General features: G+C 40.7%; 2 protein-coding genes, 1 long non-coding RNA gene and 1 pseudogene across 3 annotated transcripts; 3 read left to right on the forward strand and 1 right to left on the reverse strand.

Annotated features, from left to right (window-relative positions):
- The first annotated feature begins 7,096 nt into the window (after positions 1-7,096).
- LOC148083129 (uncharacterized) lies at positions 7,097-14,675 on the forward strand. Its single transcript, XR_015710724.1, has 2 exons — positions 7,097-7,179; positions 7,296-14,675. It is a non-coding gene; the product is annotated as an uncharacterized LOC148083129 (long non-coding RNA).
- Positions 14,676-14,932: 257 nt separating this feature from the next.
- On the reverse strand, positions 14,933-18,224 carry LOC148083130 (uncharacterized; annotated as a pseudogene).
- A 3,997-nt stretch (positions 18,225-22,221) lies between these two features.
- On the forward strand, positions 22,222-34,450 carry LOC148083131 (uncharacterized). The gene is made up of 11 exons (XM_087786250.1): positions 22,222-22,282; positions 24,134-24,212; positions 24,287-24,454; positions 25,053-25,286; positions 27,074-27,271; positions 27,853-28,056; positions 29,834-29,989; positions 30,571-30,726; positions 32,515-32,658; positions 33,866-33,944; positions 34,217-34,450. The coding sequence occupies exons 1-11, from the start codon at positions 22,249-22,251 to the stop codon at positions 34,448-34,450; spliced, it is 1,686 nt and encodes a 561-aa protein (XP_087642376.1). The 5' UTR covers positions 22,222-22,248.
- An 18-nt stretch (positions 34,451-34,468) lies between these two features.
- LOC148083132 (NLR family CARD domain-containing protein 3-like) lies at positions 34,469-50,381 on the forward strand. The gene is made up of 8 exons (XM_087785604.1): positions 34,469-34,473; positions 34,583-36,337; positions 36,409-36,582; positions 38,057-38,233; positions 48,162-48,335; positions 48,404-48,577; positions 48,904-48,947; positions 49,607-50,381. The coding sequence occupies exons 1-8, from the start codon at positions 34,469-34,471 to the stop codon at positions 50,146-50,148; spliced, it is 3,045 nt and encodes a 1,014-aa protein (XP_087641730.1). The 3' UTR covers positions 50,149-50,381.
- The last annotated feature ends 6,840 nt before the right edge of the window (positions 50,382-57,221 follow it).

Here is a 57,221-nt window from a genome sequence, read left to right on the forward strand (position 1 = left end):
CTGACTGACCAGGGAGTGGGAAGTGTTTCTAAGCCACGGCACAAACCTCAGTGCAGGAGTTTCTATTCTCCAGAGCGTTCACCCCAAACTCTGTCAGAGTCGAGCACATCGTCCCCGGCAGGTGCTTTTTAGCCGAAGCTGTTTTCAATTCCTTTTCTGTTGTTTTTATCAACGTCTATGCTTCGAACCGAGGTGCAGAAACACGTTCTTCGAGAAAATGAATGAAAAGTTGAATGATTGTGGCTCCACAGAGTATTTATTCTTAGGTGGGGATTTAAACGATTAATGTTTTAGACAGAAACCACACAGAGCCTCATCCAGCTTCACAACAGGCTCTGAAACAGCTGCTCATAGTCTGGTGGACGTTTGGAGGAGGATGAAGCTGCAGACGATACTCATGGTCCCACCTGACTGAACATCTGGTATCGTTGGCACGGCTTGATTTTATTGTTTAAACACCAATTTAGTGTTTTTAAAACAAGTCAGATTGTGCCTATTGCTTTAAGTAATCACTGTTTAGTTTTATGTTTTTATAAGAAATATTTACACAAAAGTGCTTATTGGCATTTTAACTGTGTTTTAACCAGAGTTTTTACGACGTTCTTAGTTATTTTTGGAATGATTTTAGACAAACAAAAAATGATTTCACTTCTCTTCGACAGTGGTGGATCATGGTAAAGTCCAGATGAAGCTTTTATGTCAGCAGCTCACTCTAAATGTCACACGACACATATCTGGATCTATCAGAGATCTGGAGACTCAGATTGTGGAGCTAGAAGGTCTAGCCACAGGAAATCGAGGCTACATTGAAACCCTCAAAAGTAAAAGTCTAGATCTAGCCAACCTGCTGGACACCAGGGTCCAGGGCGCCATGGTCCGGGCCAGGATGAAGAACATCCAAGAGATGGACGCCCGACTGCCTTCTTCTTCGGCCTGGAGAAGAAACGAGGACAGAATAAGCTCATCCACTACCTACTGTTGGAGGACGGTCAAGAACTGACAGAACACCTGGAGATCCGGCAGAGAGCAGTGGACTTTTATCGACACCTCTACGCGAGTGAGTATCAGGAGCAGCACCAACTTTTTAATGACTGCTGCCAAGGACTACCCAGGATCTTTTACAGAGCCTTCTGGGACATTGTTGCTCCTGATCTCATGGACGTTTTCCACCCGGACCAAACATACTGTGTTCCCGGAGGTCTCCAGTTCATCAGACACCGACATGGTCTTGATCCACTAGATCAAGAAAAGGTTGGACCGCGTTGAGCACGACTACCTGTGGAGAGTCATGGGTAAGTTTGGGTTCAGCGAGGGTCTCATCGCCAGATTTCAGGTACTGTACAGTGACATTGAGAGTGAAGCTGGAATTGAACGTCAGCTTGTGTCTCCTTTTAGGTTCATAGAGGTGTTCGGCTGCTCTGTCGGGCTCTATGACTCTCCCTGGAACCCCTTCTTCACAAGATCCGAGGGTTCATGTCTGTTTTTACCTGGTTTTAGTGGAAATGTGGTTTTCTTCGACACTGGTTTCAATACATGATCAGGTAAGATTTTTTTTTCGTTTATTCGTATCGACGAGCGATTTGCGTGTCGTCAGGTGCGTCTTCCGGAGGAATGACGTCCTCCGTGACGTCGACTCCGTCTATCCGGCAGGGAGTGCGCATAGTCCCGCCGGACCCCGACGTCACTGTCGAGGAGGTTCTACTGTGTGTCGGTGAGCAAGTGGGTCATGAAAAATGCTCATTTGCATCACGAATGAATAAAGCTGTGGTGGTGTTTCTGACGGAGGAAACATGCGTGTTCGAGCTGATAGAAAAAGGTGTTTTTGTCAGAGACGCGTTCGTGCAGGTGTCACCGCTGTCGGTTCCGTCCACACGGATCACCGTGTCTGGTGTCCCGCCCTTCATCACCAATGACAGTCTAGAGAGCGAGCTGCGGCGGGTCGGGAAGTTCGCAAGTGGCTTTAAGACGGTTAACCTGGGATGTAAAGATCCCAGACTGAAGCATGTCCAGTCCCTGAGAAGACAAGCCTTCATGTTCCTCGACTCACCTGCGCAGACGCTGGAGGTTTCTTTCCGCGTTAAACATGGCGATGGATTATATATGATGTACGCGAGCTCAGGGCAGTTCAAATGTTTCGAGTGTGGAGATGTTGGACAGAAACGTGCAGCGTGTCCGCATAGAGAGCACGTGGCGGCGGCCGCAGTGATTGCCTCACCTGTCGCGGCGGTGAGCGCCTCACCTGTCGCCGCGGTGAGCGCCTCACCTGTCGCCGCTGCGCGCTCGCCAGCGGAGCAGAAGGACGCGCAGGTGACAGGTGTCAGTCAACACACGGAGGACAACAAAGAGGCTGCAGAAGCAACAGCCTCCACGAGTGTCGATCAAACCCTCATCGATGAAACGGTGGAAGAAAACCAAGCGTGTAACAGTCAAGAATCGTGTCACGTGGATGACATGGAATATGGATCAGACTCGGACGCAGTGTCTGTGTGTGAAAGCGTCAGAAGTGTAGACGATCTCTACTCTCTAGAAGAGATCAACAATTTCCTCGACGTGACGTATAACAAATCTATAAACATTACTGATCATTTTAGTAACACTGAAAAGTTCATTAAATCTGTGAACACAATAAAAAAACTGGTTGGATTTGAAGTCCTGGACGAAAGAAAACGTTATCGCTTAAAGAAACACGTCACGGCTCTAAGAAAGGCAAAAAATACTAGAACTGTTAGAAATAAAAAGTAAAAATGATCATGCATCACTTGGGCTCCTACTTTTCTACTCTCATTGTTTCTTCTCCTGTCTCTTTGTGTTTGTTTCTTCAATGCAGAACCTTAAGATCGGATCTTTGAACATAAACGGTGGGAGAGACAGACAGAAAAAGGCTTTAATAGCTGGAATAGTCCTTCAAAAAAAGGTAGATGTGCTCTTCTTACAAGAAACACATACCAAGTCGTATGTTCCGGGTGTAAGGGTTCAGTCCCACTGGTTTTTTGACCACAAACTACTACAAGATAGCGCCTTCTGTCAGGGATTTGAGGTTCTCTGGGAGCAATGGAAAGGAAAGAAGAGTAGCTTCAGTTCTCTAAAGCAGTGGGAAGTTATGAAGACACACATTCGTCTTTTTTGCCAACAACACACCTCCCACTCCACGGCAACAATTAAGGCAGCAGTCCACAAGCTTGAGGTCAGCATTAAAGACATAGAGAAAGAGCTGCACAGTAATTCAGATCCTGCCTCTGCTCAACTTCTTAAAGGGCAAAGGTCAGAGTTGAGCTCCTCCTGCAAGAAAGAGTGAAAGGAGCCCTTGTCAGGTCTCGTTTTCTCCGTCTTTAAGACATGGACGCCCGACAGCTTTCTTCTTCAACCTGGAAAGATCGGCGGCACAGGAGAAGCAGATGACCTGAAGCTTCCTGGAGGAAGGGTGACCATAAACCTGGGCCAGATAAGGAGCCATGCTGTGGTCTTCTACACTGAACTCTTCGAGGCGGGACAGTGCAGGGATGTTAGGGGTGTTTTGTGTTCTGTTAGTCAAGACAATGAGGTGAACATCAATGTATGATTATTTTGTTTTGTCTGTTGCCTCTTTTTTTTTTCTGTGATGCTTTCTTTTCTCTATTTCAATAACACCTGATTTGTAGTTGTTGTGGTTAATTGTATTTGCAATAGTCAATAAAAGGAATTTAAACCTCAACCTCTCTCTCTCTCTCTCTCTGCTGCGGGAGTGAACTGGGGAAAAAGTGAGGTCGTCTGAGCAAACATCTCCCTGAGCGTCCCTTGTACCACTGTGAGCAACATCAGACGTACTGTCATCAGGCCAGTATCGCATCCATTCAATATTAACTTGGGATAATATAATTGATTTATATAATAACCATGTCATCTTTGACAATTAATATTATGCTTCCTAGCTACAATATTACGATTTAATGATCAATTTCTCTAAATTCTACATTGAAATGATATAATATTTTGTGGAATAGTCACATCTTCAAGAAGAGATCAATGTCAGTCCATGATTGTTACCCATGGAAAGTATTTATTTATCGTAATCTTAAATCTTCCATTTAAATGATCTAAAACAGGGGCGTCCACACTTCTTCGGTTTGCTAGCTACTTTTCTAATGATCAAGTTCAAAAGATCTTCATCAAATTTGCTCAACAGAAGTAAGAACATACTTCACTCAGATGACTTGAATGAAGTGAATGATGATCAGTGATGATGGAAGGATGTGTGGATTTAATCATCTTCATAGAAATGCTGACTCACATAAATAACTAGAGTCAAATAGTTCAGTCAGTGAGGAGCATATTTCCTCTTAAGAAGATACTCTGAGAGTAACTTCCAAAAATGTCTTCAGCTCAGTGTCAGCCTGTGTTAAATCTCATCCTCCACTGCAGACAAGTTCAGACTCGTATGTACTAAGAATTGCATTGATTTCCTACTAAAAATGGTCGTTCATTCGAACCCAAATGGTGCACAAAAAATATTCAGATGCAAGAATCTGTGCGTGACACGAATTCGAGCCTTTTTCTATGTCAAAATCAACAAAGAATTCAGACGGGTTCATCCCTTTCCATGCCTCCATTTCAATATGTCCATCGTATTTAAATGTAGCACAAGACTTTTTCTGTAATCATGAAAAACAAAAACAAATGAAAACATGAATTTAAACAGTTTACATTTGCTTATTTTAAACATGTCTGACATGAATCCCACTATTGTAAATGAGTTCAGATGTCTCCGGTGTCAATGTTTATATTTTACATACAGGGTTATTAACAAGAGTACCTGCAGGTGTCACAGCGTGTATGGACACATACACAAGCGCTGTGTGCTATGATTGGCTGCGTAAGTAAAGCGTATCGTATCATTGGCTGGACACCTGTCACTCACTGAGGTGCGCGGCAGAGATGTTTTTGTGCGCGGAGCATGTTCTAGAGGCGCATCTTAGAGGGAACATTGCTTGTGGCGTCACTGCTGTGGCACCAACTCACTGTGTTAAACCTCCCCCTGCTCCACAAGATACAGGCACAAATGTTTTTACCTGGTGAAGAAGGGGGCGGGGCCTAACCCACCTGGCCAGTAGTGTCCAGAAGTACTTGACCAGTCCCTCAGGTGTGGAGGGATGTGAGCAGCTGGATCTTAAAGCGTGTCAACGATCTGGGGCTGGACACAGCTCTGTTTTTTACAGATTTTAACCTTTTAAACTTCAACAATGTACCTTCTTTTTATCAAGGTGTTTTTAAAGCGTGTTCGTGTCTTTTTAAATGGAGCCACAATCATGTCTCGAACTCCCTGCACTGGTTTTTAAAGCAGCCGCTGATCCACGGAGCAAGGCTGGACATCAGCAGCAGTACTTTACCTGGGCTGACGGGGGCGCTGGTCAGAAGAAAGACCATATCTCTGCAGCAACTCGTGGACGCTGTGGGACCGGGCTGCCGGGACATTACTGGGGATACGCTCTGTGGGGTTCGCTGGGAGATCACTGGACGAATGAAAGAATCACGGCTCCAGAAAAAACTGCGGCGGGATGGAGCCGGACCCAGCGGACCTCTTCCCGGACCTGCACCTGAGCCCTGAGGTCCGGGACAACAACAACACTCCTGTCCACCACGGACAGAGACGTTTTAACACAAGGCCACAAAGAGGAGTTTTTAGGTGAACTGTGTGAAGATTTTAAAGCAGAGACTCTTTTACGACGACCGACCAACACATGGACAGACAGACTTGGGGACTGGAGGTCACAGTGGAGGTCACAGTGGAGGTCACAGTGGAGGTCACAGTGGAGGTCACTGTGGAGGTCACAGTGGAGGTCACAGTGGAGGTCACAGTGGAGGTCACAGTGGAGGACAGTGGAGGTCACAGTGGAGGTCACAGTGGAGGTCACAGTGGAGGTCACTGTGGAGGTCACTGTGGAGGTCACAGTGGAGGTCACAGTGGAGGTCACAGTGGAGGTCACAGTGGAGGTCACAGTGGAGGTCACAGTGGAGGTCACTGTACAAGCCACCTCTGAGGAAAAGAACCGGTGACCTCCAGTGGAGGATTTTACACGCGGCCATCGCGAGCAACTCCTTTTTAGCGCGTTTTAACCCCGGGGTTTTAAACGAGTGTCCATTCTGCATCAACCAGAGAAGACTTTTCACATTTTTAAAGAGTGTGGGAGGCTGGCAGGGTTTTTAATGTTTGAACTGTTGTTTTTAGTCTTTTTAACCTCGTGTTCTCTGTCCCTGTTTTATAGGCGGAGTCAGATACACAAGAAGCGCAAAGAGAGAAGATCTTAAAGTACCTGGTGAGGTAAAGATGTGTATCTGACTCGCAGGAGCTGCAGACACTCACTGGATGTGGTGACTCTGTGGAGACAGAACATCAGATCCAGACTGAGGCTGGAGTTCTGCTTCCACAGAGTCACAACAACACCGAGATGCTTTTAGAAAATGGGGAGAAAAGGGACAAATTTGTGCAATGAAAGAAAACATTCTACAATTTGCACACTGGCTTGACTGAAGTATTGCACTTGTCACTTTATAGGGAACTATTGTAAAAACAACAACATTGCAATAAAGTGTTTTTAAAAGTCCTCTCTCTCTCTCTCTCTCTCTCTCTCTCTCTCTCTCTCTCTTTCTCTCTCTCTCTCTCTCTCGCTCTACAAAAGAAATAGAAACAAACAAAAAAGGGTAATTGGTGAAAAATGGTTCTACAGAATAGAAAAACACATTTGACAAATGAGAAACACAACTAGCCTGAAATGAAGAAACATTCATATCAAGGTGGAGATTTGAACACAGAAAAATGTCGGTCATTTTAGGGAGAACATTTGGATTTAAGAGATATGTTCATTAGAACTGTTACAATGTCCTGCACTATCTTAGGAGGACTGAATGATTCAAGACATCATAGAAACGTTTATTTATATATCTACTAGTATTGTTTTGATTGTTTAAGCGCTTTGTGACCCTGGTCTCGAAAAGCGCTATATAAATAAATATTACTTACTAGTAAAGTAAAAGAGAAATGACACTCTGTACCAGCAGGTGGTGCTGGTGCACCTTTAACTGCTATAGAAGAAGATTTCAGAAGTACTTTCTCTTTCTCTGTCGCTGCAGTGACATCCGTTCGTGTTTTGAGAACAACATTCATCATCCATCTGTTGGTTTCCATCCTTTTGAGTGGCAGTAGAAGTAAGTAGAAGTATTGTGTACTGTATCCAGAGTATGTATCTGATGATATCTTAGTATTATTCTTCTTTTCTTGTCTTGTTTGAACATATTTCACTTTCACACTTCCTTGCATTAAGTCCTGTTCAATTTGTTAGATTGGAAATTATTCTACACTATACGTATATGCCATAAGTTAAATTAATGCTAAAAAGATGATCAAAATATAGAGTATAAAATACTAGCCTCATCTAAGAGCTTAAACGTTTAAATACACATTCACAACCAACATTTCACTTTCATACTGATATACACTGTGTCAAGGGTAGCTTGAAACAGACTAGAGATTATTCAGCGATTTAATGAAGGACAGACTGTCTGCTCTGTTCACACCTGTGGACGTGAAACAAAAGAGCAAGAAAGAACACACCCAAAAGAGGGGGGCTGGAAGACAAAGGAATCCGCCCACACAACAGGGAAGCAAGGATGTTGCTCTCCAGGTGACTCGAGACAGGAACTAACATCAAAGAACCACTGCCCCGGAACAGACGCCCCCTGGACAGGAAACTTTCCCTTAAATGTAGAGACGACCCATAACCCAGGACCGTCTTTCCCGGAGCTATCGACCTGTACAGCTGCCGGCAAAGATCGAGTCCTTTCGATCGTAAAGTTATATCTTTGTTTGACTTGTAGCGGCGAATAAACGACCCGTACACTCTGCATTTTGACCTTTTCTCTCCATAAAGCAAAGTATTAAGACCCGGATGTGACGTCGTGTTGGAGCGACAGAAACGGACTAGTTTTAATCGTTTTACCAGGGTGTCTGGAAGCTAATTGAGCGATCGAGGGGCTCCTGCCATTATGACTTCGACACTTTAGACACGACAGGCTGGTAAGAGTCTCGTTCCATGTAGCATAGTGTGTCTCTCTCACCTGTTTTGGTAAAATACTGTTGTCGTCGTGTTGTCATGACATATTGTTTTGTTTCAATTGTCTGTGTCTGTATATTTTTATCTTTTGAATATTTTTTTTCTCGCTGCGGTACTTGTAAAAATTAGCATTCGTTTGTGTGAGATCTCTGATTTTTTGTGACACAGCTGAGAGTCCAGGTTCGTGTGTCTCTGGACACTATCTCTTGCTGATAAGAACTGCTGCTTGGCAGACGTTGTTACTTGTCAGCTGCTGCAAGGCCGAATGAGCTCCGAAAGACAATTTCCTTGTTGGTGGGAGTGGTTGCTCTTGGAGGTTGAACTTCTAAGACTTCCTTCTTTTCCTCACCGACCCTCCCATTGTATTCATGTGTTCTCTAAACGCACACACATTCTTACGTCATCTTGAATTCTATTCACTATTGGGTTCGATATAATTATCTTTTCTCTTTATTAAGAAACATTCTTTGTTGACGATAGTTATTTTACTATTATTCCTGTTTCTTAATTTGTAATTTCTTAATTGAGGTATATACAAATATACAGTTAATTAGTGGTATAATTGGTTTAAGAAGAAAAACAAACCAACTCACATTTCAATTTTCTCCTTCTTCTGCTGTGTTCAATAACAATAACACAATTAACATTGATGGTTGGCACACTGTTGTATGTATTAATGATCTTGACCATCCTCTCTTCCTATTTCACATTATCAATCGATCAACTCACAATTGGTCACATTGCGTGTAACTTTTGGTGTTTTGTCTAACTAATACTGCTTATCTAAAACAAGTGTGTCATTGACTGCTTGCATGTGTGTACGTTTGTTGATATCTAGTTCCTGTTTTCTCTTCTTCTCTCAATTTCTGATCTTTGGTGTTGTATTTGCTATGCTGCCCCCTGCTGGTTTGCTCTTTGTTTACTTCTTAATTGACTTTTGTTCTGACTCAATTGGTGTAACTATTTAATTATTGATTAATTGAATCAATTGCAGTTTATTCTGTTTTCTTATTTTTTCAATTATTACTTTAAATACATTTTATTATTTTAACAATCAGTCATACATTTACTATTTTATTATTTTTAGTAAATTAGGGATTGGATTTTTATCTTTTTAATTATTGGAGGAATATTAAGTTATATGTTGTATTTGGTCATTAGACAGTCACTCTTATTCCTCTTCTTGTCAATTTTGCTATATATATATGCAACTAATTAGGAAGTTAAATAATTAACAATAAATAAATAATAAGTTGTTAATTTTTTTGACTTGAATAATTTTAATGAATTAGTATAATATTTTGATTAGATCTAATTGCATTTATTATTTTCAAATTAGTCCATTTAATTTTAATTCTCTTGTTTTTATTATTAATATCTTAATATAGTATTTGTTTTATTTATTATTATCTCGGATTTTATAATGGATTTTAATTAGTTAATTGAAGTTTTGGTTCTTAATTTAGATTTTTAGATTCTTCCTCTTTCATATTTTCATTTAATTGTTTATTATGGTAATTGCTTCTTTACCTATTATTTTTAGCATTATTACTAATATTATTAATATTATTAATTTGTTCTATTCATTTATTGACCTCCTATTTCAAGACAAAAGTAACTATTACTACAGGTGACAAGTTAAAGCTCCTGACAGGGAAGAAAAATAAGAAACGTTAATCTGTTTTTTAATTTAATGGTAAATCTTATGAGTGTGTTACTCACATCAATGATGATGAGAATTCATAATAAATAAAATAGTTAAACAAAATGCTCTTATTGAGCTCCAGATACAGCTAATTCAATTTCAACTTAAAGACTTGAAAGAGTTTCTCTAAAAATAGAGATGATAGTTCTAGGGTCCTATCATAGCTCCCTATTGGCCACTGGCTGGAGTGCATGGGTGTGGCAGGAGAAGAGGACGAGGAGATGGAAACAAACAAAGAATTTTGGTCAACAATGGCGCATTTTTGGCTTTTAGTCCAGGAACTTTGGTCCAGTTCCCTATTGGTGACACCTACGATTGAAGCAATTTTTCTGAGCTGAACAAACGAGAACTCAACCTCAACAACTCTCCACCAAGAATGAACTTCTGCTCCAGAGAGGGAGGAGCTGTACTGGTTCAACGTGATTGAACATCTGATGGTTTCTCTGATCTTGAAAAGACTTTTGAGACTTCATTCCTATGATCCACCTTTGGACCCCCCACACTGCACTATGAACTATGTCTGGGATGATGATGAACGTGATTATGAAGACAAATGGCACGATCTGGTCGCAAACATGAACTTGACTCTAGTCTGCGATGACATTTTTTGTGGTCCTGATGGTGAGGCTGCAGAACTAACAACTGAACAAGGTTCTCTATGCTCTCTGACACTTCTGTCCCTCGTGTTGCTCTTGCTGTGGTTGCTGGTGGAGAAGCTAGGTTCTATATATTATATATAGATATTATAACAGGGCCCTGAGACAAATGATTAAGAAATGCAAAGTTGTTTGTGATTTGATGAAAAAGCAGACACATCTAAACTGTTAGAGACATGATATCTTTAGTTGTAACAGTAAACAGTTAATCCCAGAATAACATACTCTGATTGCTCCACTCAGAGCTATGATGAAAGCAGCCATAAGAAAACTAAACAAAAACTTGTGAGGTCAACTGATGCAGAATTTTATTTTAAACTAATTACAAGTGACTCTGTCTAGAGCTGCTGACTTGTCACCTCCAGAAACTAGACTATAGAGACTAGACTATAGAGACTAGACTATACTATACCATTCAATCTTGATGTGAGTGAAATTGATGATATATTGTTCTTTGAAATTAGACTTAAATAGTGAAAATGGTAAAAATAGAGACTAAAATACTGTAGGAGGAAAGGTCAAAGAAAAAATAATAGATTAAGAGATAAATTAAAAGAAACACTGAGAAATATAAATATGACATTCTTCTCTCTAGTTGAATAAACCAAACAACTATAAGTGAATATTAATTAAAGAAACAGTTAAGATAAGCAAAATAGTAATCTAGAATAGATACTGTATTTATTTTGTGGGTAGATAAATAAAGAGGTCTGACACCTGATCTAATTAACTACTACATTCATAAAACTCATTTGAACTCACACAACACTCTCAGACATTCACATAGATATTACAAATAACACACTGATCTCAGAGATAAACAAACAAACACATGATGTCTTAAATTTAAATTGAATAAGATAAAAAAGTGTCTCTGCTACAAACTGCTCCCTGTGTGTGTGTGTGTGTGTGTGTGTGTGTGTGTGTGTGTGTGTGTGTGTGTGTGTGTGTGTGTGTGTGTGTGTGTGTGTGTGTGTGTGTGTGTGTGTGTGTGTTAGTGTGTGTGTGTGAATGAAATAATTCCCTCCAACACCCGCCTCTGTTTCTCTCTCTCCATGAAGTCAAAACTTACTGATCATTTGAACTCTCTGCTAACTTCAAGGTTTATTCAAATAAAACACATGACAAACTCTAACTGACATCCACAGATCAAAGTTTTGAATACACAACTCATGACACACACACAATATCCTCATCACCACCTGAATTGATTCAAAACTGACCTTCTAGTAACTTCTGATCTTATCCTGTCAGAGGTGGTGTTGAGAAGCTCCAGTGAGGGAGGAATAAGAAGCCACTGTCCACTGCAGACTTAAATATATGAAATGATCTCCTTGTTAGAAGGTGAACAAGAAACATGAGCCAACATGAGTAAAGATAATAACTTGACTAGCTTGAAAATATATGTATGAAAAAATGTAGTTTTAGGAAACTACTCTTTGGACATGTGGTGAAATAGTTAAGATGTTTAAATTACCAAACACAAGAAATCATGATTTGAGATAAATACAACTTCCCTAAAACTAATAACACTTTACTTAATGCTAAGAGAAGGAACATATTGACATTAGAGAAGTTTCAAAAAACAAGGGAAAGAAAATATCTTGTTATGATTAAAACGTAGTTTCAGAATTAATCATTTTAAGAACATGTATTTTTTTTATAAATTAAAATAGAATACTTTTATATACATCAATGGCAGCCAATAATACAATACACAATATGAAAAGTGAAACTTGAAACTAAAAAATTAAATTGATTAATTGAAAAAGTTAAATAAAAAATGGAAATATGTTTCTAAAGCTGCTTCTAATGTTCTAAGGCAACTATAAACATTTTTGAACAAAATGTAAAGCAGAGAACAGAATCGACTAAAAATGTAAGACCCAGAAGAAATAAATTAATTAATAAATGATGCCTTCAAGAAAGAAAATAGCAAATAATCTATTTAGAAACTATAGAATCATATCAGTCTCATTACCTTTGTTAAAGATAAATATACCTTTAATCCAAGATCCAAAAATAAGAACTAGAGCAAGAGATTAATGGAAAATAAACAAGTTGAATTCTAAAATTGACAAAATATGGACTTGCAAGTGTAATTTATTGAAGGAATTCAATTATATAAGCATTGTAAATTACTAGTTTTCATCCACATGACAAAATGATTTGATTGAAGTTTTAAACAAAGGAAACCTAAAATAAATACCAATTTGAAATACTAGAGTTTAACAGTTCTTTGGGGAACTTCAATATAAAGATAATAAATGGGTTAATAATGGAAAATAAGGTTCTCAAAATGTGTTCTATATCTAACAAAGGACAAGAAAATAAAATAAAAGAATGAATCATTATAATTATAATCGTAAAAATATTTTATAGAGTAGATTTTTACTTTTTTAATTTTTTTTATTATTCTTAAATTAAGTCTTAGTTAGTCTTTTATTAATTGGTTAAACTAAGGTCCAGAAATCCAACAATATAAATGCTAATATAGAAAAAACATAATAAAATAAATAAACGGCTGCAGAATAGTTTGCACATAGACATTTTTTTCTATTTGATATTATCCATTTACTTTAGCAATAGACTTTCAAACCAAATCTAAGAGGAATAATAATGATTCAACAAAGCTTAGAATATCTTTTTGTAGCTAATAATGTCATATATTGAATAAATGTATTCATAAATAAATTTAAGAGAGTTAATACCAAGAGTATTATGATTAATTAAATGATTTGACAATAGATTTGGATACAAAGTTATTCAAGAAAACATTTTTTAAATACAAATAAATGAAGTTGTTTATTTGTCCCTCAGGGGAGGACTTAGATACTTAGCTGGATAATAGGTTTGTTACGTGATGGTGATTCTTGTTGCACGGTTCTGTCGATCAACACTGCTGAAGGAGGCTCTGTCCAGATTGCATTCAATTAGTTTAAATCTTTGGTGTAGAAAACAGCTCGAGAATAAGGTACGACTGTGTTTTACTATCTCTCTGACTTAGGTAGTAAATAGGAAGGGGTTAATTTTGTCTACAGGAAGTAGTATGAGTAAATTCTAAATAAATAGCATGATTGAAAGATGTATTGTTTCTCATTTGTAAAGAATGCGATGCTGTTCATGTCTTTCCTATGTTGCAGGACGAGCTCAATGATGCTCTGTTGACGGGGGAGTACGTCAACAACACCTCACATGAAGAGCCCACATCCAAGTCGCCGACAACGGGGCTGCTACTTCCTTTTTACCTCGTTAAAGAGGTTTTTCAAAGCAGTGGATACTGGCTCCATATCAATATATATTTTAACAAAATCTCTACTTCAAAATAGACTTATTAGATGTGAGTTACTTAGTGTGAATATGTTTGTTTTGATGATTTGGCATTCAATTACTTCAGTTTTAATTCGTAGCATAATTTGGAATAATAATTATTATTAATTTTTTTTTTTTGTATTTTCTTTTTTCTTTTTTGTGATTTGAGAGAAATGCTCATAATGTATAATTGCATTAATTAAATGAATCTGTGTTTCCTCTGTTGCTTTCTCACCATATGTAATCTTTGTGTGGCACTATACGGATAATAGTTTAGCATGTTTAGTTTATGATAAGATTCGTGATCATTATTTTGAAATCAGACTAGTCTTTGTTTTATTGCATCATTAGTTCATGATGCAATCAGGGGGAATGTAAGGAAATGACAACTTTACTGTAATCAATCATCTAGATTTAACACACATTTCAAATAGTCACTTGATTAACTGATAATCTTTCATATTTAATTCATATTAAATAATCCTATTCTTGCATTAGATCCACTGACTGCAACACAAGGCCGAGTTCACAAAGCCTCGCACACACAGAAAGATTAAACAATTCCAGATTCCAGGAAGTCTGGACCCCTGTTTGAGAACTCACACTGAAGGACACAAGTCGCTGGGAACAAACTCTCTCTAGAAGTCAACAACCTTCAGTAAGTTTCCACTACGATCACGTGCGACCGGCCATCTTAGAATCAAGTGTTTAGAGTCACTGACCAATCCTACATGTACATTTGACTAGAGGCGTTAACCTGAATATTCTACTATAAAGATCCACCATTTTGTCTGATCTTTGCATTCTGGCATTCTTAGACGTCTGTGATAGATCTCTCTGCTTGCCAGCGCCCGTGTTCACGTAAGTTTGTCTCTGACTTTTGCATAATTCACTAAACGAGCATTTTTCTTAAACTCATCCATGTGTCTGTCCTTCATTCCATCACCACGTACGAGGCTGGGGAGGGGTCGGTTCATCGGAACATAAAATCCCAACACCTGAGACCAGTAATTCTGCGATAACATTTTCAATTCCTTCTTCTGCATCTGGTTTGAGCGGGTATTGTCTTATTACAGGGCGATGCTCAGTCTTCCCTTTAATAATTACAGGTGGAGTATTTTTCATTAGACCTACATCCGTGGGTCCTTGACTCCAGAGTTGATCTGGCAACTTGCTCACAGCCTCTTCCTCGTCTTGTGAGAGGGAGAGGATCTGTACATCTCAGCTCAAATGAGTTTGAGGGTTAGTTCTGAGTGTCCAATTTAATCGCACTCGTTGCCACCCAGTATGCGACACCTCCCACAACGGATTTTGTGGATTTGGCGTCCAACTGAGGTGTGGCAGTGATCCCGCAAGACCATTAATGTCTTTCCACTCATGCTCATGGCTCTTTGCCAAGGACACATGTGGGTGTTGTCCTGGCGGAAGGAGTTGTTTTACCTGAGCTGACACAACTGCAGTAGCAAAACCACACTTCTTTTTACAATATAAGTGTTCTAGGTTTATTACCTATGGTTCTAGTCGCAAGAAAAATTCGCCATACTCTAAATCAGGGCCTGGATCATCTTTATGTCTTATGGTTACGTGAAGGCCCTGTTTTCCCTGGATCTCTCCTCCAGGTTCAACTTTTTCTGCAATTTCTCTCAAGAGTTGAGCTGCTGCTCCTGTCATTTCTGCCTCTGGGAGGTCTAATGACCACCAATAACGGGCGCTTCAGTTATCGGCGGTATGTCACCTACTGAGGCGATCACCCTCCCCTTGTTGTTTGTTTGTAGTCTTATTTCTAGTTGTGTGATAACATCCCGTCCTAACAAGTTATGTGGACAAGATGGATGCAAAACTAGTTCAGCCTGCGCTACTCTCAGTGGTCTTTCTGGTGCAACAATGTTCAAAGTGTGTGACAATGGCAAATGTTCAACCGTTCCATGAGCTCCTTTCATTTTGACTATACCCTTTCCTGGCTTAATTTTCTTTGGGTCCCATCGACCTAGTACTGAAACATCAGCACCGGTGTCTACCAGAAAAACTGTTGGATCTCCGTTTGCTAGGAGTGTCATTTCAGGCCTTTTACCAGGCTCTGTTAAATGTCTTAACAAAAGGTCTTGAATTTCAGGTATTTCTTCATCAAACATTGTGTGTGAGAGGTTAATTTCTTCTTCTGATTCATCAGTTTCACATGGCGGTGCACTCGGTTGTGACCTTGGTGCTGCCACCTGTTGTTGGCCTAGTCATTCTTCATCCTCAGACGAATCATCAGAGTAGTGTTTTCGTCTGGGTTTATCTTTGCGCTTGTTTTTCTCAATACAATCTCTGGCAAGATGTCCTGTCTTTCCGCAAGTAAAGCATCGACCTTCTTTTAAGAGTCTTCTTTTTTCTGCGGACAGTGTATTAGGATCACATTATCATATTAGTAGTAAATGTTTGTTACATGTGTCATGTCACTAGTGACTTGTTTTTCTCGCTTTTTCTCTATCATTTCGTAATTTCGGGCATATGTAATGTGATCGTTTGTCCCAGCCTTCTGCCAGGTCACATTTTGCTTCTTAATGTATCTCGACAGATCTGGTCTCATTTGGTTCAACAAATGATTTTTGAAATGTGATTCCCATAGAGCTGGATGATCTTCGGGAATCCCACCATGTTTGTTAAAAACATCCCTTAATCTGACTTTGAAGTCGTCTATGTTTTCGTCTTCATGCTGCCTGCAGGCTGCTATTTGATTAGGATCAGGCCTCTGTGCATAGATCTGCTCACATCTTTCCAAAATGTCATTCAGAGGTAACGCGACTTGTGCATATGGTATGACGCCACCTTGATCGTTCGTGATCATGATACGAAAACACATAAGTCGTTGTTTCTTGTACTCCTGTTACATAAGCACAATTTCCTGTCCATTCTTCCACCAATCTGTTTCTCAAGACCCCACCTCCACACCACCACCATAACTGGGATCGAATGACGTGTTTCAAGGCGTTCTTCAAGTTTATGTTGGTGTCTGAACAAGAAGGATCTTCTCGCCTGCAGTTCATACAAAACTCTGCAGCCAGAATTGTGATTCGCTCTCGTAGAAGAACTCACATTTCTCCGATCCTTAAATCTCTGCATTAGTTTGTTTCACGATCCATTTTAAAATTCTGGTTCTTACTTTCAGATCTATTCATGGTAGGATTGCATTAATTATTTAATAACGTTTTAAAATGTTTTTTTTTATTATTATTTTGTCAAGAGTTAAATAACATTTGTACATTTTTTAACAATTTTTGGTTAAAAAGAATATTCTGTATGCAACAATATTGAAAAAACGTATATGGAAAAAAAATGCAAGAATGTATATATATATATATATATATATATATATATATATATATATATACAAAAAACAAATTTGGGAAAGTTAAAAAATCTGCATGTTTTTTGACAATGTGTCAATATTATACACTCTTGACGATACACAACACACACACCAAATATATACACAACTCTTTAAAGTTGACTTCCTGCAGCACACTGACTGACTGACCTGAGAGCAGGACTTGGACCTGGAGACCACCTGCAGCAGCTTCATGATTGGCTGAGACTGAGACACCAGCGGGGAGACGGCGTGGATGACGGCAGTGAATTCCTGACCCGGAGTGACCCCTGGATTTATGAAACAACACAACAGCATTTCTACCACTGACCCTGACACATCTTTGGGGGGGACGCGTGTGTGTACCCAGGCCCAGGTAGTAGAACGGGAAGTGGGCCAGATGTGTGGAGTATTCGGGAAGAACCAGCAGTCCTCCAGGCAGGAAGTTCCACATGTACTTGTTCCTGGACGCGTGAGAAAACACTCGGTCCTTGATGATCTGTGCGGAAACAAAACTTGAATCAATTCGTTGCTCCACCAGATGGCGCTCTCAGCCGTGAGATGTTTCTCTCTGGAAACATTACTATTAGAACATTAAGAAGTGAAAGAACCGAGAAAGTGAGGCTTCATGAAGCTTCATCAAGAGTTTTCACTGATTGTTGGTCGATGATGATCAACATGATCTTATCTACTCACACGGTTGAAGTTGAGTTGTTCATTTGTTGTGTCAAACATGGAAACAACCCTTAACAGTCCAGGTCTCTGCTCTTCTGATCCCTCCTGCAGGGGGCGCTGCTGCGACAGTGACACCAGAACTCTGTCGCTCACCAGCGCTCGCACCGTGGACAGAACCTGAAAGAAAGATGATGATGTTGATGTTACTCAAGTTGACCCAGAACCAATCACCTGCTACGATACCGAGTCTATCTGGTCACAAAGAAAGAGCTGAGCTAGAAGGCTTTTCATTCACCGGTCATTCAATACCTGTCAGTTTTCAGAAAAGAAATCATGTTTTGGGGAGTGAAGAGCTCAGTCATCCAGGAGACACTCTGTGTAGCATCATTCTGAGGACAGTCGGGCTCTGACCCGGAGGAAGCCCCGGGACACACCCAGGACATGACGGAGTCACACTAGAGCAAGAGTTGAGTTAAAACATTTTTATTATTATTAACATTATTTTTAATGTTAATTTTAGTAATTAGGTCAGAATATTTGAATTGTTATTTATGTAAAACTAACGTCAAATAAACTCAGTAACTCCAGAAGCAGCTGTGGATCAATGACATCAACAATATTGAATATTTCAAATGTTGTTTTTATTGATTAGTTTTGATGTGAAGATCAGAACAACCTTCCATCTGCATAACTGATAACCTGACGCTTCGTTCTACCCTCACTCGTGAACAAGACCGTGAGATACTTGAACTCTCCTCCTGTAGATGCTCGTCTTATTCATGAACTCTAGCCGATCGAAACATGTTCTGACCCACGAAGACTCGTCCAGGTCCAGAAGATTTTTAAGATGTCAATGATTTTTTGCTCGAATCAAGAACATTTAAAAATAATAATTGTTTCAAATAATATTCCATAAACTGAACAGATTAAGTCGCACGACTGGAACGATTCCAATGCTGGTCCTCAGTGAAGATCATGTTCATCAGGAGCAATTAAAACGAGACAATTCCCCGCCAGGAAATGGTGAGAGAGGACTGTGTGCTTTGACCCGTGACCAGAAGAACCATGAAAGCTACAAAAGACTTGATCATTTGGACTTTATCTACATTTTAAAGTTTGAATTGTGTTTCTACTGGAGCGTACGTCAGAGCAGGAGATGTTTGAAAAACGTGGCAGATTTGAGACTTTTTCACAAAATAGATTCACTCGTCATTATCTAATTTTTATTCTATCTATTTTTAGTCTATCTAGCCACGGCATTTATTAAGATAAATAAGATTAAATTAAATTAAATTAAATAGTTATATTTTAATATATGAGTTTTTTTCAAAAGATCTTACTTAACAGAAATTTTTTAAGAAAAAGTTTAGAAAAAAAGGAGTTTTGTTGAAATGTGAATGAATAGAAATACATTTCCGCCTGGAAACTTAAAACAAACATCATTTCAACGTAATCATGTTGACGTGAGTCACTCAGACTGTTGACCAGGTTACATCATTTACTCTTCAATAGTTTGCTGTAAAATGATTTAAAAAAAGTTGAAATGGAAAAAAGCTTCTGAAACATTGAACAGGTGGTCATAATGTTATGGCTCAATGATCAGACATGATCGATACACAATTCTCGCTCTCAAACAAGACATTGATCGACCGTTTGTGTAGTGAAGTTGTCTTCTCCTCTGGCTGTCTGTGACCTCTGACCTTCAGGGAGACGTGTCGCTGGTTGATATTCGACTGCTCTCCCCTGATGGTAGACCTGTATCTCTACTGACTTACTTCCTCTCTTTTAGTCTCTGACTTCATAGAACCTTCACTTTGTCTCAATGTTGTTTTGTGAGTGTCATGTTTTTAACTGGAAAACTGCCAAGTTAATTCTAGAAATAACTTCTTATGAGGCGAGAACTGCGTTGTATTGATAGTATTTATAGTATTGTAGTTTAGTGAATATAGGGTTGAATTTTATCAGAACGACCAGCACTCTGGTTATAACAAATAGTACAATGTAATATTTTAAGAATATACCTGGAATAATGGAGCACCACTTTTGAGTCTTAGTACAAAGAAAACTACTAAAATGACATGGATAATATTGTAATTATTATAATTTACTTTGGTGTTTTAGTGGAAGCGAAAGCGCGATACAAATATTACTTATAACTTAGTTACATAAAAATCCCCCTTTGGTCATTGTGGGGAAACCGTCGATGTTTGTCCATCAAGGACAAGGTTGTTGTACGGCGTCGAATGTCATCCAACTCATCCAAGATCGTCCCAGAGTGTCCATAGGGTTCCTGGCAATAGAGCCACTGATACACAGATTGATGGGTGTCACCCTTATCACCCCCTTTCCTACCATTAACCTAAAAGGATAAAATAGATGGAAGCTTTATCGTTTGGTAAAGACCATATTCATGGGGGAATGGAGTTCAGAACATTATGTTTGTCAATTCTCTACATCCGGGCCAATGGCAGGGGTGTGTCCAGAACCAAATAAAAAAAGAATAACAATATTTGCATCACAACGACTGAGAAAGTACACAATGAGAGGGATGAAGGAGTTGACAGAGAAGAAAAGAATCACACGAAGGGGAGAAGAAAAATAATGTAATTGTAAAAAGAAAATATATATTTGTATAATACAAAAATTAAAAAAATATTTATAAAAAAAAAAGGTAGTTTCGTTTGGGCTTGAACTCAGATGTGGTATGGGGTATTGAAGTTTTAGAGAAATGTCTAACTGTAGTTATAATGTAGGTCAGGTCAGGTATTATTTATTTTATTTTGAATTTTTGGTATGCTTAATATTTTCTTTGTCGTCCTATTAACGTGATTTTGGACCACTTTGTGGTTCTTGTAACATTGACAGACATTTCCAAACATCTCTTTATTTAATTTTGTGTAATAATATTATATTATTTATTTATTATTTTAGTTAAAGTAGTGTAAGTATAAGTAGTAAAAGCAGTAGTATAATTAGTAGTAAAAGTACAAGTACAATTAGTAGTAGAAGCAGTACTATAATTAGTAGCAAAAGTACAAGTAGAATTAGTAGTAAATGTACAAGTAGTATAAATAGTAAAAGGAGTAGTAGAATGAGTCCAGCTTCAACCACAGAGCCCTCCTGATCAACCTGTCCAACCTGTTGACACTTCTGATCCCAACACAACACACCTCAGCACAAAACACTGGCCACCACAGACTGGTAGAACATGCAGAGGAGATTTTAGCCGGATCTTTTTCGGGACTGGAACTATACAGGAAGTCTTCCACAGGGTTGGTACTTTCCCCCTCATCGCTTCACCTCCTGCTTTGCTGACCTCATGGAGTCTCTGTCCCTGCTCCTGAAACCTTCTCTCTGTTAAGGACATCCTTGACCTCCTTTGTTACCCACGGTTTATTATTAGGGTAACAGCGGACAGTCTTAGCAGGGGCGACAACGTCCAAGCAGAAATTATTATAATCTGGTATACAGTGTGTCTGACCCTTGATGTCCTCTTGAGACCTCAGCAGCACATCCCAGTCTGTGGTGTCAAAGCAGTCTCTGATGGCGTCCTCCACAGCTGGTGTCCACTTTCTGATTGTCCTAGTGGTCACAGTCTGTCTCTGCACCTGAGGAGTGTACTGTGACTGAAGGTGGACCAGGTTATGATCAGACCTTCCAAGTGGAGGTCATTGTGCGAGAAACCACAGGCCAGGAACTCCTCCAGAGACCAGAGGTCCCTGGACGGGGCCTTGGGAGTTGGCTCCGCCTCCCAGTCCGACAGGCTCGTCGATCGATACGGTGATTGACCTCTAAGCTTGGCTCCCCAAACTTTGAAAGGGGCCTGAGTAGCACTTATTCCTGAGCCGTTACAACTACGGGATTAACGTCCAACCACCGTCATAAACACGAACAAGATGGCCGACTACCAACTCAGTCAACGTATAATGGTTATATACTACCACCCGGTGGCCAAGAGTATTCCACAAACACAACGAAGAGTTTGTGGTGAAAAGATCACATGTCAATGATGCTTCAGAAGTGCTGATGTGTTTGTCCATCACTGTCATGGAAGCTTCTGTCAAGTGTGCGAAGCTGAAGACACCTGGAGGACATGTGCAGCATTTGGATTGTTTGGATGAAAAGGACAAAACTAGATACAACTGGATAATAAACAAATGGAAGAGATAAAGCTGTGTTTGTGACAGGTGTGGCAGCGACAGGTGTGGCAGCGACAGGTGTGGCAGCGACAGGTGAACAAGACTGCATTCCTTCTTCTAGATCAAGATTGTGACTGAACTTGTCAAACGTCTTTATCCTTGTGGCACATGTTTTGTTGTTGAACTATGTTATAAAAGTGTGAGTCAACAACACACTATGTTGCACTGATGTCTCTGACAGACACACCTCCTCACTGACGGTTCATCAGTGTTTCCCTGAGTCTGGATCAGAAGGAGCTGAGCTCACCTGGAAATTTCACCTACAAACATGGGTACAAGTCAGAGCAGAGAGCTGCTCACAGGTCAGTGACTTTCTTCATGTTGTCATGTTCCCCAGTGAGAGTGTGAATGCATGAGTCAAGAGTGAGTTTGTGAGGTGAATAAATGAATCAAGAGTAAGGACGATAAATGAATCAAGAGTGAGGTGAATACATTAATCAAGAGTGAGGTGAATAAATGGATCAAGAGAGATGTTAATAAATGAATCAAGACTGAGGTAAATAAATGAATCAAGAGTGAGGTGAATCAAGAATGAGGTGAATAAATGAATAAAAAGTGAGGTGAATAGATTAATCAAGAGTGACTTTGTTAGGTAGATTAATTAATTAAGACTCAGGTGAATAAATTAATCAAGATTAAGGTGAATAAATTAATCAACAGTGAGGTGAATGAATTAATCAAGACAGAGGTTAATAAATGAATCAAGACTGGGGTAAATACATGAATCAAGAGTGAGATGAATCAAGAGTGAGGTGAATAAATGAATCAAAACTGAGGTGAATAAATGAATCAAGAGTGGGTGGATAAATGAATCAAGAGTGAGGTGAATAAATCAATCAAGAGTGAGGTGAATACATGACTCAAGAGTGAGGTGAATCAAGAATGAATCAAGAGTGAGGTGAATACCTTGATCAAGAGTGAGGTGAATAAATGAATCAAAAGTGAGTTTGTGAGGTTAATAAATGAATAAAGACTGATGTGAATAGATGAATCATGAGTCAGGTGAATACATTAATCAAGACTGAGGTGAGTAAATGAATCAAGAGTGAGGTGAATATACAAATCAAGAGTGGGGTGGATAAATGAATCAAGAGTGAGGTGGATAAATGAATCAAGACGGAGGTGAATACATGAATCAAGACTGAGGTGAATGAATTAATCCATAGTGTGGTCGTGAGAGGAATAATTGAATCAAGAGTGTGGTCGTGAGGTGAATAAATGAATGAAGAGTGTGGTTGTGAAGTGAATAAATGAATCAAGAGTGTGGTCGTGAGAGGAATAATTGAATCAAGAGTGTGGTCGTGAGGTGAATAAATGAATGAAGAGTGTGGTTGTGAAGTGAATAAATGAATGAAGAGTGTGGTCATGAGGAGAATAAATTAATGAAGATTGTGGTGAATAAATGAATGAAGAGTGTAGTCATGAGGTGAATGAATGAATCAAGAGTATGGTCCTGAGGTGAATAAATGAATCAAGAGTGTGGTTGTGAAGTGAATAAATGAATGAAGATTGTGGTGAATAAATAAATCAAGAGTGTGGTCCTGAGGTGAATAAATGAATCAAGAGTTTGGTCGTGAGGTGAATAAATGAATGAAGAGTTTCTTCGTGAGGTGAATAAATTAATCAAGAGTGTGGTCGTGAGGTGAATGAATGAATCAAGAGTGTGGTTGTGAGGTGAATGAATGAATCAAGAGTGTGGTCATGAGGTGAATAAATGAATCAAGAGTTTGATCGTGAGGTGAATGAATGAATCTTTATTGTGAAAATGTTTGAACAAGTAACACAAACATTTTTTCATATTTGCAACAAACTTTTATTTTCAAAGCAGAATCAAACAGGAAGTTGAATTCAAATGTAACAAGTAATTCTTCATGATGGCTCCTCATAGCTCCTGATACTACATCACTTCCTGTTCATGATGATGAAGCTGATTGATAAACATGACTCCTCAGAGTTTAGACACAACCATCTATGTGGTCACACCTCCTTCTTCCTCATGTAGAATGTTGACATCACATGTGAGAGACAGTCTTCTGTCCACGTCTTCTTTCATCTCTCATGACTTTGTTCTGCTGCTGCTTCAACGTGATGGACCCAAGTTGACTTGTTGACCAGAAGCATTAGATCCATGATGCTGTTGTGTTTGTGTGCAGGTGTGGACACAGAGGAGGAAGATCCTCCCTCTAAAAAACTTCAAGGTGAAGACCATGACAGTCAGACCAGAGCTCAGAGGTGAGAAGATCACTTCTCCTGTCAGACCTTCAAATACTGGAATCATTTTCTCAATGAAACTTGTGTGTGTTCAGATCAAAGCTACGTACATCTGCTGGACCTGGACCTGGACCTGGACCTGGACCTGGACCTGGACCTGGACCTGGACCTGGACCTGGACCTGCTCCCAGCTGTGTGTCACTGAAGAGTGACGCGTCTATGGGAAGAATATTTAACTTCAAAGGTGAACAGAAGCATCAGAGGTGAGAGACAACAGGAGCAACATGAGAACATCTAGTAGTTATTTGAATATGCAGAGAAAACTATACAGTATATCTATACACATGAGAGGAAGAAGGAAAGAGAGACAGAGAGACAGAGAGGGAGAGAATTAATTGCAGTGTTTGCAGTATTGCAATTAAATATTTGTTTTACATTGCATGTGATTAAGGTGAGGTATTGTCTCGTGATTTTTTGCAGTGTTCAGTGTTTTTTATTTTTCGGACTGGCTAAAAATAGTGCAATATAAATATAAATAGAACAAATAAATTACGTTTTAAATAGTGCATTGATGGAAGTTATATTGCATTCAGCAGTCTGATGGCCGGAGGGAAGAAGCTGTTGCTAAATCTTTCTGTTACGCAGCAGATACTGCGGAACCTTCTGCCAGATGCCAGGAGAGAGAACAGTCCATAGAGGGGGTGGTTGGGGTCAGACAGAATCCTGTAGGCTCTGTTCAGGCAGCGAGATTTTGCAACGTCCTGGATGGGGGGGAGTGGTGTCTCGATGATCTTCTCCGCTCACTGGCTCACAGAAACAAAAGGGCAACACAAGGAAAACTTGCTACTTGTGTGTGTTCAGATCAAAGCTACATACATCTGCTGAACCTGGACCTGGACCTGGACCTGGACCTGGACCTGGACCTGGACCTGGACCTGGACCTGGACCTGGACCTGGACCTGGACCTGGACCTGGACCTGGACCTGGACCTGGACCCGGACCTGGACCTAGACCTGCTCCCAGCTGTGTGTCTCTGAAGAGTGACGGGTCTATGGGAAGAGATATTGACTTCAAAGGTGAACAGAAGCATCAGAGGTGAGAGACAACAGGAGCAACATGAGAACATCTAGTAGTTATTTGAATATGCAGAGAAAACTATACAGTATATCTATACACATGAGAGGAAGAAGGAAAGAGAGACAGAGAGGGAGAGAATTAAAGCAGTGTTTGCAGTATTGCACTTAAATATTTGTTTTACATTCACCACAGAATATTGCATGTGATTAAGGTGAGGAAGTGTCTCATGATTTTTTGCAGTGTTCAGTGTTTCTTATTTTTCCACCTGGCTGTTGTCGGGAGAAAAAACTGTTAAAGCATCCAGGCCTGTTAGAACACTATCAACGACACTTGACAGCACTTTTTTGAAAATTGATTACTGTTGTTTTGTGGTAAAATGAGTGTTTTCTCTAGACATTTACGTCGGTATCTGCTCCAAAGATGCGTCGTCAGTGACGTAGCTTCAGTTTAGCTTCATCTACGTCACTAAGATGGCGGCTGTTAAGGGTGTGTAGCGATCCTGCTCTACCTAGTAGAATGCAGGACCCCGAATTCGCCAATTTACTTATAATAGACAAAGGCACACAAAACCCCACAATCAATTTAAACTAAAGATGTTACTTGATAAAGCAGTGCAAACTCAAAATAGTGACCAGTTTGTCCATCAGTATTCAAAATAAACGTTGCAGGCCTGAATCTTCGCTCGGGCGCGTTGAGTCCAAAAACGATGAGGCCGCTTCGCTTCGCAAAGCCAGTAAATAAAAAGGTACCTGAGCATCTGGTGGATCGGCGCGGGTTCCTAGTCGAGGGGACTTGGAGGTGGTTGGTTAGCTTATCCAGCTAACCGGCTTCAGGTGGTGTTGGCGATCCTGTCAGCTGTGAGACGTCAACAAGTTGTTGCGCGAGTTGCGCAACGCCGCCAAACTCTTTAACTCTGCTCTGGACGCTTGGTCTCGACTGTCTGACAGAACAATCACCAATGCTTGATTCTGTTGTTCACACCCTCGGATCGCCGTTGTCCTCCATCAAAAACTCGCTGTGTCACGCTGTAAAACATTGTTTAAAAAGTCCCAGTCTCAGCTGACAGTCATGCCATCACCGAAAATAAATATTCAATGATAAGTTAAAGGGTTCATCATTTGAATATAATACATTTAAATCAAGCACAACACAAAGCACATCACTCAGTGTAAACAGTGGGTTACAGGTGGAATCGATCCACACTCAATTTCCCGGCCATTTGAGTGCACAGTTGAGTGCTCATTGCGCACTACATTTTTGCACACTGCTAATTGGGACATCCGTACAATAACGTGTAACAACAATCGCACTGGGATCGTACATTAAAAGCACATATAACTCACTTACCACGTACGATGCGCGCAACCGCTCACGGACAAGTGACACGTGTGGACCACTTACTTTCACCTTGTGCAACCGTGCGAGTGACATGCGTTCGTTGATGAATCTCCCCTCTATTCCAAAAGAAATAAGAAAAAAAAGGAATAACACATCTTAGTTTTAACACTTTTGAATAATAATAATAATAATAATAATAATCAACTTAAATACTGGCTCACAGAAACAAAAGGGCAACACAAGGAAAAGGCACTCATGGGCAAGTAGGCCGAGCAAAAATCTCATCATTTTGCAACAATGAGTTAGGTTTTTAAAGTTAGGTTTTTAAATCCAAACAAAACAACCAAAGTTACGGTACTTGGAGCTCACCTTTTCTGTTAGAGGCTAAATCTGATCAGTGGGGGTCGTAACGCATCACACCTTCAAATACTGGAAACATTTTCTCACTGCTACTTGTGTGTGTTCAGATCAAAGCTACGTACATCTGCTGGACCTGGACCTGGACCTGGACCTGGACCTGGACCTGGACCTGGACCTGGACCTGGACCTGGACCTGGACCTGGACCTGGACCTGGACCTGGACCTGCTCCCAGCTGCGTGTCTCTGAAGAGTGACAGATCTATGGGAAGAGATATTGAATTCAAAGGTGAACAGAAGCATCAGAGGTGAGAGACAACAGGAGCAACATGAGAACATCTAGTAGTTATTTAAATATGCAGAGAAAACTATACAGTATATCTTTACACATGAGAGGAAGAAGAAAAGAGAGGGAGAGAATTAATTGCAGTGTTTGCAGTATTGCAATTAAATATTTGTTTTACTTTGCATGTGATTAAGGTGAGGTATTGTCTCGTGATTTTTTGCAGTGTTCAGTGTTTTTTATTTTTCGGCCTGGCTGAAAATAGTGCAATATAAATATAAATAGAACAAATAAATTACGTTTTAAATAGTGCATTGCTGGAAGTTATATTGCATTCAGCAGTCTGATGACCGGAGGGAAGAAGCTGTTGCTAAATCTTTCTGTTACGCAGCGGATACTGCGGAACCTTCTGCCAGATGCCAGGAGAGAGAACGGTCCATAGAGGGGGTGGTTGGGGTCAGACAGAATTCTGTGGCCTCTGTTCAGGCAGCGAGATTTTGCAACGTCCTGATAATGGGGAATGGTGTCTCGATGATCTTCTCCGCTCACTGGCTCACAGAAACAAAAGGGCAACACAAGGAAAACTTGCTATTTGTGTGTGTTCAGATCAAAGCTACATACATCTGCTGAACCTGGACCTGGACCTGGACCTGGACCTGGACCTGGACCTGGACCTGGACCTGGACCTGGACCTGGACCTGGACCTGGACCTGGACCTGGACCTGGACCTGCTCCCAGCTGTGTGTCTCTGAAGAGTGACGGGTCTATGAGAAGAATAATTAACTTCAAAGGTGAACAGAAGCATCAGAGGTGAGAGACAACAGGAGCAACATGAGAACATCTAGTAGTTATTTAAATATGCAGAGAAAACCATACAGTATATCTTTACACATGAGAGGAAGAAGGAAAGAGAGACAGAGAGGGAGAGAATTAAAGCAGTGTTTGCAGTATTGCACTTAAATATTTGTTTTACATTCACCACAGAATATTGCATGTGATTAAGGTGAGGAAGTGTCTCGTGATTTTTTGCAGTGTTCAGTGTTTTTTATTTTTCGGCCTGGCTGTTGTCGGGAGAAAACTGTTAAAGCATCCAGGCCTGTTAGAACACTATCAACGACACTTGACAGCACTTTTTTGAAAATTGATTACTGTTGTTTTGTGGTAAAATGAGTGTTTTCTCTAGACATTTACGTCGGTATCTGCTCCAAAGATGCGTCGTCAGTGACGTAGCTTCAGTTTAGCTTCATCTACGTCACTAAGATGGCGGCTGTTAAGGGTGTGTAGCGATCCTGCTCTACCTAGTAGAATGCAGGACCCCAAATTCGCCAATTTACTTATAATAGACAAAGGCACACAAAACCCCACAATCAATTTAAACTAAAGATGTGACTTGATAAAGCAGTGCAAACTCAAAATAGTCACCAGTTTGTCCATCAGTATTCAAAATAAACGTTGCAGGCCTGAATCGTCGCTCGGGCGCGTTGAGTCCAAAAACGATGAGGCCGCTTCGCTTCGCAAAGCCAGTAAATAAAAAGGTACCTGAGCATCTGGTGGATCGGCGCGGGTTCCTAGTCGAGGGGACTTGGAGGTGGTTGGTTAGCTTATCCAGCTAACCGGCTTCAGGTGGTGTTGGCGATCCTGTCAGCTGTGAGACGTCAACAAGTTGTTGCGCGAGTTGCGCAATACCGCCAAACTCTTTAACTCTGCTCTGGACGCTTGGTCTCGACTGTCTGACAGAACAATCACCAATGCTTGATTCGGTTGTTCACACCCTCGGATCGCCGTTGTCCCCCATAAAAAAACTCGCTGTGTCATGCTGTAAAACGTTGTTTAAAAAGTCCCAGTCTCAGCTGACAGTCATGCCATCACCGAAAATAAATATTCAATGATAAGTTAAAGGGTTCATCATTTGAATATAATACATTTAAATCAAGCACAACACAAAGCACATCACTCAGTGTAAACAGTGGGTTACAGGTGGAATCGATCCACACTCAATTTTCCGGCCATTTGAGTGCACAGTTGAGTGCTCATTGCGCACTACATTTTTGCACACTGCTAATTGGGACATCCGTACAATAACGTGTAACAACAATCGCACTGGGATCGTACATTAAAAGCACATATAACTCTCTTACCACGTACGATGCGCGCAACCGCTCACGGACAAGTGACACGTGTGGACCACTTACTTTCACCTTGTGCAACCGTGCGAGTGACATGCGTTCGTTGATGAATCTTCCCTCTATTCCAAAAGAAATAAGAAAAAAAAGGAAAACATCTTAGTTTTAACACTTTTGAATAATAATAATAATAATAATAATAATCAACTTAAATACTGGCTCACAGAAACAAAAGGGCAACACAAGGAAAAGCCACTCATGGGCAAGTAGGCCGAGCAAAAATCTCATCATTTTGCAACAATGAGTTAGGTTTTTAAAGTTAGGTTTTTAAATCCAAACAAAACAACCAAAGTTACAGTGCATGGAACTGACTGTTGGAAGGTAAAACTGATCAGTGGAGGTCGTAACACATCACACCTTCAAATACTGGAAATATTTTCTTACTGCAACTTGTGTGTGTTCAGATCAAAGTTACATACATCTGCTGGACCTGGACCTGGACCTGGACCTGGACCTGGACCTGGACCTGGACCTGGACCTGCTCCCAGCTGCGTGTCTCTGAAGAGTGACAGATCTATGGGAAGAGATATTGAATTCAAAGGTGAACAGAAGCATCAGAGGTGAGAGACAACAGGAGCAACATGAGAACATCTAGTAGTTATTTAAATATGCAGAGAAAACTATACAGTATATCTATACACATGAGAGGAAGAAGAAAAGAGAGGGAGAGAATTAATTGCAGTGTTTGCAGTATTGCAATTAAATATTTGTTTTACTTTGCATGTGATTAAGGTGAGGTATTGTCTCGTGATTTTTTGCAGTGTTCAGTGTTTTTTATTTTTCGGCCTGGCTGAAAATAGTGCAATATAAATATAAATAGAACAAATAAATTACGTTTTAAATAGTGCATTGCTGGAAGTTATATTGCATTCAGCAGTCTGATGACCGGAGGGAAGAAGCTGTTGCTAAATCTTTCTGTTACGCAGAGGATACTGCGGAACCTTCTGCCAGATGCCAGGAGAGAGAACGGTCCATAGAGGGGGTGGTTGGGGTCAGACAGAATTCTGTGGCCTCTGTTCAGGCAGCGAGATTTTGCAACGTCCTGATAATGGGGAATGGTGTCTCGATGATCTTCTCCGCTCACTGGCTCACAGAAACAAAAGGGCAACACAAGGAAAACTTGCTATTTGTGTGTGTTCAGATCAAAGCTACATACATCTGCTGAACCTGGACCTGGACCTGGACCTGGACCTGGACCTGGACCTGGACCTGGACCTGCTCCCAGCTGTGTGTCTCTGAAGAGTGACGGGTCTATGAGAAGAATAATTAACTTCAAAGGTGAACAGAAGCATCAGAGGTGAGAGACAACAGGAGCAACATGAGAACATCTAGTAGTTATTTAAATATGCAGAGAAAACTATACAGTATATCTTTACACATGAGAGGAAGAAGGAAAGAGAGACAGAGAGGGAGAGAATTAAAGCAGTGTTTGCAGTATTGCACTTAAATATTTGTTTTACATTCACCACAGAATATTGCATGTGATTAAGGTGAGGAAGTGTCTCGTGATTTTTTGCAGTGTTCAGTGTTTTTTATTTTTCGGCCTGGCTGTTGTCGGGAGAAAACTGTTAAAGCATCCAGGCCTGTTAGAACACTATCAACGACACTTGACAGCACTTTTTTGAAAATTGATTACTGTTGTTTTGTGGTAAAATGAGTGTTTTCTCTAGACATTTACGTCGGTATCTGCTCCAAAGATGCGTCGTCAGTGACGTAGCTTCAGTTTAGCTTTATCTACGTCACTAAGATGGCGGCTGTTAAGGGTGTGTAGCGATCCTGCTCTACCTAGTAGAATGCAGGACCCCAAATTCGCCAATTTACTTATAATAGACAAAGGCACACAAAACCCCACAATCAATTTAAACTAAAGATGTGACTTGATAAAGCAGTGCAAACTCAAAATAGTCACCAGTTTGTCCATCAGTATTCAAAATAAACGTTGCAGGCCTGAATCGTCGCTCGGGCGCGTTGAGTCCAAAAACGATGAGGCCGCTTCGCTTCGCAAAGCCAGTAAATAAAAAGGTACCTGAGCATCTGGTGGATCGGCGCGGGTTCCTAGTCGAGGGGACTTGGAGGTGGTTGGTTAGCTTATCCAGCTAACCGGCTTCAGGTGGTGTTGGCGATCCTGTCAGCTGTGAGACGTCAACAAGTTGTTGCGCGAGTTGCGCAACGCCGCCAAACTCTTTAACTCTGCTCTGGACGCTTGGTCTCGACTGTCTGACAGAACAATCACCAATGCTTGATTCGGTTGTTCACACCCTCGGATCGCCGTTGTCCTCCATCAAAAACTCGCTGTGTCACGCTGTAAAACATTGTTTAAAAAGTCCCAGTCTCAGCTGACAGTCATGCCATCACCGAAAATAAATATTCAATGATAAGTTAAAGGGTTCATCATTTGAATATAATACATTTAAATCAAGCACAACACAAAGCACATCACTCAGTGTAAACAGTGGGTTACAGGTGGAATCGAACCACACTCAATTTTCCGGCCATTTGAGTGCACAGTTGAGTGCTCATTGCGCACTACATTTTTGCACACTGCTAATTGGGACATCCGTACAATAACGTGTAACAACAATCGCACTGGGATCGTACATTAAAAGCACATATAACTCACTTACCACGTACGATGCGCGCAACCGCTCACGGACAAGTGACACGTGTGGACCACTTACTTTCACCTTGTGCAACCGTGCGAGTGACATGCGTTCGTTGATGAATCTCCCCTCTATTCCAAAAGAAATAAGAAAAAAAAGGAATAACACATCTTAGTTTTAACACTTTTGAATAATAATAATAATAATAATAATAATCAACTTAAATACTGGCTCACAGAAACAAAAGGGCAACACAAGGAAAAGGCACTCATGGGCAAGTAGGCCGAGCAAAAATCTCATAATTTTGCAACAATGAGTTAGGTTTTTAAAGTTAGGTTTTTAAAACATCCAAACAAAACAACCAAAGTTACGGTACTTGGAGCTCACCTTTTCTGTTAGAGGCTAAATCTGATCAGTGGAGGTCGTAACACATCACACCTTCAAATACTGGAAACATTTTCTTACTGCTACTTGTGTGTGTTCAGATCAAAGCTACGTACATCTGCTGGACCTGGACCTGGACCTGGACCTGGACCTGGACCTGGACCTGCTCCCAGCTGTGTGTCTCTGAAGAGTGACAGATCTATGGGAAGAGGAATTGACTTCAAAGGTGAACAGAAGCATCAGAGGTGAGAGACAACAGGAGCAACACGAGAACATATAGTAGTTATTTAAATATGCAGAGAAAACTATACAGTATATCTATACACATGAGAGGAAGAAGAAAATAATAATAATAATAAATCTTATTTAAAACCACCTCTCAGGAGACTCAAGGTCGCTGCACAATAAAATCACAAATACAATAAAATCACACAATACAGGTGGTTTTGAGCTGAGCTGTAAAGAGGGAGAGAGAGTTCCAGTGTGGGGGTGGAAGTGACGAGTTGGGTTTGCATGGAAGGTAGAGCTGGGTGTCATCATCGAAGCAGTGGAAACTGCTGGTGAAAGAGAGACAGAGAGGGAGAGAATTAATGGCAGTGTTTGCAGTATTTCAATTGAATGTTTATTTTACATTCACCACAGAATATTGCATGTGCAGCTGCTGTGGGACAGACAGGTGCTGTTGGACTCATGAAGAAATCCACAACTTGATGTCAAATACAGTGAATTCATTTCACTGGATCATTCCATCTGTTGTTGAAGAAGTTTGTATCATGTGACGACCAACAGTCTCTTCAGTTGTTGAGTCAAGAAGAAGAATTCTAAATAGTGCAACTACTTTTCTTCTCCTCCACCTGAAGTCTTGTGAAACTTGACACACAACAAACGTGATGAAATATTCATCAAAAGTCAAGTTTGATTTGAGTGTTTTTCTTGTGATGCAACATTCACGTGGATCATATGAGCGCCTCAGATGAAGGTCACTGATAAGAGAAAATACTTCAAGTGATTTAAGAGTCACTGATTCAATGATTGAGGGAATGTTTGAGTCGTCAAAGACTGTTAGTTGATCCTCAACAATCATTCTTTCACTCACAGCTGTGTGTGTTTCTATCAGCAGTTAGTGACTCTTGGTGACTTCAACTGAAGATGTTCATGAGTCAATGCAGCTCAAAACTTCTCTTTTATTGAGCTTCACGAACTGCTCGTCAAAAGTGCTGCAGACAGTCGTGGAGGAAAGTCGACTCACAAGAGAAGAAGCAACAAACTGCAGCCATGAGAATGAAATCACGACTGAAGTGTGAGACAAACTTGTGTTTCACCTGGTTTTCCATGAATGTGGAAGATTCTATCTTAGGTGGTCTGCACATGGAAGAGTCAGAGTCTTGCTCAGATCATTGGTGTCCTTGTAGAAGTAGACAGAACTTATTGACGGCCTGATGTTCTTCACAGAGAGGATCAGCAGGTCTCGGATGTTCTCAGTCTCCAGTGTGTCCAGCAGCATCAGACAGATGTGGACTCCACACTTCAGGTACGTTCAAGTCTTCAGCCTCACCTGCTGACTACAACAGCTGCTAACTCACCAGTCAGCTGCTTCTGCTGCTTCATGAAGCTCTGATCCTGGACAACTCCACCTGTCAGCTTCATACATGAAGTAGAAGGTCTGGTGTGGCTGAGACTCTTGTTTAGTTTTAGAGAGAAGATGAGATTTGAATGTGACTCAGACTCTCTGGTCCTGAGACTGAGACATACCTCTGGTGACCTCTGTAGGTCACATGATCAAGTCACATGTTTGTGTTTCAGCTGTTGGAGGAGAAGGTCATGACCCTGGTGAAGGAGGAACTGAAGAGAGTGAAGAAGTTTCTCAGACCAGGTGAGCAGAAACACCTGGAGGATGAGGAAGAGGAGGAGTTGAAGTGTGAAGAGGAGCAGATGAGGAGCAACAGAGAAGATTTCCTGAAGATCATCCTGAACCTCCTGAGGAGCATGAAGCAGGAGGAGCTTGCTGGTCTTCTGTGGGGAAGTAAGAGGATTTGAACCTTCAACCTGCTGAAAATGAAGTCTTGAATCTATTAGAACATTTGAGATTGAAATTCCTGCATCTGCTGAGAAGATTGATCTTCAGCTTTTAGAATCTTGTGACTCATGTGACTTCTCTTCTTCAGGAAGTCGTGTAGAAAAGATTCAACGACGGCTGAAGAGGAGCCTGAAGAAGAAGTTCCACAGTGTGTCTGAGGGGGTCGCTAAAGCAGGAAACTCTGCTCCTCTGAATCAGATCTACACGGAGCTCTACATCACTGAGGGGGGCACAGACCAGGTCAACCAGGAGCACGAGGTCCGACAGATCGAAGCAGCCACCAGGAACCAGACCAGACCAGAAACCACCATCAGACAAGAAGACCTCTTTAAAGCCTCACCTGAGAGAGACCCACCAATCAGGAGCCTGCTGACGAAGGGCGTGGCTGGCATTGGGAAGACCCTCCTGACACAGAAGGTCACTCTGGACTGGACTGAAGGCAAAGCTCACCAGAACTTCCACTTCATGTTTCCTTTCACCTTCAGAGAGCTGAACCTGCTGAAAGAGAAGAAGTTGAGTTTGGTGGAACTTGTTCATCATTTCTTTCCTGAAACCAAAGATCTCAGCAGTTTTGAAGGACTCCAGGTTCTGTTCATCCTTGACGGTCTGGACGAGTGTCGACTCCCTCTGGACTTCCTAAACAGTCGGGTCCTGACAGCAGCTACAGAGTCCACCTCAGTAGACGTCCTCCTGACAAACCTCATCAGAGGGAATCTTCTTCCCTCAGCTCGTCTCTGGATGACCACACGACCTGCAGCAGCCAATCAGATCCCTCCTGAGTGTGTGGACATGGTGACAGAGGTCAGAGGGTTCACTGACCTCCAGAAGGAGGAGTACTTCAGGAAGAGGTCCAGTGATGAGGAGCAGACCAGCACCATCATCTCTCACATCAAGACCTCCCGAAGCCTCCACATCATGTGTCACATCCCGATCTTCTGCTGGATCACTGCCACAGTTCTGGAGGACATGTTAAAGAGCGGAGACACAGGACAGCTGCCCAACACCCTGACTGAGATGTTCATCTACTTCCTGGTGGTTCTGTCCAAAGTCAAGAAGCTGAAGTACCATGGAGCAGCTTGGACAGACACAGTTTGGGATCCTGAGAGCAGCAAGATGATGGAGTCTCTGGGAAAACTGGCTTTTGAGCACCTGAAGAAAGGAAACTTGGTCTTCTATGAATCAGACCTGACAGAGAGTGACATCGACATCACAGCTACTTCACTTCACTCAGGAGTCTTCACTCAGATCTTCAGAGAGGAGAGAGGACTGTACCAGGACCAGATGTTCTGCTTCATCCACCTGAGTCTTCAGGAGTTTCTGGCTGCTCTTCATGTTCACCAGAAGTTCTTCAACTCTGAAGTCAACCTGCAGTCAAGAATCGTTGACATAGAAAAGTTCTACCAGAAAGAAATCAATGATGCTGTAGAAAGTCCAAATGGACATCTGGACTTGTTCCTGCGCTTCCTTCTGGGTCTTTCTCTGCAGACCAGCCAGAGTCTCCTGACAGGTTTATTGAAACAAACAGGAAGAAGCTCTTGGACCAATCAGGACACAGCAAAGCTCATCAAGAAGAAGATCAGTGAGAATGTGTCTCCAGAGAGAATCATCAACCTGTTCCACTGTCTGAATGAAGTGAAGGACACTTCTCTGGTGGAGGAGGTCCAACAGCAGCTGAGATCAGGACGTCTCTCCACAGATCAACTGTCTCCTGCTCAATGGTCCACCCTGGCCTTCATCTTACTGTCCTCAGAGGAACATCTGGACGTGTTTGACCTGAAGAAATACTCTGCTTCAGAGGAGGTTCTTGAGAGGCTTCTGCCGATGGTTCAAGCTTCACATAAAGTTCTGTAAGTGGATCATTGGAACATCTCTGAAGATATAAACATCAACGTTTGATTTCCTGTTTCATTTTATTCAGGCTGAGCTGCTGTGGACTGACAGAGAGAAGTTGTTCACTTCTGTCCTCAGTCCTCAGCTCTCCGTCCTCTAGTCTGACTCAACTGGACCTGAGTCACAACAACCTGCAGGATCCAGGAGTGGAGCTGCTGTCTGCTGGACTGAAGAGTCCACACTGTCACCTGGAGACTCTCAGGTCAGAACATCATTTCTACAGCTTCAGAGCTGAAATGTGAAAGTCAGAGGTGAGACTCCAGAGAGTTTTGTCAAGTCGAGTCTACAGTAAATAATCCTGAGTTCAAGTCACAAATCAATTAGAGGAGTCGACTCTCGAGTCATAAATCACTAGCATGACTCAACTCTTGAGTCACTAATCACAAGTTCAAGTCGACTCTTGAGTCGCAAGTAACTAGTAGGAGTCGACTCTCGAGTCACACATCACTATTCCAGGTCAAGTGTTGAGTCACTAATAACTTGTCTGAGTCGACTCTCTAGTCAGAAATAACTCATTGGGGGCAAGTTTCGAATTACAAATCACCAGTCCGAGTCAAGTCTTGAGTCAGAGAACACGAGTCTGAGTCAAGTTTATAGTTACAAGTCCGATTCAAGTGTCGAGTCACAAGTTAAAGTTAATTCTCATATCAAGTCACACATTCCTAGTCCCAGTGAACACTGAAGAGACAAATAACTAGTCCGAGTCAAGTCTCAAGTAACAGATCCAGAATCTGAGTCGACTCTCAAGCCCCAAATCACAAGGACGATTCAGGTTTGAGTCACAAATCACTAGTTTAGGTCAAGTCTTAAGTCATAAATCACTAGTCCTAGTCGACACTTGAGTCACAAATAACTAGTATGAGTCGAGTCACTATAAATAAGTCCCAGTTGACTCGAGTCACAAATAACGAGTCTCAGTCACGAGTCATAGGTGTGACTCGAGTCTCCATCTCTGCCAAAAGTATTGTCTTGAAACATGGAAGGAGATTATTTCCAAATATCAATGAAAAGGTGAGTAAACTCTTGATTTGACCCTCGCAGGCCTCCATATTCAAACCTGGAAATACAGAGAAAACATTTGAAACCTGGAGATTTAAAGAAACGACACATGTTTGAACAATGATGGAGGGAAACTTTGAAGACTTTGATGAATGAAAACATAATTAGAAGTAGAAAATAACAAGTTTATAGAAAGAAAACTTGATAGAAATCTTCAATTGAGACATTTTCATGAATCACAAATAAAAGGTGTCACCAGATGAAAACAAGTTGATCGATGTATTGATTGATAAACAACCTTCAAAAATAATCTACAAACATCTTTGTTTTTCTCATGACTTTTATTCATTTATTTCTATTGTGACTTTAGTTTTTCTTCTTCTCTTGTGTTTGTTTCTGGTATAAAAACAACATCAATCCTCTCACAACAGTCTCTGTGTATCATGTGACACTTTTATAAATAATGAAACAAAGTCAGGAAAGTGTTGAACTGATGAAAACATCATTATTTCATGTGTTTGATCAAGTTGATCCTGATTGATAGAAAAGTCTTCAAATATTCACACAATCATGTGATGATCTTATGAATGTAAAGAGTTCAGTGTTTCCTCAAATCAAGTCTTTCAAGTCAAAATAGAGAAAAAGTCACTTGTTGACGACACTCGTCTCTTTCACAGGCTGATCTGCTGTGGACTGACAGAGAGAAGTTGTTCACTTCTGTCCTCAGTCCTCAGCTCTCCGTCCTCTAGTCTGACTCAACTGGACCTGAGTCAGAACTTCAACCTGCAGGATCCAGGAGTGGAGCTGCTGTCTGCTGGACTGAAGAGTCCACACTGTCACCTGGAGACTCTCAGGTCAGAACATCATTTCTACAGCTTCAGAGCTGAAATGTGAAAGTCAGAGGTGAGACTCCAGAGAGTTTTGTCAAGTCGAGTCTACAGTAAATAATCCTGAGTTCAAGTCACACATCACTAGTCCGAGTCAAAACTCGAGTCATAAATCATTAGTCCGAGTCAAGTCTCGAGTCATAAATCACTAGTCCGAGTCAAGTCTCGAGTCATAAATCACTAGTCAGAGTCAAGACTCGAGTCATAAATCATTAGTCCGAGTCAAGTCTCGAGTCATAAATCATTAGTCCGAGTCAAGTCTCGAGTCATAAATCACTAGTCAGAGTCAAGACTCGAGTCATAAATCATTAGTCCGAGTTAAGTTTCAAGTCATAAATCACTAGTCCGAGTCAAGTCTCGAGTCATAAATCACTAGTCCGAGTCAAGTCTCGAGTCATAAATCACTAGTCCGACTCAAGTTTCGAGTCATAAATCTCTAGTCCGAGTCAAGTCTCGAGTCATAAATCACTAGTTCGAGTCAAGTCTCGAGTCATAAATCACTAGTCCGAGTTAAGTTTCAAGTCATAAATCACTAGTCCGAGTCAAGTCTCGAGTCATAAATCACTAGTCCGAGTCAAGTCTCGAGTCATAAATCACTAGTCCGACTCAAGTTTCGAGTCATAAATCTCTAGTCCGAGTCAAGTCTCGAGTCATAAATCACTAGTTCGAGTCAAGTCTCGAGTCATAAATCACTAGTCCGAGTCAAGTCTCGAGTCATAAATCACTAGTCCGAGTCAAGTCTCGAGTCATAAATCACTAGTCAGAGTCAAGACTCGAGTCATAAATCATTAGTCCGAGTCAAGTTTCGAGTCATAAATCTCTAGTCCGAGTCAAGTCTCGAGTCATAAATCACTAGTTCGAGTCAAGTCTCGAGTCATAAATCACTAGTCCGAGTCAAGTCTCGAGTCATAAATCACTAGTCCGACTCAAGTTTCGAGTCATAAATCACTAGTTCGAGTCAAGTCTCGAGTCATAAATCACTAGTCCGAGTCAAGTCTCGAGTCATAAATCACTAGTCCGACTCAAGTTTCGAGTCATAAATCTCTAGTCCGAGTCAAGTCTCGAGTCATAAATCATTAGTTCGAGTCAAGTCTCGATTCATAAATCACTAGTCCGAGTCAAGTCTCGAGTCATAAATCACTAGTCAGAGTCAAGACTCAAGTCATAAATCACTAGTCCGACTCAAGTTTCGAGTCATAAATCTCTAGTCCGAGTCAAGTCTCGAGTCATAAATCACTAGTTCGAGTCAAGTCTCGAGTCATAAATCACTAGTCCGAGTCAAGTCTCGAGTCATAAATCACTAGTCAGAGTCAAGTCTCGAGTCATAAATCACTAGTCAGAGTCAAGTCTCAAGTCATAAATCACTAGTCCGACTCAAGTTTCGAGTCATAAATCTCTAGTCCGAGTCAAGTCTCGAGTCATAAATCACTAGTCCGAGTCAAGTCTCGAGTCATAAATCTCTAGTCCGAGTCAAGTCTCGAGTCATAAATCACTAGTCCGAGTCAAGTCTCGAGTCATAAATCACTAGTTCGAGTCAAGTCTCGAGTCATAAATAACTAGTCAGAGTCAAGACTCGAGTCATAAATCATTAGTCCGAGTTAAGTCTCGAGTCATAAATCATTAGTCCGAGTCAAGTCTCGAGTCATAAATCACTAGTCAGAGTCAAGACTCGAGTCATAAATCATTAGTCCGAGTTAAGTTTCAAGTCATAAATCTCTAGTCCGAGTCAAGTCTCGAGTCATAAATCACTAGTCCGAGTCAAGTCTCGAGTCATAATTCACTAGTCCGACTCAAGTTTCGAGTCATAAATCTCTAGTCCGAGTCAAGTCTCGAGTCATAAATCACTAGTCCGAGTTAAGTTTCAAGTCATAAATCACTAGTCCGAGTCAAGTCTCGAGTCATAAATCACTAGTCCGAGTCAAGTCTCGAGTCATAAATCACTAGTCCGACTCAAGTTTCGAGTCATAAATCTCTAGTCCGAGTCAAGTCTCGAGTCATAAATCACTAGTTCGAGTCAAGTCTCGAGTCATAAATCACTAGTCCGAGTCAAGTCTCGAGTCATAAATCACTAGTCCGACTCAAGTTTCGAGTCATAAATCTCTGGTCCGAGTCAAGTCTCGAGTCATAAATCACTAGTTCGAGTCAAGTCTCGAGTCATAAATCACTAGTCCGAGTCAAGTCTCGAGTCATAAATCACTAGTCCGACTCAAGTTTCGAGTCATAAATCTCTAGTCCGAGTCAAGTCTCGAGTCATAAATCACTAGTTCGAGTCAAGTCTCGAGTCATAAATCACTAGTCCGAGTCAAGTCTCGAGTCATAAATCACTAGTCAGAGTCAAGACTCGAGTCATAAATCACTAGTCCCAGTCAAGTCTCGAGTCATAAATCACTAGTCAGAGTCAAGTCTCAAGTCATAAATCATTAGTCCGACTCAAGTTTCGAGTCATAAATCTCTAGTCCGAGTCAAGTCTCGAGTCATAAATCACTAGTCCGAGTCAAGTCTCGAGTCATAAATCTCTAGTCCGAGTCAAGTCTCGAGTCATAAATCACTAGTCAGAGTCAAGACTCGAGTCATAAATCATTAGTCCGAGTCAAGTCTCGAGTCATAAATCATTAGTCCGAGTCAAGTCTCGAGTCATAAATCACTAGTCAGAGTCAAGACTCGAGTCATAAATCATTAGTCCGAGTCAAGTCTCGAGTCATAAATCCCTAGTCCAAGTCAAGTCTCGAGTCATAAATTACTAGTCAGAGTCAAGTCTCGAGTCATAAATCACTAGTCAGAGTCAAGTCTCGAGTCATAAATCATTAGTCCGACTCAAGTTTCGAGTCATAAATCTCTAGTTCGGGTCAAGTCTCGAGTCATAAATCACTAGTCCGAGTCAAGTCTCGAGTCATAAATCATTAGTCCGACTCAAGTTTCGAGTCATAAATCTCTAGTCCGAGTCAAGTCTCGAGTCATAAATCTCTAGTCAGAGTCAAGTCTCGAGTCATAAATCATTAGTCCGACTCAAGTTTCGAGTCATAAATCTCTAGTCCGAGTCAAGTCTCGAGTCATAAATCACTAGTCCGAGTCAAGTCTCGAGTCATAAATCACTAGTCCGAGTCAAGTCTCGAGTCATAAATCACTAGTCAGAGTCAAGACTCGAGTCATAAATCATTAGTCCGAGTCAAGTCTCGAGTCATAAATCACTAGTCCGAGTCAAGTCTCGAGTCATAAATCACTAGTCCGAGTCAAGTCTCGAGTCATACATCACTAGTCAGAGTCAAGACTCGAGTCATAAATCATTAGTCCGAGTCAAGTCTCGAGTCATAAATCACTAGTCCGAGTCAAGTCTCGAGTCATAAATCACTTGTCCGAGTCAAGTCTTGAGTCATAAATCACCAGTCCGAGTCAAGTCTCGAGTTATAAATCACTAGTCTAAGTCAAGTCTCGAGTCATAAATCACTAGTCCGAGTCAAGTCTCGAGTCATAAATCACTATTCCGAGTCAAGTCTCGATTCATAAATCACTAGTCCGAGTCAAGTCTCGAGTAATAAATCTCTAGTCTGAGTCAAGTCTCGAGTCATAAATCACTAGTCCGAGTCAAGTCTCGAGTCATAAATCACTATTCCGAGTCAAGTCTCGATTCATAAATCACTAGTCCGAGTCAAGTCTCGAGTCATAATTCACTAGTCCGAGTCAAGTCTCGAGTCATAAATCACTAGTCCGAGTCAAGTCTCGAGTCATAAATCACTAGTCCGAGTCAAGTCTCGAGTCATAAATCACTAGTCCGAGTCAAGTCTCCAGTCATAAATCACTAGTCCGAGTCAAGTCTCGAGTCATAAATCTCTAGTCCGAGTCAAGTCTCGAGTCATAAATAACTAATTTGAGTCAAGTCTCGAGTCATAAATCACTAATTTGAGTCAAGTCTCGAGTCATAAATCACTAGTCCGAGTCAAGTCTCGAGTCATAAATCACTAGTCCGAGTCAAGTCTCGAGTCATAAATCACTAATTTGAGTCAAGTCTCGAGTCATAAATCACTAATTTGAGTCAAGTCTCGAGTCATAAATCACTAGTCCGAGTCAAGTCTCGAGTCATAAATCACTAATTTGAGTCAAGTCTCGAGTCATAAATCACTAATTTGAGTCAAGTCTCGAGTCATAAATCACTAATTTGAGTCAAGTCTCGAGTCATAAATCACTAATTTGAGTCAAGTCTTGAGTCATAAATCACTAATTTGAGTCAAGTCTCGAGTCATAAATCACTAGTTTGAGTCATGTTTCGAGTCATAAATCACTAGTTTGAGTCAAGTCTCGAGTCATAAATCACTAGTTTGAGTCAAGTCTCGAGTCATAAATCACTAGTTTGAGTCAAGTCTCGAGTCATAAATCACTAGTTTGAGTCAAGTCTCGAGTCATAAATCACTAGTTTGAGTCAAGTCTCGAGTCATAAATCACTAGTTTGAGTCATGTTTCGAGTCATAAATCACTAGTTTGAGTCAAGTCTCGAGTCATAAATCACTAGTCCGTGTCAAGTCTCGAGTCATAATTCACTAGTCCGAGTCAAGTTTCGAGTCATAAATCACTAGTCCGAGTCAAGTGTCGAGTCACACATCACTAGTCAGAGTCAAGTTTCGAGTCACACATCACTAGTCCGAGTCAAGTGTCGAGTCACACATCACTAGTCCGAGTCAAGTGTCGAGTCACACATCACTAGTCAGAGTCAAGTGTCGAGTCATAAATCACTAGTCCGAGTCAAGTCTCGAGTCATAATTCACTAGTCCGAGTCAAGTTTCGAGTCATAATTCACTAGTCCGAGTCAAGTTTCGAGTCATAAATCACAAGTCCGTGTCAAGTCTCGAGTCATAATTCACCAGTCCGAGTCAAGTCTCGAGTCATAATTCACTAGTCCGAGTCAAGTTTCGAGTCATAAATCACTAGTCCGAATCAAGTTTCGAGTCATAAATCACTAGTCCGTGTCAAGTCTCGAGTCATAATTCACTAGTCCGAGTCAAGTTTCGAGTCATAAATCACTAGTCCGTGTCAAGTCTCGAGTCATAATTCACTAGTCCGAGTCAAGTCTCGAGTCATAATTCACTAGTCCGAGTCAAGTTTCGAGTCATAAATCACTAGTCCGTGTCAAGTTTCGAGTCATAAATCACTAGTCCGTGTCAAGTTTCGAGTCATAAATCACTAGTCCGAGTCAAGTGTCGAGTCATAAATCACTAGTCCGTGTCAAGTCTCGAGTCATAATTCACTAGTCCGAGTCAAGTTTCGAGTCATAAATCACTAGTCCGAGTCAAGTGTCGAGTCACACATCACTAGTCAGAGTCAAGTTTCGAGTCACACATCACTAGTCCGAGTCAAGTGTCGAGTCACACATCACTAGTCCGAGTCAAGTGTCGAGTCACACATCACTAGTCAGAGTCAAGTGTCGAGTCATAAATCACTAGTCCGAGTCAAGTCTCGAGTCATAATTCACTAGTCCGAGTCAAGTTTCGAGTCATAAATCACTAGTCCGTGTCAAGTCTCGAGTCATAATTCACCAGTCCGAGTCAAGTCTCGAGTCATAATTCACTAGTCCGAGTCAAGTTTCGAGTCATAAATCAGTAGTCCGAATCAAGTTTCGAGTCATAAATCACTAGTCCGTGTCAAGTCTCGAGTCATAATTCACTAGTCCGAGTCAAGTTTCGAGTCATAAATCACTAGTCCGTGTCAAGTCTCGAGTCATAATTCACCAGTCCGAGTCAAGTCTCGAGTCATAATTCACTAGTCCGAGTCAAGTCTCGAGTCATAATTCACTAGTCCGAGTCAAGTTTCGAGTCATAAATCACTAGTCCGTGTCAAGTTTCGAGTCATAAATCACTAGTCCGTGTCAAGTTTCGAGTCATAAATCACTAGTCTGTGTCAAGTCTCGAGTCATAAATCACTAGTCCGTGTCAAGTTTCGAGTCATAAATCACTAGTCCGTGTCAAGTTTCGAGTCATAAATCACTAGTCTGTGTCAAGTCTCGAGTCATAAATCACTAGCCCGTGTCAAGTTTCGAGTCATAAATCACTAGTCCGTGTCAAGTTTCGAGTCATAAATCACTAGTCCGAGTCAAGTTTCGAGTCATAAATCACTAGTCCGTGTCAAGTCTCGAGTCATAATTCACCAGTCCGAGTCAAGTCTCGAGTCATAATTCACTAGTCCGAGTCAAGTCTCGAGTCATAATTCACTAGTCCGAGTCAAGTTTCGAGTCATAAATCACTAGTCCGTGTCAAGTTTCGAGTCATAAATCACTAGTCCGTGTCAAGTTTCGAGTCATAAATCACTAGTCCGAGTCAAGTCTCGAGTCATAAATCACCAGTCCGAGTCAAGTTTCGAGTCATAAATCACTAGTCCGAGTCAAGTTTCGAGTCATAAATCACTAGTCCGAGTCAAGTTTCGAGTCATAAATCACTAGTCCGAGTCAAGTCTCGAGTCATAAATCACTAGTCCGAGTCAAGTCTCGAGTCATAAATCACTATTCCTAGTCAAGTTTCGAGTCATAAATCACTAGTCCGAGTCAAGTTTCGAGTCATAAATCACTAGTCCGAGTCAAGTCTCGAGTCATAAATCACTATTCCGAGTCAAGTTTCGAGTCATAAATCACTAGTCCGTGTCAAGTTTCGAGTCATAAATCACTAGTCCGAGTCAAGTTTCGAGTCATAAATCACTATTCCGAGTCAAGTTTCGAGTCATAAATCACTAGTCCGTGTCAAGTTTCGAGTCATAAATCACTAGTCCGAGTCAAGTCTCGAGTCATAAATCACTATTCCGAGTCAAGTCTCGAGTCTTAAATCACTAGTCCGAGTCAAGTCTCGAGTCATAAATCACTAGTCCGTGTCAAGTCTCGAGTCATAAATCACTAGTCCGAGTCAAGTTTCGAGTCATAAATCACTATTCCGAGTCAAGTTTCGAGTCATAATTCACTAGTCCGTGTCAAGTTTCAAGTCATAAATCACTAGTCCGAGTCAAGTCTCGAGTCATAAATCACTAGTCCGAGTCAAGTTTCGAGTCATAAATCACTAGTCCGTGTCAAGTTTCGAGTCATAAATCACTAGTCAGAGTCAAGTTTCGAGTCATAAATCACTATTCCGAGTCAAGTTTCGAGTCATAAATCACTAGTCCGAGTCAAGTCTCGAGTCATAAATCACTATTCCGAGTCAAGTCTCGAGTCATAAATCACTAGTCCGAGTCAAGTCTCGAGTCATAAATCACTAGTCCGAGTCAAGTCTCGAGTCATAAATCACTAGTCCGAGTCAAGTTTCGAGGCATAAATCACTAGTCCGTGTCAAGTTTCGAGTCATAAATCACTAGTCCGAGTCAAGTTTCGAGTCATAAATCACTATTCCGAGTCAAGTTTCGAGTCATAAATCACTATTCCGAGTCAAGTTTCGAGTCATAAATCACTAGTCCAAGTCAAGTTTTGAGTCATAAATCACTAGTCTGAGTCAAGTTTCGAGTCATAAATCACTAGTCCGAGTCAAGTTTCGAGTCATAAATCACTAGTCCGAGTCAAGTTTCGAGTCATAAATCACTAGTTTGAGTCAAGTTTCGAGTCTTAAATCACTAGTTTGAGTCAAGTCTCGAGTCATAAATCACTAGTTTGAGTCAAGTCTCGAGTCATAAATCACTAGTTTGAATCAAGTCTCGAGTCATAAATCACTAGTTTGAGTCAAGTTTCGAGTCTTAAATCACTAGTTTGAGTCAAGTTTCGAGTCTTAAATCACTAGTTTGAGTCAAGTCTTGAGTCATAAATCACTAGTTTGAGTCAAGTTTCGAGTCTTAAATCACTAGTTTGAGTCAAGTCTCGAGTCATAAATCACTAGTTTGAGTCAAGTCTCGAGTCATAAATCACTAGTTTGAGTCAAGTCTCGAGTCATAAATCACTAGTTTGAGTCAAGTTTCGAGTCTTAAATCACTAGTTTGAGTCAAGTTTCGAGTCTTAAATCACTAGTTTGAGTCAAGTTTCGAGTCATAAATCACTAGTTTGAGTCAAGTTTCGAGTCATAAATCACTAGTTTGAGTCAAGTTTCGAGTCTTAAATCACTAGTTTGAGTCAAGTCTCGAGTCATAAATCACTAGTTTGAGTCAAGTCTCGAGTCATAAATCACTAGTTTGAGTCAAGTCTCGAGTCATAAATCACTAGTTTGAGTCAAGTCTCGAGTCATAAATCACTAGTTTGAGTCAAGTTTCGAGTCATAAATCACTAGTTTGAGCCAAGTCTCGAGTCATAAATCACTAGTTTGAGTCAAGTCTCGAGTCATAAATCACTAGTTTGAGTCAAGTTTCGAGTCATAAATCACTAGTTTGAGTCAAGTTTCGAGTCATAAATCACTAGTTTGAGTCAAGTCTCGAGTCATAAATCACTAGTTTGAGTCAAGTCTCGAGTCATAAATCACTAGTTTGAGTCAAGTCTCGAGTCATAAATCACTAGTTTGAGTCAAGTCTCGAGTCATAAATCACTAGTTTGAGTCAAGTTTCGAGTCATAAATCACTAGTTTGAGTCAAGTCTCAAGTCATAAATCACTAGTTTGAGTCAAGTTTCGAGTCATAAATCACTAGTGTGAGTCAAGTGTCGAGTCATAAATCACTAGTTTGAGTCAAGTCTCGAGTCATAAATCACTAGTTTGAGTCAAGTCTCGAGTCATAAATCACTAGTTTGAGTCAAGTCTCGAGTCATAAATCACTAGTTTGAGTCAAGTCTCGAGTCATAAATCACTAGTTTGAGTTAAGTCTCGAGTCATAAATCACTAGTTTGAGTCAAGTTTCGAGTCATAAATCACTAGTTTGAGTCAAGTTTCGAGTCATAAATCACTAGTTTGAGTCAAGTCTCGAGTCATAAATCACTAGTTTGAGTCAAGTCTCGAGTCATAAATCACTAGTTTGAGTCAAGTCTCGAGTCATAAATCACTAGTTTGAGTCAAGTCTCGAGTCATAAATCACTAGTTTGAGTCAAGTTTCGAGTCATAAATCACTAGTTTGAGCCAAGTCTCGAGTCATAAATCACTAGTTTGAGTCAAGTCTCGAGTCATAAATCACTAGTTTGAGTCAAGTTTCGAGTCATAAATCACTAGTTTGAGTCAAGTCTCGAGTCATAAATCACTAGTTTGAGTCAAGTCTCGAGTCATAAATCACTAGTTTGAGTCAAGTCTCGAGCCATAAATCACTAGTTTGAGTCAAGTCTCGAGTCATAAATCACTAGTTTGAGTCAAGTTTCGAGTCATAAATCACTAGTTTGAGTCAAGTCTCGAGTCATAAATCACTAGTTTGAGTCAAGTCTCGAGTCATAAATCACTAGTTTGAGTCAAGTCTCGAGTCATAAATCACTAGTTTGAGTCAAGTTTCGAGTCATAAATCACTAGTTTGAGTCAAGTCTCGAGTCATAAATCACTAGTTTGAGTCAAGTCTCGAGTCACAAATCACTAGTCTGAGTCAAGTCTCGAGTCATAAATCACTAATTTGAGTCAAGTCTCGAGTCATAAATCACTAATTTGAGTCAAGTCTTGAGTCATAAATCACTAGTTTGAGTCAAGTGTCGAGTCATAAATCACTTTTATTCATTTATTTCTATTGTGACTTTAGTTTTTCTTCTTCTCTTGTGTTTGTTTCTGGTATAAAAACAACATCAATCCTCTCACAACAGTCTCTGTGTATCATGTGACACTTTTATAAATAATGAAACAAAGTCAGGAAAGTGTTGAACTGATGAAAACATCATTATTTCATGTGTTTGATCAAGTTGATCCTGATTGATAGAAAAGTCTTCAAATATTCACACAATCATGTGATGATCTTATGAATGTAAAGAGTTCAGTGTTTCCTCAAATCAAGTCTTTCAAGTCAAAATAGAGAAAAAGTCACTTGTTGACGACACTCGTCTCTTTCACAGGCTGAACTCCTGTGGACTGACAGAGAGAAGTTGTTCACTTCTGTCCTCAGTCCTCAGCTCTCCGTCCTCTAGTCTGACTCAACTGGACCTGAGTGACAACAACCTGCTGGATCCAGGAGTGGAGCTGCTGTCTGCTGGACTGAAGAGTCCACACTGTCACCTGGAGACTCTCAGGTCAGAACATCATGTCTTCAGTTCTTCTGGTCTCATGATTTAATGAAACTGTTTCTCCTTCATTACAGTCTGTCAAGCTGTCAGATCTCAGCAGGAGGTTGTTCTTCTCTGGCCTCAGCTCTGACATCTAACCCGTTCCATCTGAGAGAGCTGGACCTGAGATACAATCATCCAGGAGGACCAGGACTGGAGCTGCTGTCTGCTGGACTGGAGAGTCCAGACTGGAGGCTGGAGACTCTCAGGTATGGACGGAGCAGCAGAACTCACTGACTGAGCTCCAAAGATCTTCAGACTGAACATGTGATCAGAAGCAGAGAGATGTGAGTGTGTGACGCTCCTCAGACTCTTCATCTGAACTGAGCACATGAATCAAACCCTCAGGGCTTCTCCATGTTCTCCTGCTGGACACCAGTGGAAGAACAAGGAGACAGTGGAGACTGAGCGAGTGTTTCTAGATCCATCTTTGTTGTGGTCAACACAGTCATGAAAGAACGTCCACTTAGCAGCATGAAGTCATGAAACATCTGAAGTCAAATGAACCTGATCTTCTCAATGTTTCTTCCTCCAGGCTGGATCGTGGACCACAGAGATCAACATCTGGAGATGAGAAGTGTAAGTTTGATTTGATTGATGGATGAGAACTCCTCAACTCTGTCAGCTTCTCGTGGAGCAGTTGTGATGTTGGTGACTTCATGTTACACTTGAATCTGCTGATGGAGCTTCATCAAGTCCAGGTCACTGCCCAGAACACTGGTCACCAACATGGTGTCCAGCAGCAGCTGGTGAGGAGCCTCCGTGCAGATGTAGAAGCAGCAATGTTGACTTTCCTCATCATCTCACCCTCATTCATTCACTCTTTTCACTCTTTGACTTGAGAGTGCAAATGAAGATCATCACGTTCTCAGTGGAGTGAGAAGATCTCAGTGCAGCATCTCACCTGGATGATGGTGGAGATGAACGCAGAGATGTTTCAACAACATGAAGAAACATCATGTTAGCTACATGCTAGTTTAGCTGCTGACTTGATATGGACACACTGGTGTCAATCAAATGTGACAGTCATCTCCTCAAGATTATTATGGGATGTTCCAGTTCTCCTGGTTCTTCTCTGGAGGTGGTCCCAGTCTCAGAAGACTCCACTTTGATGATGATCTCCACTAGATGTCAACAAACAGAGCAGCCCTCCCTGGCTTGCTGGGACACTGAGTCCATGATTGTCTTGAAGAGAAAGTTCTTCCACCATCATCACCTCTCGTGTCTTCTTCTCTCAGACTTCCATCCACTCTCACTGGACCCGGACACAGCACACCGGCGCCTCCTACTGTCCAACGACAACAGGACGGTGGAACTTGTGACGCAGGATCAGGATTATCTGGACCATCCCGACAGATTCCACCGGTGTCTTCAGGTGATGAGCAGAGAAGCTGTGACTGGACCATGTTACTGGGAGCTGCAGTGGAGAGGAGGAGCTTCTATCGCACTGACTCTCAGAAGAGACGGAGGGAAAGAAGACGAGTCTGAGTTTGGACAGAACCGTTATTCCTGGAGTCTGAGCTGCTCTGATGATGAAGGATATAAATTCTGTCACAATAAGATAGAAACTGTCATCAAGAGTCAAGAAGTTTCTCACAGAGTAAGAGTGAAGATCAACGTTCCTGAATCTGGATATTTGGAGTTTTACAGTTATTCCTCTTATGGTCTTATACGCCTCAACACCTTCTTCATCTCCACTGAACCTTTGTACCTGGGATTTGGACTCAAAGAGGTTCCTGGTTCTGGTTCTTCAGTGTGTGTGCGTGAGCTGAGTGTGTGAGTGTGTTCCTCCATCAAACGTGTGTAGCTGCTGTCAATCATCATGAAAAGTGCTGACAGTGAGGAAAGAAGAAATCTGCTCCTGAAACAAACGTGTTGTTTTGAAGGAAGAAAGAATGTGAAGAATTGTTGAAGAAACTTTCTCTTTCATCACTTGTTGTTCAGTCGACTGTAAGAGTTGAAGCTCAAGTACAGCCGAGCACATGTCAGGATCTTCTGATGGTTGATGTTCTGATGATGTACACACGTGACAACATGAATATGAAGTGTAGCGTTCATACTTCTGTCACTTCTTTCTCTTTTATTCTGACAATAAAGTGCATCAGTCTCCATGAAGCATAAACCTGACGACCTGAAATACAATCAAAGAAAACACTCGTCTCTGAACTGAAGCAAAAGTTGATCATTGACTCTATTGTTGACACTCAGCAGTAACTTCAGCAGCTAAACTGTCGACTGACGCTCTAAACTTCACATCCACACGGTAAGTGGTGCGTTCATGGACCAATTCAAACTAGGAGATAAAATAACAGCTTTATTTAAAACTGATCAATGTGGTGTTCAAAAGATGCTGTGACGAGGGAGACGGCAGCGTAAAGAACTGACTGGATATAAAAGAGGGAAAAACATTCCAGAGGTATCAAAGGCAGATGCTCCAAACTTGATAAATATGTTCTGAAAGACTTTTATTTTCATCCAGTTGTTTTTCTGCTGGATAAAAAAAAAGCCATGAATTCATAAAGTGACATTCAACTGAAGAAATGAAGATCTGAGTCACTGTAGTCCGAGCATATATTTTACATGTGGACACTCGAAATATTACTTAAAACACAGAAAAGCATAAAAGTCCTGTTTATTAAACTTCCTTTTCCTTTTCGCTTTGCTTTACCAGGGGATCCACCATTAGGACATAAAACCAGTGCTGTGTGTCAAATCGCATACTACTCTTAGTATACTAGAAGTTAGTATGCATCAGGATAGTGTACATACTAACTAGTAACTAATTCTCCACAGATAGTATGTCTCAAATCAAACTCTGCTGCTACACACTAACCAGAAATCACATGACAGCTTCTTCTTCTACTTCTATTTAATGATGTTTCAAGCAGCTGTTTGAACGCAATCGCCACCTGCTGGCAGCACGTATTGCAACTTTGGAAAAAGAAATAAAGAAAAAATATGAGAATCTAAATATTCGCGAGATATTTAAGATGGTATCAGCAGCGAAGACGTGTTTATCCTCCTACTGCTGCTGAAAATACACCTGTAAGTATATGAATATAATTGCATTTATATATGATGTAACTTCCGTTTAAAACGTCACTAAGATCGCGGCTGTTTAGTGTGGTTAGTGTCCATCGAACCATGCTCAGTTTTGTGGGCGTGTTAGTACGCCAATTTAGTGTGCATGGCGCACTAAATTTCGCATACTAAGAATTGAGACGCAATAAGTCACTAAAAATACTAACTTTTAGTACGCTAATATGCGATTTGAGAAACAGCACCGGAATCCCCAAATTTGGATACTATACGCATACGTATTCGTCGAATGAATCTAGAGCCGAACGGAGCCAAAAAGACCCAAAGCTCCCCAAAGTGCCTCCTAGAGTTTTACTCCCTACACATGAATGATACAAATGAACAAAACCCACACAATAACATAAAATAAAGTAAAATAAAGAAATAATAAATATAAAGGGGTGCTCTTTCAATATACTAAATATTACTATTGATACACAGTGAAAAACCACGATGCTTGACAAATCACAGCAGAGTGGGAGGGGTTGGGGTAAACAGGATTTCATCTCCAGAAAGAAAGTGTGGCAGGGCTTAAGCACATTTTGTAATGTAGATATTTCAATGAAAAGAGCGTTTTGTACAAACAGACACTGATGGTACAATAGAGATCCAAGATCAATTTAAGAGAAACTCAAATCGACACTTTGGTTGCACTTTAAAGGGGTGAATGTTGTCCTCAGTGATTAAACATAAAAAAGGTGACTTGACACGACAACATTACAACACCACAAATGATACAATTTTATTAATTATAATAGTTATTTGATGCATTCATTTTAATTATGACAATGTGTTCAAATATGATACAACCCGAGCCTTGAGCGACGCCTGTAGTTTTCCGGGACTCGGCTATCCAGGAGGAGAGAAAGCGGGAGGAGGGGCGAGCGGAGGACGACCACTGATGTGAGCGAAGAAGAAGAAGAACCAGCAGAAGCGTCATCATCATCATCACCTCCAACACTGACGAAAAAAGCTGTGTCTCAAATCACATACTTGCGCTCTCAAAGTTAGTATTTTTAGTGTGTAAGTGCGTCTCAATTCTCAGTATGTGAAATGTAGTGCTCCAAAACTGAGTATGGATCGATGGACACTTTCTACCCTAAACGGCTCCATCTTAGCGACGTTGATTAGTAAATGAAAGTTACCATATATATATATATATATATATATATATATATATATATATACATATACTTACAGGTGCATTTTCAGCCAAAAGTAGGACAATGACACGTCTTGGCTTCTGATACCGACGTACATATCTCGCCAATATTTCGTTTCTCATATTTTTTCTTTATTTCTTCTTCCAAACTTGCAAGACGAGCTGCCAGCAGGTGGCGATAGTGTTCCTACAGCTGGTTGCAACCATCGTTAAATAGTAGTAGAAGAAGAAGCTGTCGTGTCATTTCCTGTTAGTGTGTAGCAGCAGAGTTTGATTTGAGACATACTATCTGTGGAGAATTAGTTACTAGTTAGTACGTACACTATCCTGATGCACACTTATTTCTAGTATACTAAGAGAAGTATGCAATTCGAGACACAGCTCATGTCTTCAGGTAAATCCACGTTTCTCCTCCATCTTCCTCCACGAGTGACGTTCGTGTGTCACTACAGCACTCAATATGTGATTGTCAATCAAATCGATCGTTTCTCACCACGCGACCCTGTTTTGAATGAGGGAGAGTCGGGGTCACAGTGACCTGGACCAGCCAGCACCCACTGACACCACTACCTCACCAGCAACAATTTAAAGACACTGTTTGTAGCTTCATTATCGAGCTGGATTATGACCACCTGCTGAATAGCAATTGTACTTTAGTGAGTCAGTGGTTATCAAAAGCGAAGGTAATAAAAGAAGAAAAAGTTAAATGAACGATTTCCCCCGTTTCGTGTCCTAATTAGACACATTTGAAGACAAAATGAAACTAATACACAAGTGATAGCATTGTTTTTTTTTAATTCCCGAAACTAATAATATTATACATGTGCTGTTTTCTGTTTCTGAATATTTCTGGAAGATAGATAAAGTAAATAAATACAGATAAAGTACATCCATACATCTACAAACCAACATGCAAAAAAACAAACAAAACAAAAAAATGCCCACATCATTTATATCAGACCTGGGTAAAGTGCGGCCCGGGGGCCACATGCAGCACTTTGACTGTATTTATGGGGCCCCCATAATGTCAAAATATGATCATGTATGAATGGTTCTGTTAACAAATGTATTTTGTATTTATTATTAATTTACATTTTCACACTTTCTTTTTCCCTCCTTCCTTGTGTGTAAATTTTAGAGTATATATTAATCCCTCAAAACATTTTTTTTAAGTTAGTTGAAGAAATGTTTTGAAAAAAACTCATATATACAAGAACAAAATTGCATCTTATTTATCTTAATAAATGTCACGGCCTAATGACAAATGAAGAACAGATATCCTTGAAGAATTATAATTGCTCACCTGTGATTTAGATGTATAGCCTGACAAAGGACGTTTACATACAAATTAGTGGTCACAAAAAAATACATACATAAATACACAAGAAACACACATAATAAAACAAATAAAAAGAAACAATCAAACAAATATTTACATAACAAACAACAAGAATATTTTGGATAATATAATATAATATATTTATAAAATTGTTATTTATGGAAACAAGAACAAATGTTAAATAAAGGACATTCTTGCCGACTCTTGTCAATTATATACATAAAGTCGATATAGAAGAGTCAGAATTGATGATGTTGCATCGGAAGAAGTTCGAATGGAAAACATAAGAAAGACAGTTCATGACAAAGTACGGCAGGAGAGACGGACATGCAGTGAGGACAGACATGGGACCAAGAATGGTGGAGAGAGGGTGTGAACAACGAGGGAGGAGAGGAAGACAACAAGGATTAGGATTTTCTCCCAACAACATAGTCACCAAGATGGCGGTCGTTTAGGCGTTTAGGGTAGAAAGTGTCCATCGATCTATACTCACTTTTGTGGCTGTTTCAGTGATAATTTAGTGTGCATGGGGCACTACATTTCACATATTAAGAATTGCGATGCACTTTTGCAATAAAAATAAAGTTTAAGTACGCAAGTATGCGATTTGAGACACAGCTCTGCACTTAACTGAAGCCTGTGTCGCTGTTTACCATCATAACACACATAACACACACCTTTTTGAAGCATATTTTCACCAAACACACCTGATTTAAACATATTTTTAGTCTTAATTATGTATATCTTAGATTTTTATAATATTTATCTTTGCCATTCCTTTTTATTTTATTTATACAGTTTTCTATTTTGTATTTTTCCTTAACATTCCTCCCACATTACTAGCAGCATCTGTTGTAACATTTCTCTCTGTGAGATGAATAAAGAATCTATTTAATAGACTATATAGTTTTTCTTCTAAAACCTGCAACTCAGATGACTTTATTGATATGGATGTGACAGAGATAACCATAGTCTGTACTAATGAAAATCTATTCATGCATTTCAATGTCTGCTGCTTAAATGGTGCTTTCTAACCAAATCCAGCATCAAAGCACTATTGTCACTAATAGCAGCACAACATCATTGAGCAATATTGTTCATTAACACAAAAGTATCAACAGAAATACTGACCTGTGCTTCTCATGTGGTCAGGAAATGATGGTCGACAAAGATATACCAGGGTAAGAAGGGGAAGAGTCAGAGAGGACTCCCGCCTTCAAGCCTGGCAGTAGACAGCTCATCGCCGGCAGCAGTGGTTAAGTTTGAATAGCAGAACAATGTGGATCATCTTGGAAAACTTGTCTACTACGGTCAGGATAGTGGTCAGGCCGTTGGAAGGATGCAGACCAGTGACAAAATCGACGGCGATGTGAGACCATGGGCAACCGGGACAGGGAGAGGCTGAACCAGACCAGGTGATATTAACCTGCATGGGCCCTGGAACTGCAGAACCTGGGTTCAGAGGTGAACTAGGACCGTAGGGGAACCTCTAAGGAAAACAACTCAGGTCGAGAGCGACCCTCACATCGGTGCTCCCAAAGCCAGTTATCCTCAAGAACAGCCAGGGAAATAAGGCCTTCTAGGGACTCTGGCTTATCCCAGGTCGATAATTGGTCGCGAATCTCATCACTGAGGCTGGTGGTGAACACTGATTTAAGAGCGGGTCATTCCAGCCGGACTCAGAAGCTACCACCTGAAAATCGATGCTAAACTGGAAGACGGAGGAAGAGCTGTGGCGCAGCTTTAAAAGTTGACGAGAGACAGCTGAAGAGTTGTGGAATGGAAAATCAAACACCCGACATATCTGCTCAGAAAATGAAACAAAGAGTTAAGACGATCTGCCTTGGAGCTCGCTGAATCTTATTATCTTCCGCTGGGTTCATAATTGGTCAGCAGGTTCTGTCATGAGTTACTTCACAAGGTGACCCAGATGCGGAAGAGAATGAAATGACAACGGCTTAGGTGACAAAAAGACTATTCAATACAAAAACAATACAACAAATGTCCAGCAGATGGTGACAGTGTAACTTGAGTACTTTCTCTCAGTCCAACAATAGCGCGTGAATAAAAGAGAAGGTTCAGGCGGGTGTGGCTGAGAGCCACGAGATCCACTGGGGCAGACGAGAAACAAACAAAAGCATAAAATAATTAAATACACCCTTTGAACGAAGACAGTTAACACAGTCCACACAGAACTTTTAAAATGTACTGTGAAGGTCATTGTGAGATCCAGTTCAACAAAATCCCTCTCCGGACATTGGGCACCTGCTCCCAGGTCATCTGAAGAGCAATAATTCTGTCTGAATGCAGGTCAGCAGATGAGATGATCAGCCCTGGAAGGCACTTGTCCCATGTATCACTTCCTGTTGTCCTTTCAAAAGCTTCTCTGAGATGAGTTTCTGAATGTGCTACGACGATGGTAACCATAGTTCTGTGAACAAAACAAACCCTCCTGTTCAAGCTGCTGAGCCTGTGTCCCAGCCCAGTCAATTCATCTATTACTGCCCAGTGAGTAGCCAGAAGCAGTCCTGTTATCCCAGCCACTCTAACACAACGAGGCTGTTGAGTTGGCGAAATTCATTTAGAAGAAGGTTTAATACCTTTTTATCAGTCAACCAGGAAGGTTTGTTTTTAAAGTAGACTGTAATAATATCTTCTTTAAGCTTTAGTAATCATTCTTATTTTTAAAATTTTGTTTAATATCCTACGCTGGTAACTAGCCACACCACTAGGTATGGAATGCTAAAGTTATGAGAGCGATCAAAGCTTTTATTGTAAGTAAAATGTTGTCGATACTTGGAAAATACAGACCTCTATGTATCACCGCCAGACTGCCAAGTCAGGATCCAGTGCTGCTCCAAATGTTACAGATGAAAAGAGTTTCTAACTCTGGTTTTCATCCAGGATATATTTGCCGAGACTCAAAACAGGAAACCCAAATGCAGACGCAAGATCAGGATCAAATCATAACCTTATATTAGACAAAACAAAACGAGCAGGCACCACATGATGATATACTGATATAAAGAATCTTCCAACTAACACTAGGTCTATTGACCAACTGAAGACTCCAAATCAAGGGGAACAGGGAGAAGGTGAGAAGGCGTAGGTGACAGAGATCAAGATAGTCGGGTCAGGAGCATGAGAGAAGGTCCACGTGACACACAGGGATCAGGGCTTCACAATAAAGACAGGAAGTGAATGACGGTACGTTAATATTAATCATTGAGTACCTCAAATACCTATTGGTGTATTTTCAAATGTGATTTAAACC

The sequence above is a fragment of the Callionymus lyra genome, chromosome 3, assembly GCF_982586985.1.
Source record: "Callionymus lyra chromosome 3, fCalLyr1.hap1.1, whole genome shotgun sequence".
Classification (NCBI taxonomy): Eukaryota; Metazoa; Chordata; class Actinopteri; order Syngnathiformes; family Callionymidae; genus Callionymus; species Callionymus lyra.

Bases quoted from the DNA above. Each gene is read 5' to 3' on its own strand.
- LOC148083131 (XM_087786250.1), top strand. From the start codon at position 22,249: ATGGGTACAAGTCAGAGCAGAGAGCTGCTCACAG. The intron at 24,213-24,286 runs GTGAGAAGATCA...GTGTGTGTTCAG, and splicing joins AGTCAGACCAGAGCTCAGAG to ATCAAAGCTACGTACATCTG. The intron at 25,287-27,073 runs GTGAGAGACAAC...GTGTGTGTTCAG, and splicing joins GGTGAACAGAAGCATCAGAG to ATCAAAGCTACGTACATCTG.
- LOC148083132 (XM_087785604.1), top strand. The intron at 48,336-48,403 runs GTCAGAACATCA...CCTTCATTACAG, and splicing joins TGTCACCTGGAGACTCTCAG to TCTGTCAAGCTGTCAGATCT. The intron at 48,948-49,606 runs GTAAGTTTGATT...TTCTTCTCTCAG, and splicing joins AACATCTGGAGATGAGAAGT to ACTTCCATCCACTCTCACTG.